The sequence below is a fragment of the Bos indicus x Bos taurus genome, chromosome X (assembly GCF_003369695.1).
Source record: "Bos indicus x Bos taurus breed Angus x Brahman F1 hybrid chromosome X, Bos_hybrid_MaternalHap_v2.0, whole genome shotgun sequence".
Classification (NCBI taxonomy): Eukaryota; Metazoa; Chordata; class Mammalia; order Artiodactyla; family Bovidae; genus Bos; species Bos indicus x Bos taurus.
Genome location: NC_040105.1, coordinates 119,059,066 through 119,131,154, shown reverse-complemented (window position 1 = coordinate 119,131,154; position 72,089 = coordinate 119,059,066). Strand labels below are relative to the sequence as shown.

The 72,089-nt window shown below is 40.3% G+C and overlaps 1 protein-coding gene across 4 annotated transcripts; it reads right to left on the bottom strand.

The window, feature by feature from the left end:
• Positions 1-38,242: 38,242 nt before the first annotated feature.
• SLITRK4 (SLIT and NTRK like family member 4) lies at positions 38,243-51,321 on the bottom strand. Of its 4 annotated transcripts, none has more exons than XM_027534238.1 (2): positions 50,883-51,321; positions 38,243-46,276 (listed from the first exon to the last, which is right to left on the bottom strand). In XM_027534238.1, the coding sequence occupies exon 2, from the start codon at positions 46,224-46,226 to the stop codon at positions 43,713-43,715; it is 2,514 nt and encodes an 837-aa protein (XP_027390039.1). In that variant the 5' UTR covers positions 46,227-46,276; positions 50,883-51,321; the 3' UTR covers positions 38,243-43,712. The 4 variants fall into 4 exon arrangements, with proteins under 4 accessions (XP_027390039.1, XP_027390043.1, XP_027390041.1 ...); XM_027534242.1 differs by lacking the exon at positions 50,883-51,321 and adding an exon at positions 50,044-50,240; XM_027534240.1 differs by lacking the exon at positions 50,883-51,321 and adding an exon at positions 49,528-49,828.
• Between the last annotated feature and the right edge of the window lie 20,768 nt (positions 51,322-72,089).

Here is a 72,089-nt window from a genome sequence, read left to right as displayed (position 1 = left end):
ATGGAAGTAGAAAGGTACCAGATCTTATGATAAATGTAGTCTACTTAATTCACAGCAATTGCAGTCCCTCATTAGTAATAAATTAAATATTGAAGAGACCAGATAATTTCAATGTGTCAAAAAAGAAAGCCTTGTAACTTGGCATAATTTAAGAGGTCAAAGTGTGCATTTTATAAGGATCATCTATCCATAGCCAGTATTTCTGATCCAGCTCACTCTCAGCTTCTATGACTCATGGGACTTACCCAAGACACTTGCTGAGTTACAACAAACCTAAATATGAGGAAAGTGAAAGTCGCTCAGTCATGTCCAACTCTTTGCAACCCCATGGACTATACAGTCCATGGAATTCTCCAGGCCAGAATACTGGAATGGGTAGCCGTTCTCTTCTCCAGGGGATCTTCCTAACCCAGGGATCAAACCCAGGTAGCCTGCAATGCAGGTAGATTCTTTACCAGCTGAGCCACTAAGGAAGCCCAAATATGAGCAGCAAGATAAAATTGTAACCTGTGTCCAGGAATTGCAGGAAAGATAGATTCTAAGAACTGATGCATATCTTTGGGCAAGGAGTATACCAAGAGAAGCTGCATCTGGTTGTTTCTATATGACTCCAAAATAGCTCTTCCAATAAGGCAACTAAAACAATCAAATTATTTTGGTACCAGTTTTATCAAACAGTTTCATTGTAAAGCAGATAAATAAATATCCTCAAGTCTCAAAATGCCAATTCAAAATATTAGTTTACTTTTCCTTTATTTTTGACCTAGATGCTTAATAACAGTACCATTTTTGTCTCCCTTAAGAGACTAAGGCCAACTGCTGAGCTAGTTCAACATGTAGTGAAATCAGTTACAAAAAATGAGTGTTGATGAAGAGAAACAGACAAAAAAAAATAGCAAATTAGGGATCAAACCTACACTGAGTTGGTTTAAACACAACAAATCAAGTCCCCCACATAATAAGAGAATCTGACTTTCTATGAGATGTTTACCAAATGCTTTTTTCATAATTTTGTTACCAAATTTTGGAAAGCAGGGAGTACCACACAGTTCTTTAGCAGAAAAGCTAATAGATTTAGATATTACAATAGCACCTTATGAATGATGAAACCATTTAATCAAAAAGAAAAAGTGTGGGTCTTCTCTGGTGGCTCAGTGGAAAAGAATCTGCCTGACAATGCAGGAGAGGGGTTCAATCCCTGATCCAGGAGGATCTGGCATGCCGTGGAGTGACTAAGCCTGTGTACCACAACTACTGATCTTGTGCTCTAGAGTCTGGGAGCCACAACTACTGAAGCCCTCACACACTAGAGCCCTACTCCACAACAAGAGAAGCCTTTGCAATGAGAAGGCCACGCACCACAACTAAAGAGAAGCCCCTGCTCATTGAAACTAGAGAAAAGTCCACACAGCGATGATGATCCAGCACAGCCTTAAATAAATAAATAAATCTTTTTTTGAAAAAAAAAAAAAAAAAACAGAAAGAAAAGGCGTGATGGAAAAGCAGTATAAGAGAAAATGTCCGTAAGTAAAATTCCTTTATTCAACAAGCATTGATTGAATGTCTTGAAACTGATTACAAGCCAACAGGCCCAGTGGTGTGTAGGGTGGAGAGCTGGCTAAAGCAAGAGGAGCCCAGTCCTTCCCTCTGGAGATTCTCAGCCTAATAGTGGCAAGAGCAGTGCAGAACTAACTGTAATACAAGGTGTCTAAGGAGTGAGACAGATGAAACACAGTGGGAGCTCAGGGAAGGAAGAGAGCAATTCCAGCAGGGGAGATATTTGAAATCACATAGTGAGTATCCAGAGTTGACACACCATGAAAAGGCAGCCAATCTCCTGGAGATGCTACTCTCTCTGATGCAGGATGATCAGGTTATGCTTGTGGTCTAAATGGAGAATTTCCAAGAGCACCAGGTCTGAGAAAGATCTCCAAGGTCATATGTGAGCTAGGTTTAAACATTAACAGGACATAAAGCTGAAGAGGTCAGGAGGGCTTTGCTCATTTAAGGTCCTAAAGACCACGTGAATGTATTGATATTGGAATTTGACCCTGTGGGGTTTAAGCGTTGGAGTGACCTGGTCCTATTTGCACTTGAGAAAAATGACTCTGGCTACAGTGTAGAAAAAGGATTGGAGGGGAAGGGAGCAGGAGAAAAGGCAGGGAAATTCACTTAATTCGTTTTTCAGTTAAAGATGATGAGGGTAGTGGTACTGAAGCTGGAGAAAGTGAAATTTATTTGACAGTAGAAGTGGAACAGTAATGATAGATCTTAGAGATATTATCAGATAGAATTGACTGAAAATGGCAAATGATTGGGTTTGGGGCTGTAGGAAAAAAGAAGTCAGAATTACCCCTCAGGTTTAGCTTGGCTGACCATGTAAGTAGCAGCATTTTATTAAAATATAAAACACAAAAGGGATGAATTTCAATGAAAGTGGTGACAGGCATTGGAAAATGGGAAAAAGAAAGTAGGAAAGTGGTCAAGTTGCAGGAGAACAGAAATCACTTTACTTTTCATCACTGTAGCTCCAGCACCTGGCTCAACAAATACTGGGATGAATAAATGAAACGAATTCTTGTATTTGAAGTACCACTGAAGGTATTTGAATCTGTGAACTCTACTGCAGAGTATAAAAGAAAATCCATTTCACACATTGACTTAATACTTACTGAGTACCTTCTATCTGCCAGATAGAATTATTGGTACTGGGGATATATCAGTGAGCAAAACCGTAGTGGACCTGTATTTATGAATTTATATTCTATTATAGTCAGACATGACAGACAATACTATATATTTTCAGTTTGTGGTAAATACTCTGAACTAAAATAAATCAGCATAATCAAGTGGCCTGGGGGAGTTTCTCTTAGAAGGTGTTATTTGAACAGGGAACTGCTTGAAGTGGAGTGAGAAATGTGTCCTGGGGGGCAAGGGTCTTGAGAGTATTGCAGGCAGAGGGAATAAATAACAGGTGAAAGAATACTAAGGCAGGAGCATGACTATCACGTTCACATTCAGAGACTAACAAGGAGGCACCTCTGGCTTAAGGAGAGTGAGCAAGAGGGGAAAGGGTAGGAGATGAGGTTGGGGAAACCAAGGACTGGATTATGAAGAACTTTAAAAGCTCAGGTAAGGATTTTGGCTTTTTTCTGAGTAGTAGGACCTTCACTGGATAGCTTTTAGCAGAGAAGTGATGTGGTCCGACACGTTTTTAGAGGGTAACTCTCCTGCATAGAGAATAGTCTGTAGCAAGGCAGAGGGAGGAAGCCAGCTGACTGGCTAGGAGACTCTTGAAGTCATCTAAGCAAGAGAGTGTGGTCACTAGCTCCAAAGTGAATGCAATGTAGATGGTATGGTGAGAATGATGTGGCTGGGTTCGGCCTTTGTTCCATTTTAATGTGATTTCTGTTTATTTTTTGAAGGCAAAATTGGTAGGATTTACTTTAATATTGGTTATAAGGTGTTGGATTTTTTAAAAAAAGGCAAAGCTGACTCCAAAGCATTTGTTTACACAACTCAACAATGACAATAGCAACATTAACATTTACTGAAATGGTTAAGCCTGTAGGAGGAACAGGTTTTGGGCTGGGGTATCAGTAGTTTGGGTTTCCCTGGTGGCTCAGATTGGTAAAGAATCTGTCTGCAATGCGGAAAATCCAGGTTTGATCCCTGGGTTGGGAAGATCCCCTAGAGGAGGGCATGGCAACACACTCCAGTATTCTTGCCTAGAGAATCCTCATAAACAGAGGAGCTTGGCGGGCTACAGTCCATGGGGTTGCAGAGTCGGACATGACTGAGCCACTAAACAAACCACACATCAGTAGTATTGGATGTGTTATGTTTGATTGAAATACATATTAGTGCAGATGTAAAGTTGGCTGTTAAGTATACAAATCTACAGCTCAGGTAAGAATTCTAGGCAGCAGATAAAAATCTGGGAGTTATCAGTTTATACATGATATTTATAGCCTTGGGACAAGATAGGACCACCTAGGAAATGAGTATAAATGGAAAAAAATCGATCTGAGACTAATCCTTGGGACATTCCAATGTTTAGTTGTCAGCACAAGGGGGACAATCTAAGCAAAGAGCCAGAGATGTCAGTAAGGTAGGCAAAGAAACGAGAAATAGTGGTATTCCAGAATCAATTGACCCACTATTTTACAAAGGAAGATAACTTTTCAGATGTTGTGGACAGGTCAGGTAAGGAAAAGACTGAACATTGATCTTTATATTTGGCAACTAGGAAGTCACTTGTGATCTTGACATCGACTATTTAGTGGAGCAGAGTTGGATGAAAACAGGATTATAGTGAGTTCAAGAGCAAATGGGAAGACAGAAAGTGGAGACAGTAAGTGGTAATGAATATTTCAAAGAGTATTGATGGAAAGCAGAGGATAGAAATGGGGATGCTTGGTCAGAAAGGTACTGGGGTGGGGATTGCAAATCCTGTAGGGTCTTACCCGCCAGAAGTAGTACTTTGGGTTTTACTCTTGCAGAGATGGGGGGCATCATCCTAGAACCTAAATATTTACAGATCTTTGAGTAAAAGGAGAATCAACATAGGAGACTGAGAAGCCATTAATGAGGTATGAAGGAAAACCAAGAGAGTATGCAGAAGCCAAACAGGAGAGGATGGTGGTCAACTATATCAAATGCTACTTTGAAGTCAAGTAGAATGAAGTCAGTCCATTGGGCTTGGAAAAATGTAGAATGTTGTTTTCCTTGCTAGAGATGTTTCCCTTCCTTCAGTAGGGTAGAGGCGATAATATGGTGTTACAGTGGGTTCAGGAAAGTCGAGACAATCCAAGAGTAACAGTCATCATACCCATTGATCTAGGAACCAGGAGATGGGTTCCAGTAATATACAAAAGGAGGAAATGTGTGTGTGTGTATGTGTGTGTGTATCAACCATAAAATGCATAATAGTACCTTTAAAAATTGCCAGCAGGGATTGAAGATTTGAAGATTTAAACACTGGGCTCTGAGAAACTAAGAATGCTCACCACTGAAAAAAAATCTGAAAAAACTAAAAAAGACCTGAACGAATGGTGAGCTTGATTCTAACTTTATAAAGGTGTACGATTGGTTATTAAAACCTGGAATGGAGTGACTGAGTTTAAAAAGTAAGTGGAATTCAGATCTTAATGGTTTCAGAGCTAAAAATAGTGCACAATTGCAATGATTAAATCTTCTCTTTTCCCTGGTACAATTATCTCCCCATTTTTCTTTGGTTTTGGAACCCTCCTTGATATTTGTTGAAGCCACCGTTTGTAAATGTACTTTACTATGAGTTTTTTCCTTTTAATCTCTTTTGAAATCTGCTATTACAAGTAAGATTTAAACACACCTTAGAAACCAGTGTGTGTGCTATGTGCGCTCAGCCATGTCTGACTCTTTGAGACCCCATGGACTGTAGCCCACCAGGCTCCTCTGTCCATGGGATGTGCCAGGAAAGAATACTGGAGTGGGTTGCCATTTTCTCCTCCAAGAATCTTCCTGACCCAGATGTCAAACTGGTGTCCCCTGAGTTTCCTGCATTGATGGGCGGATTCTTTACCCTTGAGCCACCTTGGAAGCCTAGTATGATGTAGAAATATTGAAGAGGAAGTAATCCTAGGATTATGATAAGAATGTTTCTAGGCAAGTCTTAAAGAGAATTGTTCGGTTAATGTGGAGCTCCCCAGAAGGTAAATTAGAGCTGGAGGATTTTAACAGTATACTTCAACTGTGACAGACTAATATGCTTGGGGCTGGCTTGTCAGGAGGAAGAGAATTTTTGAGAACACTGATCAAAGCAACCATCTACAAAGTGACTGGATAAATATGGAATATTTCTGCTTTCGAGTCTCTCCCAATTTTCCACCCCGCCCCCACTCCCACCCCCCTCCCCGATAAATTCCAGACTCCAGCCCTTCTCTTAACACGTTTACTTCTGATTAAAATTTAACTACCATTTATTGAACACATTACACTGATTCGGGTATTTGGTAAAGCTAAAATAATAGCTTATGTTGAGTGGAATGCACACTTGAAGTAATTTATCACCATCGAATGCCCACAGCAAACCTCTGTGGTAGGTGCTATTCTCCCATTTTACAAATGAGTAAACAGAGGAAAAATAAGTGGAAATAACTTGCCCAACATCATACATGTAGGTAACAGTGGAGGTGGTTCCAGAATCTATGCCCTTAACCACTAAGGTCTACTGCTCTCCTGGGTCTAGCATACCTTATTTGACTTAATATTTTTATCTCCATTTTATTGAAGAAGAAACTGAGGTTCAGAGCAAAGGATCATTAAGTTGTTCAAGGTCACACATGTGGAAAATGGAAACAATTTCCCTGCCAAGCATATCACTCTTTTCACATTTATAAAATACTTGATACATTTAGAGCTTACTTTTTCCTTAACTCACTAACTGTCAAAATGTGCTCCTTGGTCTATTTCAAAAGGCATTGTTAAAATAAAAGTTCCATTAGCAAACACATTTGGGGAATGCTGGGTTAAACAAAGCTACTGAAGCATCCTTTCTACAGCTTTTTTCAATGCCTTTGATATGCTAATAAGCCTTTTGAAGCTTTGGGGGATGGGTATTTAGCAACTTAACCACATACTTTGTTTTTCTGGGAGCAACTTACCAGCAAGAGCATAGAACACACTTAGATTAACCGCGTAACTACATTCCTGAGCACATATATACTTCGAATACCTTAATTAAATGGAAAGACAATCAGGTTTTATAGTCAGATGTGGTCCACTGGAGAAAGGAATGGCAAACTACTTCAGTATTCTTGCCTTGAGAACCCCATGAACAGTGTGAAAAGGCAAAAAGATAGGACACTGAACGATGAACTCCCCAGGTCGGTAGGTGCCCAATATGCTACTGGAGATCAGTGGAGAAGTAACTCCAGAAAGATTGAAGGGATGGAGCCAAAGCAAAAACAACACCCAGTTGTGGATGTGACTGGTGATAGAAGCAAGATCCGATGCTGTAAAGAGCAAGATTGCATAGGAACCTGGAATGTTAGGTTCACGAATCAAGGCAAATTGGAAGTGGTCTAACAGGAGATGGCAAGAGTGAACATCAACATTCTAGGAATCAGCGAACTAAAATGGACTGGAATGGGCGAATTTAACACAGATGACCATTATATCTACTACTGTGGGCAGGAATCCCTTAGAAGAAATGGAGTAGCCATCATGGTCAACAAAAGAGTCCAAAATGCAGTACTCGGATGCAACCCTCAAAAATGACAGAATGATCTCCGTTCATTTCCAAGCAAACCATTCAAAATCAGGGTAATCCAAGTCTGTGCCCCATCCAGTAACAATGAAGAAACTGAATGGTTCTATGAAGACCTACAAGACCTTTTAGAACTAACACCCAAAAAAGATGTCCTTTTCATTATAGGGGACTTGAATGCAAAGGTAGGAAGTCAAGAAACACCTGGAGTAACAGGCAAATTTGGCCTTGGAGTACAAAATGAAGCAGGACAAAGGCTAATAGAGTTTGCCAAGAGAAAACAATGGTCATAGCACACACCCTCTTCCAACAACACAAGAGAAGACTCTACACAGGGACATCACCAGATGGTCAACACTGAAATCAGATTGATTATATTCTTTGCAGCCAAATATGGAAAAGCTCTATACAGTCAGCAAAAACAAGACTGGGAGCTGACTGTGGCTCAGATCATGCACTCCTTATTGCCAAATTCAGACTTGAAGAAAGTGGGGAAAACCACTAGACCATTCAGGTATGCTGCTGCTGCTAAGTCGCTTCAGTCATGTCCGACTCTCTGTGACCCCATAGATGGCAGCCCACTAGGCTCCCCCATCCTTGGGATTCTCCAGGCAAGAACACTGGAGTGGGTTGCCATTTCCTTCTCCAATGCATGAAAGTGAAAAGTGAAAGTGAAGTCACTCTGTCATGTCCAATTCTTGGCGACCCCATGGACTGCAGCTTACCAGGCTCCTCTGTCCATGGGATTTTCCAGGCAAGAGTACTGAAGTGGGTGGCCATTGCCTTCTCAAATTCAGGTATGACCTAAATCAAATCCCTTATGATTATACAGTGGAAGTGAGAAGTAGATTTAAGGGACTAGATCTGATAGACAGATTGCCTGATGAACTATGGATGGAGGTTCATGACATTGTACAGAAGACAGGGATTAAGACCATCCCCAAGGAAAAGAAATGCAAAAAAGCAAAATGGCTGTCTGAGGAAGTCTTAGAAACAGCTGTGAAAAGAGAAGTGAAAGGCAAAGGAGAAAAGGAAAGATATACCCATTTGAACACAGAGTTCCAAAGAATAGCAAGGAGAGATAGGAAAGCCTTCCTCAGTGATCAATGCAAAGAAATAGAGGAAAACAATAGAATGGGAAAGACTAGAGATCTCTTCAAGAAAATTAGAGATACCAAGGGAACATTTCATGCAAAGATGGGCACAATAAAGAACAGAAATGGTATGGACCTAACAGAAGCAGAAGATATTAAGAAGAGGTAGCAAGAATACTCAAAAGAACTGTACAAAAAAGATCTTCATGACCCAGATAATCACGATGGTGTGATCACTCACCTAGAGCCAGACATCCTGGAATGTGAAGTCAAGTGGGCCTTAGAAAGTATCACTATGAACAAAGCTAGTGGAGGTGATGGAATTCCAGTTGAGCTATTTCAAATCCTGAAAGATGATGCAGTGAAAGTGCTGCACTCAATATGCCAGCACATTTGGAAAACTCAGCAGTGGCCACAGGCCTGGAGAAGATCAGTTTTCATTCGAATCCCAAAGAAAGGCAATGCCAAAGAATGCTCAAACTACTACCACACAATTGTACTCATCTCACACGCTAGTAAAATAATTCTCAAAATTCTCCAAGCAAGGCTGCAGCAATATGTGAACCATGAATTTCCTGATGTTCAAGCTGGTTTTAGAAAAGGGAGAGGAACCAGAGATTAAATTGCCAACATCCACTGGATCATTGAAAAAGCAAGATAGTTCCAAAAAAACATCTTTTTCTGCTTTATTGACTATGCCAAAGCCTTTGACTGTGTGGATCACAATAAACTGTGGGAAATTCTGAAAGAGATGGGAATACCAGACCACCTGACTTGCCTCTTGAGAAAATGCAGGCCAGGAGGCAATAGTTAGAACTTTACATGGAATAACAGACTGGTTCCAAATAGGAAAAGGAGTACATCAAGGCTGTATATTGTCACCCTGCTTATTTAATATGCAGAATACATCATGAGAAACACTGGGCTGGAGGAAGCACAATCTGGCATCAAGACTGCCAGGAGAAATATCAAGAACCTCAGATATGCATATGACAACCACCCTTATGGCAGAAAGTGAAGAAGAACTAAAGAGCCTCCTGATGAAAGTGAAAGAGGAGAGTGAAAAAGTTGGCTTAAAGCTCAACATTCAGAAAATTGAGATCATGGCATCCGGTCCCATCACTTCATGGCAAATAGATGGGTAAACATTGGAAACAGTGGCTGAATTATTTTGGGGGGCTCCAAAATCACTGCAGATGGTGACTGCAGCCATGAAATTAAAAGACGCTTACTCCTTGGAAGGAAAGTTTATGACCAACCTAGATGACATATTAAAAAGCAGAGACATTACTTTGTCAACAAAGGTCTGTCTAATCAAGGCTATGGTTTTTCCAGTCGTCACGTATGGATGTGAGAGTTGGACTATAAAGAAAGCTGAGTGCTGAAGAATTGATGCTTTTAAATTGTGGTGTTGGAGAAGACTCTTTAGAGTCCCTTGGACTGCAAGGAGATCCAACCGGTTCATCCTACAGGAGATCAGTCCTGGGTGTTCATTGGAAGGACTGATGTTGAAGCTGAAACTCCAATACTTTGGCCACCTAATGCAAAGAGCTGACTCATTTGAAAAGACCCTGATGCTGGGAATGATTGAGGGCAGGAGGAGAAGGAGATGACAGAGGATGAGATGGTTGGATGGCATCACCAACTCAATGGATATGTTTGGGTATACTGTGGGAGTTGCTGATGGAGACAGGGAGGCCTGGTGTGCTGCAGTTCATGGGGTCGCAAAGAGTCAGACACCACTGAGTGAAATGAACTGAACTGAAGAGACATTCTCCTCCTCATGGTCAAAATGCAGGATATAGCCTTTTTGCCATAATACCAGCTTTACATTCCATTTCTTATATGTTATTTCAAAGAGGTCCAGTCATATCCAATAGATTGTTTTTCTTCCATTTTTGCAGTGATGTTTTTCAGATTTGGTCCCAAAGTTCTAAGTCTTTCTTTGCAGGCATTCCATGCCTTACACACTAATAGCCATCTTCAAGGGTGCTGCGAGTAATTTGTGGTATCATTTTGTGGTTTCTGTTCTTGTAAAGCTGAGTGAGTATACTTTCTTCCGAAGTATCTCCGAAGTTGGATGAATTACATTAATAGTAACCAAGATAAGAAATAGAAATATTTAAAGCATAGGAGGATCGGAATCTGGTAACTGTTTATTGATTTTCATCACATCTTAGCTCCAGTGAGATCACATGTAAAATGTTATCTGCTTCAGTGATGACATGAAAATGATTATAATGATGTGCTTAGTCACTCAGTCATGTCCAACTCCTTGCAGCCCCATGGACTAGCCCACTAGGCTCCTCTGTCCATGGATTTTCCAGACAAGAATACTAGAATGGGTTGCCATTTCCTCCTGCAGGGAATATTCCTGTCCCAGGGATTGAACCCATGTCTCCTGTGTCTCCTGCATTGGCAGGCTGATTCTTTACTACTATGCCACCTGGGAAGACCACGAGAAATGATTCCATGTCCCCATTATGACATAAAATGTAGAAATGATATTTTGGAATAGCACTAACCTTGGAGAACCTACAGGAAGGTGCAACCTCCCCCCAAATTATAAATGCATGTAAGAATGTATTATGTGCCAGGAAAGTATGAGCTGAAATGCAAATGCTTTTTTTCCCCCTCAGGGAAGTCATTAAGAATAAAAGCCAATAGTCAGGTTATTGTGACTTGGTGCCAAATTTTATGGTTGTTAGGGAAAAAAGCAGAACCTCTTTTTTCTTAAAAAGACCAGTTGAGATACCCTGAGCAAGGTCCAGATAGAGTGGATATGCCTTAGATCTAGAAAAGAGGAAAAGGAAAAATACACATGTACACACACACACTGATCTTATACCTAGGTTCCCTAGCTTGTCATAGAATCAGGAAATCATAGAACATAAGAACTGGAAGAGATCATTCAGCTATCTGAGTTATCAACCCCATCTATAATAGTTTACACAAGAGTTATCAAATGTTTGCATGACAGAGCTAATGAGATATTCTGTTTCATTGCTATAGAACTTATTCTGGTCATCTGGGAGGCCTTGTATTATGATGAAAAGAAAGATTTTGGAAGCAGAATAGACTAGGTTCAACTCTGACTCCTCTACTCATAGCTGTTTCAGCCAGTATGGGCTGAGTTACACCACAGGAAGAAATAAACCAAAGTCCCAGTGATAAATAGATTTTATACAACAGAACACTTATAGCTTAGACCAAAAATGTAGAATAAAGATGTGTGTGTGCTAAGTTGCTTCAGTAGTGTCTGACTTTTTGTGATGCTATGGACTATAGTTGACCAGGCTCCTCTGTCGTGGGATTCTCCAGGCAAGAATACTGGAGTGGGTTGCCATGCCCTCCTCCAGGGGATCTTCCCAACTCAGGGATCGAACCCATATCTCATATGTCTCCTGCATTGACAAGCAGGTTCTTGACCAGTAGTGCCACCTGGGAAGCCCATAGAATAAGGAGATCTATATCTAGATATCTCAGCCCACTCTTGGGTCTTCATGGCCAGTGAGAAAGATGTATTTCTTACTCATTTTCAGGGAACTTTTGCTTCATCTTGACATGTTTTCATTATCACCAATACAGGGGGAAGAGGATATGGTAAATCATACAGAGACTTTTAAAAAATTCCACCCAGTAGTTACACAACCATCCTTTAGCTTCAAATAAGATTGGGAAGTGCAATCATACCCTTTGTCTAGAAGGAGGAGAAATGGAATATTTGCGAATGGCCTTAATCACTACCAGTGGCATCCCTGGTAGCTCAGCTACACCATCCATAGCTCCTTGGGAAGATTTACCCCTTCTGATCCTTTTTCTTCATCTGTAAAATGGGTCAACAATACCTATTTTTGCAGATTTGCTGTGAATATTAAATTACATAACATACATAAAATGCCTAGGACATCTCTAGCCTAATAGGTGCTCAAGCATAATACTTTCCTTTGTGTTCATTAGATGCTTCTTCATTTTTCAAGCACGGTAAACAACAAGCTTAATATGTCCTCCACAGACAGGCTTTTGAATATTTAAAGATAATATTCTTACCTGCACACTATTCTTCTCCTCTCCAAGCTAAACACTCCCAGTTCCTTCAATAATTCCTCATATGGCATATGTTTCAGTACTTCACTATCTTGACTCCTCCCCTCTGAGCTTCTTCCAGTTTGTCTCTCATGTTTTGTCTGACTCTTTCTGACCCCATGGACTGTAGCCTATTAGGCTCCTCTGTCCATGGGATTTTCCAGGCAAGAGTACTAGAGTGGATTGCCATTTCCTTCTCCAGGAGATCTTCCTGACCCAGGGATTGAACCCAGGTCTCCTGCATTGCAAGCAGATACTTTACTGTCTGAGCCACCAGGGAAGCCCATTCCTCTTAAAGTGACAGTCAAATCTGAGCACAGTGTCTCTATAACTAACCTATTTCTGGATACATGCTTCCCTTCATGTAGTAAGGACATTTTGAGGTCACATCACACTTGTAAGATCAAAGGATTTTAGGCTAGAAAGGATTAGAAAACAAGTAAACCAGTGGCCCCTAAGTATATACCTGGGACCCAGCAATATCTGAGTCACCTCTAGGGTTTTTCATAAAGATACAGTCACAAGCCTTACTCCCCTGGTTTCCAAGGTCTTGGGTAGAACTTTCAAAACTGATGTGTGGAGAAGTTTGAGAACTCTTCTGCAGCAACCCCACAGGCTTTCTCAACTTTATATCTTAGGAACGTCCAAATGTTTACATATCGACCAAACAGAGACTTCAGAACACCTGGAACACTTGTTTAAAACTGTTTCTAGAGCCTTCTTCTAAAATTTAGAATCATAATTTCTGGTAGTTGGGCCCAGAAGTTTTTGTTTATAACAAATACCTTAGTTGAGTCTGATGTGAAGCTAGTTCTCGGAACCTGTGGTCCAGTTCAACCTTCCAACCAATGCTTGAATAACCAATTATCCTGCCAAGAAATTTCATAGAAAATGTCACCTTGAGCTCAATTAAAAACTTTCACAGTGTAGAACACTTATAGATTAATTAGGCCAAAAACATAAGATAAGGATGTATATACATAGCATCCTTCTCTTGGGTCTTCATGGCCAGTAACAGAATTGTGGTATCATAAATACTTAGAGTTAAAAATAACTTGAAGTTCCAATTAGTCAGGATTTCCCAAGGTGTGTTCCATGGCACATGAGACCTTTAGAAAAGGAAACTTTAAGTTAAATTAGATTGGGAAACACAGAACACTCTATCACATGCTTTGGAGTGTTAAAATGCACTTTAGCACAATCAACACTCTGAGAAGTACCTAGTTAATAAACTCATTTACCTTTAATAAAATCAAACATTTTCCAAAACTGTTCATGCACAGAAACTTAAAAAAATATTACCCATTAGCCTTAAAAATCAGTATTCTATGGAACAATTTTGGAAAAAAGTGGTCTAGGACTTTGTTCATCTAATATATGAATGCCCTAACATTCTAACAAGAACTCACTAAAATTTGTTGTTCAGTCGCTCAGTTGTGTCTGACTCTTTATGACCACATGGACTGCAGCACACCAGACTTCCCTGTCGTTCACCATCTCCTGGAGCTTGCTCAAACTCATGTCCACCCAGCTGGTGATGCTATCCAATCATCTCATCCTCTGTCATCCACTTCTCCTTCTGCCTTCAATCTTCCCCAGCATCAGGACTTTTCCAATGAGTTAGCTCTTCCCATCAGGTGGCCAATGTATTGGAGCTTCTGCTTCAGCATCAGTCCTTCCAATGAATATTCAGGACTGAATTCCTTTAGGATTAACTGCTTTAATCTCCTTGCAGTCTAAGGGACTCTCAAGAATCTTCTCCAACACCACAGTTCAAAAGCATCCATTCTTTGGTCAGCTTTCTTTATAGTCCAACTCTCACATCCATACATGACTACTGGAAAAACCATAGCTTTGACTAATATGGACTTTTGTTGGCAAATTAGTGTCTCTGCTTTTTAATATGCTGTTTAAGTTTGTCATAGTTTTTCTTCCAAGGAGCAAGCATCTTTTAATTTCATGGCTGCAGTCACCATCTGCAGTGACTTTGGAGCCCCCCGGAAATAAAGTCTGTCACTGTTTCCATTGTTTCCCCATCCACTTGCCATGAAGTGATGGGACCGGATGCCATGATCTTCATTTTTTGAATGTTGGGTTTTAAGCTAGCTTTCTCATTCTCCTCTTTCACCTTCATCAAGAGGATCTTTAATTCCTCTTCATTTTCTGCAATAAGGGTGGTATCATCTGTATATCTGAAGTTATTGATATTTCTCCCTGCAATCTTTATTCCAGCTTGTGCTTCATCCAGCCCAGCATTTTGCATGATGTACTTTGCATATAAATAAAACAAACCTCACTAAAATTAGAGGTTAATAAGTCCATTTCTGACAGTTTTAATTGTTCACACATGGATCGATATATTCTTTTCTGTTTCTTCTATAACCTGTGTCCAGATCATAGGCTTTAAATCTATAGAGAATATAAGATAGTGAAGTGCACATGAACTTTACTGGCAGATGTCCTAGTTTTGAATCTTGACTCTATAAACAGCTAATTATTTGACCCTGGGCACTATTTACATTTCCTGAACATCATTTTTCTCATATACAAAATAATACTCATCTTACAAATTGCTGTGAGAAATAAATTAGATAATGCATGTAAAAAGCTTAGTACAGTGCCTCAAACAGAGTAAGCACTCAAATAATAGCAGTATTTATTTCACTCACAGATGAGAATGCAAAAGGCTTGGTTTCAATAAAGAAGGCAGGAAATTCTGTCTTGTTCTCACCCCTAGTCACTCCACCCCATATACAAATCATTCCTCAGTGCTTTCCTTCATGATTTGTCTGACATCTATAGATTAATATCAGTCTGAAATTAACATCCTGATAAATTTTATTTTAGTAAAAAATGATTCTCTTGACCTCATTATTCCCTAACATGTTATTTTCAGAATACCAAATGGAATACAATGACAGCATATTAATCTCCCAAGGATACCTGATAGATAAAGAAACAACAAAGCAAAATAAACTTTGTGGAACTAGTTGGGTGGTGCTGAAGATGTTATTATAAGAACTAAAGGACCTCTGTGAAAAAGACTTTTTTTGGAAATATTTAGTAGTGACTCCAGTGGGATTACCTACTCCTTAACACTCTACATATTTATAGGAAAGTCAAGTTAATAGGACACTCCACATGCTAAAACATATGGCTGCTTTATGGTGAAGCAATGAGTGTGGTAGGGAGACAATTACGGTTGTAAAAGCAAAGATGAAAAGTGGTATTGTTTAAAAAGCAGTGCAGCTGCTTCCATTAAAAAAAAAAAAGTGTTAAATTCCAGCTCTGTCATTACCTAGCTCTAACATTTTGTTAGAGTCATTTGAATTCTTTGAGACTTTGGTTTCTTCCTCTGTAAAATGGGTAACACACAATGGTTGGCTTGGTTGTTTTTTCATTTTGTTTTAATTTGAAGTCAAAATTCTGGCAACTTCCAAACAATGGAATTGATGTAAGATTATTTTTTAAAATGATAATCAGTTTTAAGTCATTCAATTGTCAGCAACATGAACAGGCAGTTAATACAAATAGAAGTATAAATAGCTTATGAAGACAGGAAAAGATGTTTAGCTTTAATCATATTTAAAGATATGCAAATTAAAACAGTAATGAGATACTATTTTTCCCATATTGGAGTGGTAAATACATAAAACAAAATTAATAGTTCGCAAAGTTTTTGTGGGTGTCAGTAACTGGCACTCTATAACATTGATGGAGAATGAATTGTTATAACTTACTGGAAATCAAGTAAGCATTACAGAGTAACATTTTAAGGGCATATCCCCTTTAACCCAGCAATTTCTCTTCTCAGAAAGTATCCTAACAGTATGTTCACATGTGTGTGCAAATGTAGTGTGTGCAAGGATTTTCCTTGCAGTGATGATTATAAGAGCAAAAACCTGGAAATAACCTCAATATTCATTAGTAGGAGTCTGGTTATATAAAATTTGGTTCAAAGTAATAAGGCCATTAAAAAGAATGCCAATAGATAGGGAAGTTGCCCATGGGTCAAGATCCTCTATATACTTTATATGCGAAGATATAAACTAACTCCCATGGAAAGATCACTTACTGAGCAACAGGTGTTGAATCTTTATTTACCTAGTCTTAATTCACCTAGTCTTTACATCAAACCATATGAAATAGGCTCTATTATCATCCCAGTGTAATAGATTAGGAACTGGAGATAAACAGAAGATTAAGGGATATAGCCAAGTTAAAAAAAAAAAAAAAAAGAAAACCTGATGTGTGACAGAGCCCAGATGTAAACCCAGGTTGTCTGTCTTTCAAGACTGCACTATATCAACCACTATGTTTTTTTCTGCCTTTTCCTATGTAGAGGCCTCTGTATTCTTCCATTGGAAGAAGACACAAAATAAAATATGTACATATACCTGGATATGGGGCTTCCCTAGTGGCTCAGTGGTAAACAATCTGCCTGTAATGCGGGAGCCGAAGGAGATGCCTTTGAGATCCCTGGTTGGGGAAGATCCCCTGGAGGAAGAAATGGCAACTTAATCCAGTATTCTTGCCTGGTACATCCAATGGACAGAGGAGCTTGGCAGGCTATAGTCCATGGGGTCACAAAGAGTCAGACACAACTGAAGCAACTTAGCACACAGCACACGCAGCATGCCTGGAAATGACTTTAATAAAACAGTCCTGGAAAGATACCAAGAAAGTGTCAGCAGCAGTTGACTATAGGAGATGGGACTGAGGCTCCAGATGGGAGGAAGGTTTGCTCTAGGGCATATGTATCCCTTTTTTGGTGCCTGAGTTTGTTAGTTTCTATTTTGTCTTTACCTTTTGCCTGAGTCCCACCTCATTCGAAGAGTTGACTCATTGGAAAAGACTCTGATGCTGGGAGGGATTGTGGGCAGGAGGAGAAGGGGACGACAGAGGATGAGATGGCTGGATGGCATCACTGACTCGATGGATGTTAGTCTGAGTGAACTCTGGGAATTGGTGATGGACAGGGAGGCTTGGCGTGCTGCAATTCATGGGGTCGCAAAGAGTCGGACACGACTGAGCGACTGAACTGAACTGAACTGAGTTACTTTATACTGAGTGATAATTACAAAAGCAATTAGCTTTTTAGGGTAAAAATAAAAGAAACGAATACAGTAAAGGTGGATGAGTAGATTCAAGGGATTAGATCTGGTAGACAGAGTGCCTGAAGAATTATGGACAGAAGTTTGTAACATTGTACAGGAGTTAGTGACCAAAACCATCCCCAAGAAAAAGAAATGCAAAAAGGCAAAGTGGTTGTCTGAGGAGGCTTTACACATAGCTGAGGATAAAAGAGAAGCAAAAGGCAAGGGAGAATGCAACTGAATACAGAGTTCCAGAGGACAGTAAGGAGAGATAAGAAGGCCTTAGTGAACAATGCAAAGAAAGAGGAAAACAATAGAACTGGGGAAGACGAGAGATCTTTTCAAGAAAATTAGAGATACCAAGGTAACATTTCATGCAAAGATAGACACAATAAAGGACAGAAATGGCAGGAACCTAGTCAAAGCTATGATTCTTCCAGTAGTCATGTACAGATGTGAGAGTTGGACCATACAGAAGGCAGGTAATTTAGTTGCTAAGTTGTGTCTGACTTTTGCGACCCCATGGACTCTAGCCTGCCAGGCTCCTCTGTCCGTGGGATTCTCCAGGCAAGAATACTGGAGTGGGTTGCCATTTCCTTCTCCACAGAAGGCAGAGCACCAAAGAATTGATGCTTTTGAACTTTGGTGCTGGAGAAGACTCTTGAGAGTCCCTTGGACTACAAGGAGATCAAACCAATCAATTCTAAAGGAAATCAACCCTGAATATTTATTGGAAGGACTGATGCTGAAGCTCAGCTTGATGCAAAGAACTGACTCATTGGCAAAGACCCTGATGCTGGGAAAGATTGAGGGCAAGAGAAGAAGGGGGTGACAGAGGATGAGATGGTTGGATAACATCACTGACTCAAAGGGTAGGAGTTTGAGCAAACTCAGGGAGACAGTGAAGGACAGGGAAGTTTGGTGTGCTGTAGTCCATGGGACTGCAAAGGGTCAGACACAACTTAGCAAATGAATAAAACCAACCTTCATTCAACAGACTGGGAAACTGAGACAGCCAGAGGGGAAGGGAACCACTGATTTCAAGGATCTAATTAATAGATAAGTAAGACCAACAATTCCTTGTCTGCTTGCTTGAATTTTCTTTCAGCTTTCTCATCCCTTTTATCCCTTACCCTCAGAGACTCGGTCCATCAGAGATATAAAAGAGACTTCAGTTTCACTGTCAATCTTTTAGAAAAAAATTTAAACATTGCATATTTTTGAATTTAAGAAAACACTTCGTTCAAAATTTCATCATAATACTAGCAAACAGAATTCAACAGCATATTAAAAGAATCATCTACACCATGATCAAGAGGGAGGAATTAAAAAATGGTTCACCATATGAAAATCAATTAATGTGATACACCACATTAACCAAATGAAGGATAAAAATTACATAATTATCTCAATAGATGCAGAAAAATATTTTGATAAAATTAAACACATTTTCATGGTAAACCTGTCAATAAACTAGGAGTAGAAAGGAATCACCTCAACATAATGAGGCCATATACAACAAGCATACCCCTAACATCATACTGAACAATGAGAAGCTGAAAAGTTTTCTTCTGAGATCAGGAACAAGGTAAGGATGCCCACTCTTGCCACTGCCACTCCTATTCAACACAGTACTGAAAGTCCTGCTGCTGCTGCTGCTGCTAAGTCGCTTCAGTCGTGTCTGACTCTGTGCAACCCCATAGACGGCAGCCCACTAGGCTCCCCCGTCCCTGGGATTCTCCAGGCAAGAACACTGGAGTGGGTTGCCATTTCCTTCTCCAATGCATGAAAGTGAAAAGTGAAAGTAAAGTCGCTCAGTCCTGTCCGACTCTAGCGACCTAGTCAGAGCAATTAGGCACTCCAAAGACATAAAAGGCATTGAGTTAAGAAAAGAAAGAAGGAAAATTCTCCTGTTTGCACATGACATGATTTTATATATGAGAACCTCTGAAGACTCCACCAAAAATAAAACTTTTAGAACTAATAAACAAATTCAGTAAAGTTTCAGGACTCAAAATCAACAAAAATGGGTAGTGTTTCCGTACAAGGACAATGAATTCTCTGAAGAGGAAATTAGGAAAACAATCCCATTTGCAATACCATCAAAAAGAATAAAATACTTAGGAATAAATTTAACTTAGAAGGTAAAAGTCTTGTACATTGAACATTACAAAACACTGATGAAAGAAACTAAAGACACTAACAATGGCAAGACCTCCCTTATTCATGCATTGGAAGACTTAATATGGTTAAAATGCCCATATCATCCAAAGTGATCTATGGATTCAATGCCATCCCTATAAAAATACCAATGACATTTTTTTTTACAGAAATACGAAATACAATTCTAAAATTCATATGGCACCCACAAAAGACCCCAGATAGCTGAAATAATCTTGAGAAAGACAAACTGGAAGCATCACATTTCCTTACTTCAAAAATATATTAGAAACCTACAATAATTAAGACAATATAGTGTTGGCATAAAGACAAAGGGACTGATGGAGTTGCCTAGAGAACTCAGAAATAAATCTATGCATATGGGATCAACTGATCTTTGATAAGGGCACCAAGACTAGTGTTGGAAAAACTAGACATTCACTTGCAAAGGAATGAAACTGAGCCCTTATCTTAAATCATAAACAAAAAATCAACTCAAAATAGATTAAACACTTAAAGCTAAGATCGGAAGCTATAAAACTCCTAGAAGTAAACATAGGGAAAAACCTCATGACTTTGGTGTTGACAATGATTTCATGACTATGAAGCCACAAGCGCAGGCAATGAAAGCAAAACTAAACAAATGGGACTGTATCAAACTAAAAAGTCTTTGCAAAGCAAAAGTTGCTATCAATTAAAATGCAACCTACTAAATGAGAGAAAATATGTGCAAACCATATATCTGATAAGAGGTTAATTTCCAAAATATACAAGAAACTCCTGCAATTCAATAGCAATAATAATAATAACACAATTTAAAAGAGACTAGAATAGACATTTCTCCAAAGACATACAAATGTCCAATAAGTATACAAAAGGATTCTCAGTGTCACTAATCATGAGGGAAATACAAATCACAGCTATAGTGAGATAAAACCTCACACTTATTAGGATGGTTATTACTTAAAAAACCTAAGACAGTATGTGTTGGTGAACTTGTAGAGAAATTGGAACCTTTGTTCACAGTTGGTAAGAATGCGTAATGCTGTAATTGCTGTGGAAAACAGCATGGAGTTTCCCCCCAAAATTAAAACTGGAGCTACTATGTGATCCAGTAGTCCTACTTCTGAGTATTTATCCAAAATAATTTCAATCAGGATCTCAAAGAGATATTTACACTCCCATATTCATTAGAGCATTATTCACAAGAGCGAAGAAGTGGATAAAACCTCAATGTCTGTGAAAGAATAAATGGATAAAGAAATTGTGGTGTATACATACGATGGAATAGTATTCAATCTTAACAAAAGAAAGAAATCTGGTCACATGCTGTAACATGGATGAACCTTGAGGACATTATGCTGAGTGAAATAAGCCAGTCACAGAAAGATGAATATTGCTTGATTCCTCTCTTAAGTTGTATCTAAAATAGTGAAACTCAAAGAAGCAGAGAGGAGAATGGAGGTTGTCAAGGGCTGGGGGGAAATAGGGAGCTGCTATTCAACAGGTACAAAGTTTCAGTTATGCAAGATGAGTGACTTCTAGAAATCTGCTGGGCAACATAGAGACCATAGTTTAAAATACTGTATTGTATGCTGAAAATGTGTTAAGAGAGTAAATCTCTGATTACAATAAACATTTTAAAAATTCATCATCATAATTTAAAAATAATTTGTTCTGGGAGCAAGAGGGTGTTGTGACCAGCCAAGTTGCAAATATCATAGGAGGCCCAGTCTGTACAGTTGAGATCTAATGTGGAATATTGAAACCAGGAGTCCCCGTGGTAATCACGGTGGTTTTAATCATAACACATGAGCTTTAATAGTGCTTAGTGATATTAAGCTTCACAACTTAATAATCACAGTGAAGCAAATGTTTGGTATTTATCATATTCATAATATTAAGATGTAAATTGATTCTGAAAAATAAGACACAAAGTTTTCTAACTATAACACCCACTTCCCCAAATGTAAGAATATTGAGAGAGATCATACAAAGGAATTTATTTGTTCATAATAGGGCTATGGATGGGCTTCCCAGGTGGCGCTAGTGGTAAAGAATCTGCCTGCCAATGCAGGAGACACAGGAGACACAAGTTCAATCCCTGGGTCAGGAAGATCCCCTGGAGGAGGAAATGGCAACCCACTCCAGCATTCTTGCCTGGGAATTCCCATGAACAGAAGAGCCAGGTGGGCTACGGTCCATGAGATCACGAAGAGTCAGACACGACTGAGAATGCATGCTTGAAACAATAATCTAGAAACTGGTGGCTCAGACGGTAAAGAATCTGCTTGCCAATTCAGGAGACACAGGAGAGCAGGGTTCGATCCCTGGGTCGGGAAGATCCCCTGGAGAAGGGAATGACTACTCACTCCAGTATTCTTGCCTGGAGAATCCCATGGACAGAGGAGCCTGGTGGTTAACAGTCCACAGGGTCACAAAGAGTAGGACTAAACTGAGTGAGTTAACGTGAGGGCTATAGCTAGCTTATAGTAGTGCTCAATAAGTGCTAACCTGTGCCCTTATTTGATGACATTTATCTGGTAGGCCAGGAAGGAGACTAGCTAAGTCAACGAATTAATTGCTTTGTCTGCAGGAAAGCAAGCAACCAACTTGGCTTCTAGTGTCACTCTGTTTATAGGATCCTTGGTACCAGAACCATGTAGCCTCTGCAAAGTATCCCAATATACCAGATTTCTCTGAAATTGCTGATATTTTTTTTCCCATCTCAAACTACCAGTGCTAATAAAATAGTTTATTTTGTGCAGGTATGGAAATTTGCCAAGAAGTTATTAGCTTCTTTGCTATGCTGGGGTTTCCTCTAGTTGGGCAGTTTAGTATATTTAATTACCTTTGTTTTTTAGCAGCATTACTATCGAGAGACAGCAAGAAGTGGGTGGGGGATGGGGGGAGGTGCACCACCAGATGAAGAAGGTCATTAGCCACACTTGACTTTTGAAGTGTTATGTGATTGTCTTCTAGACACGTAGAGGATATCTCCATCGGTAGACATCAGCTGCTCCAGGGATAGACAGACTGCATGTGTCCAATGAAAGTGACAGTGAAAGTCGCTCAGTCATGTCTGACTCTTTGTGACCCCATGGACTATACAGTCCATAGAATTCTTCAGGCCAGAATGCTGGAGTGGGTAGCCTTGTCCTTCTCCAGGGAATCTTCCCAACCCAGGGATCGAATCCAGGTCTCCCGCATTGCAGGAGGATTCTTTACCAGCTGTGCCACAAGGGAAGCCCCAAATCATGTGTCCAATAGTGAAAGCTAAAAAAGAACCCAAACAGGCAATAGGCGCTGAATGTAGTAGGTCACAAAGAAGAGTCGGAAGTGTTTTATTTATTTTTTTAGTGAATTTATATGGAAGTTGAGGACAGAAGTAGGAAAAGTGAGAGGAGAAAAAAATCCAGTTTCACTTTTCAAATAAAAACATAACATAGGAGAGGTCCTCTTTTAAAATTTTTATTCAACTTTTCTATAATGATGAGTCCTTTGACTTTGTTTAATTCAGCTCATTTATAGTCAATCACTTTCCAAGTTAATTTTGCCCCCTTTTTCTGTCCTTTCCCGTGCTAGGAAAAACTGGATTCAGTGCCCTGTGAAATGTCTCAATTTTTGCTGCATTAAGTGAATAATAATATTTAATGCTGGAAAATGCTCTTAGGTTTCTGATTTCTATCTGATCCAAAAAGTTTGCAGCCCTCTCCTGGGCTGCTATGTAGGAGTTCTTCATGACAACAAAATAATTTTGGTTAGCAAACCTAACCATACGAAGAAATAAGAAGGAAGGACAATCATGGCTGACCATGACATGACAAATGGTGGAAAGCAGTTAAAATCTTTTCATTGAAAATTTCATGACTCTTTTTAAATTTGATTTTCATTTTTTTAAAGTGGGAGTTTAGTATTAGTTCCAGGTGTACAGCATTGTGATTCAGTGTTCTCACAGATTATACTCTAATAAAAAGTATTACAAGATAATGGCTATAATCCTGTGCTACATGACATATCCTTGTTGCTTATCTATTTTATACATAGTAGTTTGGATCTCTTAATTCCAAACCCCTAATTTGCCCCTCCTCTCTTTCTTCTCCCCTTTGGTAACCACTAGTTTGTTTTCTATCTGTGAAAACACAGAAAAAAAACCCTGAAACTCATCATTTTGTATCTGTGAGTGTTTCTGTTTTCTATACACATTCATTTGGATTATATTTTAGATTCCACATGTAACTGATCTCATATAGTATTTGTCTCTCTGTCTCTGATTTATTTCACTAAGCATGCTATTCATTAAGTCCATCCATTTGATGCAAATGGCAGAATTTCATTCATTTTTTTATGGCTGAGTAATATGACATCATTTATATATACCATATCTTCTTTAGCAATTCATTTTTGATGGACACTTTGGTTGCTTCCCTATCTTGGCTATTGTAAATAGGGCTGCTATGAACATTGGGATTCATGTATCTTTTCAAATTAGTGTTTCTGTTTTGGATACATACACAGGAGTGGATTTGCTGAGTCATACAGTAGTTCTATTTTTAGTTTTTTGAGGAAACTCAGTGCTGTTTTCCATAGTGGCTGCACCAATTTATGTTCCCAACCACAGTGTATAAGGGTTCCCGTTTCTCCACATCTTCACCAACATTTGTTATTTGTAGTCTTTTTGATAATAGCCATTCTGACAGGTGTAAGTGATATCTCAATGTTGTTTTGATTTGCATTTCTGTGATAATTGGCAATGCTGAACATCTTTTCATGTTCCTGTTAGCCATTTTTATGTCTTCTTTGAAAAAATATCTGTTGATGTCTTCTGCCCATTTTTGATTGGATTGTTTTGTTTTTGATATTGAGTTGCATGAGCTGTTTATATATTTTGGATATTAACCCCTTATTAATCATATCATTTGCAAGTATTTTCCCATTTCATAGGCTGTCTTTTCATTTCATGGATGGTTTTGTTTGCTGTGGGAAAACTTTTAAGTTCAATTAGGTCCTATTTGTTTATTTTTTATTTTATTTATTTTGCCTTAGGAAAATGTGGAACCACAAAAGATCACAGATTGTCAAAGCAATCTTGAGGAAAAAAAGCAAAGCCAAGGGCATCACGCTTCTAGACATCAGAATAGTAATCAAATTAGCAATCTTTGCAAGTTTAGTTGACAAAGGGCATAGCAATTATTTTCCCACCCTCCATTCAAAAATATGGGGAAAAAAAGTAAATACAGGGTTTCAAAGGAGCGACAGCATGGAGTTACAACAAATGTATCAAAATCCCTCCCCTTGCTTGTTATTACGGTCTGAGATCCTAAAGCAGGCTGCCTCCTTAACCTCTCTTTGCTCAAGACAGGGATTGCTGCCTTTCTCTGCTACATCTTCTTTGTACAGTAGGGAATCTATAGATTCCCCTCCTCCCCAAATCTACTTCCCAAGAGACATGATCACCTTCATCTCTATGAATGGAAGCACCATGGGAGGAAGGATGGGATAGACAGTGAATCTTCCATAATGAGTGTTTTTTTTGTTTGTTTTTTGCCAGTTTTATTTTAGTACAAATGGAGGCTGAAATGGAAATTCAGCTCCAAATTAGAAGAGGATGCTTCTTCTCTTCACTCTGTTGATATTTGATCCATGGTGTTCTCATTATTGAGACCCAAGGGCAACTGAGTAGACCACCCAGGCTGCTGCTTTATTTACAAGATGCATAGGGCTGCGGTCCAAATATGAGCTCTGTTCACAGAAAGGTGACAGCTCACCAAGACCCTCCTTCCTCTTACAGATGAGCAGGCTCCCACACAAAAGAAAATGAAAAGTGGCTCTTTCTTACAGAGAAAGAGGAGAAATAGGAAAGGGAAGCAAAGAAAGAAATGAAATGACATCCTCCCTATCACCTGAAACCAGGGGCTTGGGCAAACTGGAAAACATAAAGACCCCATGTAGAAATTGCTAGGTGGGTGCAGAGTGCCTTGAATGGAATAGTTGAGAGCTGTTTCTTTTTCTTTTTTCTTTTTAAACTGCAATGCTCAATTCTTTCATCCCTGAGATGCCTGAAAAGAATTAGAACACAAATTCTGGCAACAAAAGCTTCATCTGAGTTTAGCAGAGTACACCCAATAAGAGAAGGAGCAGTGATGCACTGTGAGCCTAGCTTTCAAGGTTTAAAGAACAATAACCCCAAACTCCCTCAAGGCCTTTGCTGAGCTGGAAGGAAGTAGGAGCTCTTGCACTTGATTGAGAAATCACCATGCCTTCAGTTCTTTCTAATTCAGATTGGAGATAAATAGCCAGAAATACAGACCTATGCATGATTGAGTCTAATTCTGTGATTTAACTACAAAGTGAGATTTTGTCTTAAACAATGTCAAACTTCTGGGTTAAGAGAAACGTTGCTGGAACGAACTATCTGAGCTGCAGGATCTTTGAAAGGAGTAGGTCTTATTCTCCTTTGTCTTTCTAAGCCTATACCTCAGTGCCTAGCCTATCGTACTAATATTTGTTCAATCTTGTGTTCATTCAGCTAATATCTAACAATGCCTTTACTGATGAGGCTGGTGCTAGGTCTAGGGACAGAAAGCTGACTCATACATGGCCATAGCCTTAAGAAAAGCAAAATCTAGTGGAGTATGTCAATTTTTTTTTTTTTAAGAACATCATTAGGGAGAGAATTTATTGAAAATAAGTATTGCTTGTAGAGGGAAACAGGTAACTTCAATAAAGAGAGAAGGCTTTGATCATAAGATCAGCAAATGTCTCGACGGTCAGGCACGAATAAACAAGGCTAGAAAGAACTGCATGTCGGGAAGTGGGATGGATGATCAAGGGTGGCCAAGTGGGATGGAAGGTCAGAGAATGATTTACTCTCAAGAGGATGTTTGAAAGAGGGGTTGTGTTCTGGCTGGGTAGGTAGGTAGGCTGATGGTAGGTCAAAGTTCAGGGGCGTGGGGAAAAGAAGAGAAGCTGGATTGTGTAAGACTTTAGAGCCCAGTATAAGCCCATTAGTTTTGGGGCAGTTTGTTTTGTTTTTTCATTCTGAGAGAAAAAGGGAACCATAAGGGTTTTGAAAATAGGACTGACATGATCTGGCTCACATTGCTTTAAAGGCTCAGAGGTCAGATTTTTTTTTTTTTTTTTTTTATGTGATTACCCTACCCCTAAAATTTTGTTTCAAATTCCAAGGCAGGGAATACCTCCTTAACCCTATGGATCTAGACTATAACAGTTGTGTCCATGGTAGATTAGATTCTTGTTCAGTAAATAGTCACTCGCTGTCCTTTAGCCCCCATGGGAGGGGTGTTTTCCCTGCCCCTTTGATGTTGGACTTGCCTGTGTACTTGCTTGGGTCAATGGCATGATACAAATAGGGCTTTGGTATGTACTTGTGTGGTTGGGCTTGTTTTTTCCTCTTGTGCTTCTGAATTTGTTTTGAGAAGAGCTTTCACTGGATGAGCAGCTAGTCCCAGAAGAATGAAAGACATATGAAAAAGACAGAAATGAACCCACACATTGGAGCCAAACCAGCCTAGATCACTCAACCCCCACACCTGCAGTCTGCAGAAGGGCCTTCACAGCTGATCTACAGACCTGTAGCCTGAAGCAAAGCCATTGCAGTCAACTCAAGATGTATGCTGCTGAGTATCTGGGTAATTCTTCCATGGAGCAGAAACTGACCGATTGGTTACTTTTCTAAGTATCTTTATAACACTCTAATCATCTTCTTGCCCTCAAAATTCTCTTTCCAATACCCAGAGTATTGAACACATCTTCTTAAAATAAAATTATCAGATTCTATACCCTCCTCCTCAAAAATCATCAATAGCTCCCCATTGGCTGTAGAATAAAAAACCAATATCATAGTATGAAATCCAAAGCCCTTCATAATTTGACTTTCAACTCCCTCTCTCAGACTTCATCTTGTCATACCGGTGACTAAACTTATGGAATCAATAAATATCTGAAAATCGCCTACTAGGTACCAGGTACTGTGCTCGGCACTGGGGATATAAGATGGACAGAATATGGATTTTTATTGGAGAGGCAGATAAGAGAACTTGCAGTATTGAAACAAGGTACGAGTGTTGGTACAGGAGTCAGCACAGGGTACTGTAGGGAGGTCTAGGAGAGGCTTCCTGGGGGAGGTGGGGTGTAAGATAAGATGGGGTGTAAGATCTAAGATGAGAATAGAAGTCAACCCAGCAAAGAGAGGAGACAAAGGAAGGTTTAGGCAGAGGGAAGCTGCTGCATGCTCAAAGGCCTGAGGATAGGAGAGCATAGCACATTCACATAACTGCAGCCATTTCGTTCAACTTCTCAGGTGGCACTAGTGGTAAAGAACACACCAGCCAATGCAGGAGACAGAAGAGACGTGGGTTCAATCCCTGGGTTGGGAGGATCCCCTGGAGGAGGGCATGGCAACCCACTCTAGTATTCTTGCCTGGAGAGTCCCATGGACAGAGGAGCCTGGTGGGCTTCAGTCCATAGTGTCACAAAGAGTCAGACACGACTGAAGTGACTGAGCATGCACACATACCACAAAGAATATCAAGGGAGAGAGGGTAACAATAGTGGGAGGTTAGAGAACAAAGCACAGGCCCTGCCCTGCTGGGTGTGTAGACTGTGTGCCATAAAGAATATCCACTTTGGATGAACCAGGTAGCAGAGTCAAATCTGGGGTCTATCACTATAATTCCTGGGTCTGTTTTCCAGCCCTGGTATTGACTCATGCGTAAACTTAGGCAAGTTTTTAAAATCTCCCTTTGTCTCCATGTCTCCATATGTGAACTTGGGACCATAGTATTGCCTACAACATAAGCTTGTTATAAGAATTCATTTAGACAGCACATGCTAAATGCTTAGCACAGTGACTGGCATGTAATAAGCACTCAGTACATAAATATGACTTTCAGCTATTTGTATCTTATCCTAAAGGCAATGGGAAGTCATTGAAGGGATTTGTGTGACTGAAACATTAAGATGATGGAGGCTGATTTTGTGTGGAAAATGGATGTGAGGCCATGGAGGCAGCTGGGGGTAGGCAATCAGCAACGGGGCTTCGGCAGAGATGCAGGGAAGTGGTAATGGCTGGAGGCCTGGACCAGTATAGTGGCCATGGGTTATGAAGGACAGAACTTGGGGAGAAGCCCCAGATTTTGCTGGCGTAGGGTGAAGGACAGGTTGGGACTCACAATGACACCTGGGTTTCTGGCTGCAGTAACCAGGTAGCTGAAAGCCTGGCCATCAGGATGGCAAAGGCAAGAACAACATTCTGTGCAGGGAGGATGATGAAATTAGTCTGATGCATACAGAGCTCCAGGGAGCTGCGATTCTTCTAGACGGAGATGTGGGTAAGCAGGGAGAGAGATCCTAGCACGTGTTCTAGCCACACCGAACCACCCAGTGTCCTGGAAACGGCGAGCTCTCCCAACCCTCTCTTCCTTCACACAAACTGTTCTCTCAGCCAGAACTTCACTCTCCACTGATCAAAATCCCACCCAGCCTTCAAAGGTAAGAGCAATGTGAGCATTGGTTTATAGTGCACACTGTCTTAACATGAGAACACTGAAGACCTGAGAGTCTGCTCATTTGATCACTTTCACACCCACCTCCTCTGCTAGTTTGCGATTTCCATGGTGGCTGGGACTTGGTCCAAGGCTTCTGCATCCTCCAGCCCCCAACCCAGGGAAGACACAGAGCAGACATTCAGTGGATGTACATTACCTACAATTTAAAAAATCCACTTTATTAAGGACGTGTGGCTGCGGTGGGGAGCGGTGGGCATAGTGTGGTCCTGCAGAATTTGCTCCAGGTCAAAGCCCACAGCCAACGAGTGAATCTCCAAGATTTCCTTAGTTGTTCCTCATCCCTGATGGGCTGACACCACTGGCATGAGGCCTCTCAACAAGCAGTGGAGCTAACCTCCCATCACAGCTTACCTTGCCCTCTGGCACTGACTCTAGGTGCTCACTTTGACCTCCTGCCCTGGATACCACCCTGCCACCGGCTTTGCTAGTTCCATGCCTTTCATCTGGAATCCCAAGTTCTTCTCGCACTCATCTTTTGCTTCCACTGCACCCAGGGCTCCAGTCCTAATTCTTGTCTCATTTCTCAGACCATCTCCATCTGTAGTGTCTTCTATCAGTGCATGGAGTCCCCCATGCAGCCAGATGTTCTGACATCTGGCTTGAATGCAATTCAAGTGGGCCAGGTACCAAAAAAGTCTGGTGAGGTAGAACTCACGTCTCTCAGCTGCCTGGGGCATGGCCAGCCGCTCCTTGCCTCTCTTATAGATGCTCATCTCTGTGTTCCCAGGACCCCACAGCCTCCTGGCTTTCTCCCTAGCTGTCTACTTCTGATTTCTCTCTCTCTCTTTTTTTTTCTTTCCACAGGAGCTTTCTCTTCCAAATGATATCAACAGTAGAGATTATTACAATGTTGTATAAATAAGAATAACCTGGGAAGCTTTAAAAGGCACATTCTGGGGCCCTGCCCACAGATCCTCAGGTGTGAAAGAAGCCCAAGTGTGTGGAGTGTAGCAGGTTCCTCGGGTGATTCTGAAACAGATGGTGCTTAGAGCCTGCTCTCCTTGCATGGCCTTGTCTTCTTGTTCTGTGACCTTCCATGTCAGTAATGACGGGTCTCAATCCTGCTCTTGGCCTAAGGCTCCCTTGCACTCCTGCTGGACCCAGGCAGCCACCTAGCTGACGAGTTGAAGACTTGGAGCCATTTCAAATTTAACATGTTCAAGGTGGAACTCTTACCCTCCACAGCCCCTCTCCCTAGAAGTCCTCAGCTCAGTGAACTGCCTCTTCCTCAGCCCCTCACCTTGGACTTGCATGTCTGTCGGGAAGGCCTGCAGTCTACATGGAAAGCATTGCTCACAACCATCTACTTCCTTCATTTGGAACAGCTAAGAGCTCCTTCATTTTCTGTCAGTACTACTGCAAGTTCTTCCATGTTGTTTCCTCTGTCATACTCTGCTCCTCCCTAAAACAGTTCAGTTCAGCCTCAATAAAACAGTTCAGTTCAGTCGCTCAGTTGTGTCAGACTCTTTGTGACCCCATGGACTGCAGCATGCCAGGTCTCCCTGTCCATCACCAACTCCTGGAGTTTACTCAAACTCATGTCCATTGAGTCGGTGATGCCACCCAATCATCTCATCCTCTGTCATCCCCTTCTCCTCTTGCCCTCAATCTTTCCCAGCATCACGGTCTTTTCAAATGAGTCAGTTCTTCCCATCAGGTGGCCAAAGTATTGGAGTTTCAGCTTCAACATCAGTCCTTCCAATGAACATTCAGGACTGATTTCCTTTAGGATGAAATGGTTGGATCTCTTTGCAGTCCAAGGGACTCTCAAGGGTCTTCAACACCACAATTCAAAAGCTTCAATTCTTCAGTGCTCAGCTTTCTTTATAGTCCAACTCTCACATTCATACATGCTACTGGAAAAACCATAGCCTTGACTAGATGGACCTTTGCTGGCAAAGTAATGGAGCAGCCATGAAGAGACACCGCACATCCAAGGTCAGGAGCAGCAGCTGCGCTTTGCTGGACCAGCCATGTTGAGATACCCTATGTCCAAGGTCAGAAAAACCCTAGTAAGATGGTAGGCACTGTAGCAGCTGTGAGGAGATACCCCATGTCCAAGGGCAAAGGAGAAGCCCGAGCAAGATGGTAGGAGGTGTGAATTCATGTTTAGAATCAAACCCTGTTCCTGCCAGAAACACTCAGAGGGCTCAAACAAACCTTGTGCACACCAGGACCCAGGAACCCCACAGAGACTGAGACAGAACTGTGTTTGAGAGTCTCCTGTGGAGGTACAGGTCAGCAGTGGTCTGCTATAGGGACAGGGGCTCTGGGTGTGGGTATGGCATGAGTCCTCTTGGAGGAGGTCACGATTAACCCTACTATAGAGCTGCCAGAACTTAACATAGGACTGGGAAATAGACTCTTGGAGGGCACAACAGAATCTTGTGCACCAGGACCCAGGAGAAAGGAACAGTGACCCCACAGGAGACTTGCCTGTGAGTGTCCCGGAGTTTCCAACGAATACTTGGGTCGGTGGTGGCCTGCTCCAGGTTTGGGGGCATGGACTATAGCAGTACATGCCTGGGATCTTTTGAGGGAGATCACCATTATCTTCATTACCTCCACCATAGTTTGGCCCCAGGTAAATAGCAGGGAGGGAACACAGCTCCACCCATCAACAGAAAATCAGATTAAAGGTTTACTGAGCATGGCCCCACCCATCAGAACAAGACCCAGTATCCCCCTCAGTCAGTTTATCCCATCAGGAAGCTTTCATTAGCCTCTTCAGTTCAGTTCAGTCGCTCAATAGTGTCAGACTCTTTGCGACCCCATGAACTGCAGCACGCCAGGCCTCTCTGTCCATCACCAACTCCCGGAGTTTACCCAAACTCATGTCCATTGAGTCAGTGATGCCATCCAACCATCTCATCCTCTGTCATCCCCTTCTCCTCCTGCCCCCAATCCCTCTCAACATCAGGGTCTTTTCAAATGAGTCAGCTCTTTGCAGCAGGTGGTCAAAATATTGGAGTTTCAGCTTCAATATCAGTCCTTCCAATGAACACTCAGGACTGATTTCCTTTCAGATGGACTGGTTGGATCTCCTTGCTGTCCAAGTGACTCTCAAGAGTCTTCTCCAACACCACAGTTCAAAAGCATCAATGCTTCAGTGCTCAGCTTTCTTTATAGTCCAACTCTCACATCCATACATGACCACTGGAAAAACCACAGCCTTGACTAAGATGGACCTTTGTTGACAAAGTAATGTTTCTGCTTTTTAATATGCTGTCTATGTTGGTCATAACTTTCCTTCCAAGGAGTAAGCGTCTTTTAATTTCATGGTTGCAGTCACCATCTACAGTGATTTTGGAGCTCCCTAAAAATAAAGTCAGCCACTGTTTCTACTGTTTTCCCATCTATTTGCCATGAAGTGATGGGACCAGATGCCTTGATCTTAGTTTTGTGAGTGTTGAGCTTTAAGCTAACTTTTTCACTCTCCTCTTTCACTTTCATCAAGAGGCTCTTTAGTTCTTCACTTTCTGCCATAAGGGTGGTGTCATCTGCATATCTGAGGTTAGAGGCCAGACAGACTGAAAACCACCATCACAGAAAACTAACCAATCTAATCACATGGACCACAGCCTTGTCTAACTCAATGAAACTATGAGCCATGCCATGTAGGGCCACCCAAGATGGACATGTCATGGTGGAGAGTTCTGACAAAATGTGGTCCACTGGAGAAGGGAATGGCAAACCACTTCAGTATTTGTGCCTCGAGAACCCCATGAACAGTATGAAAACAGTCAGTAATTTTGTCCAAAATCAACATAGTCATGTTACCTGAAAAGAAAGTGAAAGTGAAATCACTCAGTCTTGTTCCCATGCGACCCCACGGACTATAGCCTACCAGGCTTCTCTATCCATGGGGTTTTCCAGGCAAGAATACTGGAGTGGGTTGCCATTTCCTTCTCCATGTTACCTGAATGCTTTTTCAAACCTTCGTCTACTCCCCAAAGCACCATGTAGTCAGAATCCTAACTGGTCCTTCATAATTTAGCCTGGGGTAGGTTAGGTTAACCCTAACCTCTGGCCTCTGGACAAATCCATCCTACCACTTGTTTTGTTAATAAAGTTTGATTGGAACCCAGCCACACCCATTTGTCTACCTACTGCCTGTGGCTACTTTGAAGCTATGATGGACGGTCCCCAGGCCAATATGATTGTCGTCTGAGTGAATGCCACTGAAGGGACCTTAAGCGGGTCTTCAGGAGAGTAGGTTTAAGTCAGTCTCCCAGTTTGGATGGATGTGAGTTGCACCAGCTTTACAAATGCTGTGACTGAAGGAAAGCAATGGTGGCCTCCCAGTCCACTGCTTGTCACAGGTCTGACATGCTACCCTGTGTCCTAAAGGAGTCTCTTTCTCTACCCTTCAACAATGTCTCTTAGAAATACAAGCACTAGGACTTCCCTAGTGGTCCAGTGCTTAACACTCAGCACTTCCACTGCAGGGTCCATGAGTTTGACACCTGCTCCAGGGAAGATCCTTCATGCCGACAGTGTGGCCAAAAAAAAAAAAAAAAAAAATTACATAGGCCAGAAGGCAGTGAAATGATATGATGTGTCTCTAATGTGAAAAAAAAAAAAAAAAGATTACCCCCCGGCCCCCTCTCCAAATGCAAGTACCTCTGAGAATTCTGATGTAGTCATGTGCATGTGAATCAGCTGCACTGGGAATTTGGTGTCAAGTAGAAGGAATAAGCTGAAAGAGCATCAGTTTGACTCAGGGTGGAGAGGTTACTCTTAGAGCTCGTGGCCCTTGTTGCAGAAGATGCCTTCTGATTGAGAAGCTGCTAGGCTGGGCAGGCGCCGGGCAGGGTGAAGTGGGGGCGTGCATAGGCACCAAGAGAAGAGAGAGACGAGGCCAGAGGGTCAGTTTGCCTTCCTCTAATAGACATCTTCACATGTCAGCAACAAATCAAATTAAATATTTTTATTCCTTTCCAGTCTTCTTTCTGGGTTTCCTGTAGCTCAGCTGGTAATGCAGACTAGCCTTCTCTACTTACACCCAAAAAATAATTAGGCAGAGGTTATTTATACATTAGAAGTCAAGTATGATTCCCAAGTATAAAACTGCTCATTTTGAATGAGTTATTAACTAGCACCTGAAGGAATACTCTTTGTGATTAAAGATGTCAGCGAATGCCCAGTAGCCACTTTTAAGGGGGGAGGGCACTTTTAAGGAGGCTTAATGACAAATTCAGAATGACTGAGTGGTCTTGGATGTACTCAGAATCTTTAAAAACTAACAGTACCGAAAATAAACAAACGGAAGCCCTTGAGTCTGGAGGAGTCCCCCCCACCTTTTTCTTTTCTTTTGTTAACAAAACTTTCTCTATAGAATGAAATTCCAAGGAGAATTTCTGAGAGTATTTTTTTTTATAGTTCAGATAATTTAAAGTTGCTATTCTGAATAGAGTCTGTTGAGCTATAACCTGAATTTAAATTCTTTGGAATTATTTTCAATTCTATCTAATTGAGGGTAAATAATAAAAAATAGACCCAACTCCAATTAGAGAAGATGATATTACAATCAACTAACCTTTGTGCTCCATTTGCCAAGCTCAAGAAATAACCTCAAAATTGAAACCTAAGATTGAAATAATAAATATAAGCAGGTCTTACCATTTCTGGTATGAGGTTGTTACTATAGTGCCATCTTCAGTGCAATGTACAAAGGAAGCTGTTTTTTTTCCTTTGTTAAAAAAAAATCAAGCATAAGAAACTATTCTTTTCAGGATCTCACAACATGAAAATGCTAAAAATGACAGAGAAATTTATGTCTCTTCTAAAGTGATGCTTACTGTCTAACTGGTATTTAGCATTGTGGATTTGTATCTGGCAGGTATCATGCATTAGTAATTAAACTACTATAGATAAAGTATTTGAATGTTTGGAGCCAAATACATATTTAACTTGCTTTATTAAATGACTTAAGTGTATAAACCAGAGAATCTTTGGATCTGAGAGTTAAGAGTGTTTTCAAAGATCATCTGCTCTAAACTTGCATTCAAATACATTTTCTTGAATGACATCCATCCTCCTTGTCAGAACCATTCAGACTATGGACACCTCCCTGGACAAAGAATTCTGTATTTTGGAATCTAGCTCATTCCAGTTATAGGCTGCTATGAATCCTTATGGAAAATGTCCTTCTGCCACATTGGAATGTTTCCCTGAAGCATCACCCACAGATCCTCACTCTCCTCTCTGGAACTTACAAATAGAACAGTGTAATGGAAATAGCATTATCCTGTGAGTCAGGAGAATCAGGATGTAGACCAGATTGGCCTTCATGTGTTGCTTGACATTGGGCAAGTCACCTTCCTGCTCCAGCCCTAGTTGCTTTTCCAAAAGGAAAGGAATTGGGAAGAAACAATCTGATTTCAATGGGTATGTATGCTCCCATCCTTTTATGGTGGTTCTTAAACACTGAAGATGACTATTCCCCAATAGGCTCTTGGATTAATCCCTTTCTGATGACATTTAAAATGGAATAAAGACTGTTTCAACCCTGTCCTATAGTAAAGACACTATTTAGAAACTAGCTTTCTCCAATGTGTTTGTAGTCAAATGAGTAGGTGAAATCAGATATGCATTTGGGATTAAATACCCAAATTACTGCTCACACATCCTACACTGCAGTACAGTCTAGGCAACCAAGAGTACTGTGCAGTCTGTACAGAGTCCTACTTCTCTCCAAATGGACATATCAAAGCCTACAAAAAGTCAACAAGTTCCAAAGAAGGTGATCTCACTGGATGGAATTTTAATGAAACGCCTGTATTTGGGTTCTTTTAAAATCCCTCTTTTCCTAAGGGCATGCTAGTTGTCTTCTTAGTCCTGATGGTTTGATCCAGTTTACAATACACATTTCTGTGGAACTGCTTAGTTACATCTAGGAAAAAAAAATGCTTTGTGAATTTTCATGGTGAGAACGGATACAGCAGCATTTAAGCAGCTGTGCCAAATCTGAGCAAATGAATATTTTCTGAAAGAGGGTGCAAGGAGAAAATAACAGCCATGCTTACGGCAACACATGGCAAACCTGCCTACATGTCAGCAATAATAGACTTCTCGAGTTACTGCAGGGACCCCAGAGTGCAAACTGATTTCTTTGAATCCAGCTCAGGACTGAAAGCCTTGCAGTCCAATTCCAATGCAAGGAAATCTAAATTGCGAGAAATCCGAACGTTGTCCTGTTTCCTGATAACTCACTCTCTCTTCTTATAATTACTTTTGTATCAGCAAGACTACCTTTGAAATCAATCACTTACTGTACTACATTTTCCATATTTCTCGAAGTTATAAGAAGGAAATGAACAGATAGAAGTGTGATGATTCTTTCTATAAATAGCTTGAGTTTCCAGGGTGGAGATTACCCTCCACTTTGACAGGGAGAGCTATGAATAAAACAGCCAGCCAGTAGCTACTGTGGGCTGGAAGATAACTGGTAAATAAAAACAAATATAGCAATGTGGGAAATACACACAGCAGCGTGATCTCTACTTGTGATAATATTCCACACTTGAACATGGAATCCTAGGTTTTGTGTGTGTACTGCCACTAACAAGTAAACGACAGTGAAAAAAAAATCTCCTGAAAGTAGCCCATGCCATAGACGATGCTGGCTTTTTATAACAGCAGAAGAGAAGAATTTCCAGCAGGGAGGACTTGGCAAATGTGACACATCCTGCGACGGAGCAAGGGGACCCATGGCAGAGACATGGCTTCCTGGGGGTTCTGGCAGAAAATGGCTTCTGAAATATGCACTTGGTAATTTGTACTGAAATACAATTTCTAATAACAAACCAAAGGCCTAACATCTTTTTACCAGAAGATTAGGTACCCAAACATTTGTATCGATTTATTTTGTCCCCTATCAAAATTCATTATATGTAATACACCTGTTTCACTTCCTACTCTCATTAAACACATTTGCTAATTATTATTATTTTTTAACAGCTAGAACTCACCAGGAGGCCCTGACAATCAGTCAGTTCATGATAACAGTAATCCCAGGAAAAAATTTCATGGAGGCTGTAAAGGTAACTAAGTTGTTTTCATTGACCAGCAAATCCTGTAAAAACATGAGTTGTGTTGATACAACCTGGATTTCCTACATATTTAAAAAGAAATAAAGCAGAGAGGGAGAAAGGAGTCTAAGATTTGACATATTTTACCATGAGTCTTGTTCAGTAATCAGAGTCTGAGTTCTATCTGATAAGCAATGTTTTCCTTTTGATACTCATTTGCCCTTATCCTTCTCAACCTTCACTTGGGTAGACAGCTTTTTAGTCAGTCATTTTCAATCTGCTTTTTCTTCTTTTTTTTAAACCTCTGTATTCTAATAATTTTGAGTCAAACCCTCACCCTGGGGTTCTTTATTTTGGATCTAGGGGCCCTTATCTGGCTCTCTGGATAATATTTATGAATGTAGTAACAGATTTGTACCATGGTTAGCTACTTTGCCATTCCTTACTGCACTGTACTGCAAGGAAGCTTATAGATTGCAGATGATAATGATGATAAAGTTAACAAATAAGGAAAATCAAAACCAAATCTCAAGACAGTAGACATTACTGAAATCCAAGGAAGTCCTGGGAGATAAACAGGGACTAATTTTTACTACCTATGACACAGTGGTCAGGTTGCAATTTAAAGTGAAGCAAAAACCTGAAAAATTATAATTTGGGGTCTAATACCTACTTTGATCTGAGAAATCTACACATTCAGGGAAGAAACTTTGTATTTGTTTACATCAACTAAATAATGCATAATTCACTCTTTGTGTGTATTCCTCTGTGTGAGTGTGTGCGTGTGTTTGCATGTGTAGGTAGGTAGACCTGGCCTATTGTATAAACTAATGGAACAATGGCATAATCTAAAAACCAGATCATTTGCATTTCTTTTTGATGTTGAGCTTTACTAATGTCACACTAATAAACACACTGAATGGTTACAAACATGACCTATAAGAAAAGACTTTTATTAGTGAAAACAGCATTAAAATTATCGAATATCAACTCCAGAATTTTACCACAATGGTTCAGTTTACATGGAACAATGATGAAAACATACATTGTAAAACTCAGTGAGAGAACAGACCTCACTATCACTTTCGAAGGCTGTCATGAGCAGTTAGCAGTGTATGACACAAGCTAGTATAGAAATAGATTGTTCATGAACTTCAGATGACTATTTCCTTCCTATAGTTAATTTGAAACTGATATTATATATTTCTTATTACATATTTAGACCATCTCTCTGAAGGCCATATTCATGAGCTTTTTAAGTTCAACAAGGAATTTCTCATATTTGATGTATTATTGAATCACCAGAGTTTCTATTTAGCCAGCGTATACAAAAGCAAACTAAGGTGGAAGCCTGAGTAATTCTTTCTTGGTTCTGGGTACTATAGTCAGCAGATCTAGTAATTATGATTTAATGAAACATTTGAATCTTTTTATTCTCAGTGGCAATTATTTGGCTCAAAGTATTCAAGTGGTTGTCTCAGAGCCTTCCCTCATTTTCCCTCTGAAGACATAGGCAACAACAGGCTAAAAATAATCTTTAAAGAACTAAAAAGTCATAGAGTTTCATATAAGATGGACAATACAGTTTTCCTTCCTTGAGTAACCTCTCTAAAATGCAATCTTGTCAACCAGTGGGAAGTAAAACAAATGCAATTCAAAATTAGACTACGATCAGTTTTGTACAGAATAAACTATTAAAATGTATTTAGCTTCCCATTTGCTTTTAACAAAGGACAGAGTCCCTGGAAAATCTGAAATTGAGGGTTAACAATTGAACTTGAGATCTGTTGCCAGTGATTCCCTATAAATGAAGCCACAAACAGGATATTTTAGTTCAGCCCATCCGATCATAGTGACTAATAGACTGAGCATTTGAAATGAGGCTAAACCTTTGACACCCCTTGTCTACATAACTGAGTGGGTTGGACCCAAACCACTGTGCTCACTATGAAAAAAAGAACTAAAATAGGTCTCTCCATCACCTGATGCATTTCCCGTGACACACAAAACATTTTGTCCAAAAGTACTCATAACATGCTATCTATATTGCTCAGGTCTTAGCTGGTTATAAAGCCAGGCCACAGCAACGTTAATGTTCTCTGTATCCCTCTGTCTTTCTATCTCTTCCTGAGAGAAAACACTTTATTGGCCAGTTTATAATCTTTGCGGCCTTCAAATAATGCAATTGGTTCATTTTTCTCAACCAAATGACGGACTGATGATTTTGGTCATCTTTGAAAGAATCAAATAAAAGTCAAAACCAATCCCAGAAATGGGTAACTAACCAATCAAGCTGGCCATATATGATAGAGGACCCTATATTTTCTAAAAGTATTGAAACAGATAAAGATTGAACGTTAATATTTGCTTATCTGCAATTATGTCCGATTTCAAGTGATTCAAGGCAATGGGGAAGAATCAAATCATGTTGACCTTGGCCCTGTCTGGCTCTTCTCCAAAGAGGATGCCAGTGGTAAGGAACTCAAATTGCAAAGATGTTAGAAAGGAAAAGCATTTCTTAACAGATTTAGCAATTAAGTTGAATACAAATAGCATTCGAAAGCTCTGTGTCTTAACCTCAAATCTGGGTGAAAAGATCAATTTGATTACTGCTTTATTTCTTCTGAAAAATAATGGAAAGATAAATATATTTAACAAAGTGTGGCTTCAGAAATACCATTGTAGCAAACAATTTTATTAAGACTTTCATAAAAATGGCATTTAATAAAGTCTTCTAATACCTTGATGCTATTAAAAGCAAACAAAAGATTAAAACAGTTCCTTTCTGTGATTTACATTAGCTTAGCATTATTTGATTTTTGTCTTAGAAACTAATGTAAATAATAATAATCAAATCAGGGTAAATACAATACAATGCATTTTCTTTACTTTATTTCAAAATAGTGATTATAAATACATTCTTAATATATTTTCTCCCCAGCTCTTTGGATGCGACAATAACACAAAAAAATAATAACTCACTGTGCTCATTTCATACAATGTCAATGTACAAATCATGCAAAGGATATAGATTAATATTACTGCCATACATTTCTAGATGTCTTATTATTTCTTCAATACCTGTTGATGTTACTCATGAGGCCATGCCCTGTATAATGTATGCATCCTTGTGGCTTAAAGAAATTAACTGTTTTTCTAAAAGCAATGAAATAAAGCTGGTCTTGAAATGATTTTCTAATTAATATATTTATTCAGTTTATTTTTCAGAATGGAAAACTAAATACAGAATACAAATTGCCTTATAGACTGGAATCACTGTATTCTAATAGCTGCTTTCTCATAAAATTACACAAAGATTTCCTTTTAAAGAATTGAATCATCTTTATTGATTTCATAAAAAAATAATTAAAACTTGGTTTATATTCCACAGACATATTATCCCCACCCCTTTACTGATTTCATATGATCTAATTTCCTCTGCCACCATTCTAACAGAGTCCAAGTACATGATACAATGCCAAGAAGCCCATGATGTGTCAGACCACATTAGAAATGAGCACTTCTTGGATTTTTTAGATTTGAATTAAATTCTACTAAAAACGCTGTACCAACATATAGATCTTTCCTTAAGGAGTTAAACTAACATCAAGGTTATAGTTGAAACCAACACATTGTAGATAACAGTATTTTAACTGCTCTGGTACTCAACTCAAAACTTATGCCTAACTATATTATCATAAAATGTACAAGTAGAACTAATGAGAGACAGGTGTAAAATTGTATACATTGCATAATGTAGGCACAAAGACTTTAGTTCAGGGAAAGAGATCAGCCTTAACCAAGGATTTGTTACTGTCATTCACTTATAAGTAGAACTTCCAAATAACCACATACATTAAAATTACTTTTTTTTTTTTTTTTGAAAAGGTGAACATTTATTCCTTTCAGCAGAAGAGTATGAGATAGCCAATATGCTACAGCAAGCTTCAAGATGGAGGCAGGTACTCTTGCCATTGACAACTGCAAAAACCTTGAAACCTCTTCAAACTATCAACACACTGAATAAAAGGCATCATCCCAATGACCTCTTATCCCCAGCTCATAAATAGAGCTTTCCGGTTCCTCCTATGAGCATCTACTTAAGATTCCTCAAGTCATACTTTATTGACAGGATAAACTAAAACACTTTCTTTGCAGCCTTTGCGTCTTTATCCTGTCAGTACACATTAGGAGCCCTTTAATCCATGGATGCATGCAAGCATGGTAATGGCATATTAAAAGTTCTTATGAAATTGTAGATGCAAACAGGCTGTTGGGCACACATCTTCATGTCTTTTCTTTCAAGATCAGAAAGCAAGTATTTGTTTATATATTTTTAATATTCATATAAAGTATTCACAGACATTGTCATGAAAATTAAAATTACACATTAAAGTTTTAAGAGCACCAGCACATACATATGGAGACAATTTTTTTTGCTATTTAAAAAAAAATCTCCAAATAATCTATATGTATGCATGTACACCCAAACACACACATACACACAAACATCTCCAAGAATGCCAAGTTGTTTGTTTGTTTGCTTTTTTTTTTAATCTTGCAACAAACACATAAAGCCCTGGAATTAGTCATTAATAAAGAGACTGCTGTTACAACTTTAATCATAATATCATTTTAGAAGCTGCACCAAAATACCTGCCACTTGAAATTCATTAAGAATGCCTATATTTTACCTTCTTGGTCATCTTACTGATCAATACAGTAATTATAAGAGATGGAACATGAATAATATACATATGCAGGTAGGCCAAGAAGGCAATGTGTTTCAGGATGTCCCTTTGCTAATTGGGAGAACCTAAAAATATTAAAATATCTCCCATGATCAAGTGCTCCCTTCCTTTGACCAATTTTGACTTAGAAGTTAACAGCACAAGCAAACACAGTGGCATATCATTTGTACTTGCAGACTGTGAACTCATCTGAGACCAATGAAAGCATTTTACAGTGTGGCTTTCATAGCCGCAGATTACCATGATGTTTACTGTTCTACTTGATTATCTGATAGTAGTCAGAATGATGAAAGAACAGGATATGATGCATACAAGATATAACTATTAACCTTATTCATTATTTTTTAAATATTCGTAGTGAAAACTATTTGAATTCAGCTCATAGAATCCTGAAAAGCAAGACAAGTGATGGCAAATAATTGCCTCAGACACAGTCTATAAAACTAAGGAACCTATTTTAAAATGCACGGTTGGTAACAAATCTGAAGATAATATGCTAAATTCTCAATGATAGCACAGAACTATTTTTTTATTTTTGTTTATTTTTGTGTTTTTTTTTTTTTGTTTTTAAATGATACCTGATCACAATGTCCAAAATATTTCTGTACACATAAGCTTCAGTTTCAGTTTGGTATATTTTTGCTGTCTAAATGTATACTATTGATAAATTCCCTGTGATCAGGAAAACAAGTCAGGCATATTAAATACAGATTAAGGAGTACATATTTTCCTATTTAGTATACAAAGTACTTCATAAATATGAATTATGTTACAAAAATAGCTTTGGGTGCGCTCACACGGTAAGCACTTTGCTAATTTTGGACAACCTTTAAGGATTGTGGGTATTTCACATAACTGAGAACAAACTCTAATATTAGTTGAATTTGAGCCATGTTTAATTCTGATAAACATCACGTATTTCTTCAGATCACCACAAACGCTAGGTAACTCACGTTTATTTATTTTTTTTTCTCTTTTAGGTTTTATGTCTAGACAGGTAATGCTTAAAGTGTTCAAATTTATTTTATAGTTATGTAATGCATGGTATATTTTAAACAAATATTTGCACAATTTAACATTATAAATCCAGCGGTTTCAAGATGCAGGCCATAAAGTTTACCGATTTACAAATACTGTCGAATGTTCTCTCTTGGCATGCTTTTTTTTTTTTTTTTTTTACTTTTCAGAGAATCTTTACACAAAGTTGTTACAATGCCACAAATCAAAAGGAGTATTCCAGTTCCACCAACTGAATCTACGTGCAAGATGAAGGACCCAGCTGAGGTACAAACACTGGTACCAGTTTTCTTGAGTTTGTTTTACAGAGCACAAAGAGACGAAGGTTTTGCATTGGGGTACAAAACAGATTTGCCTCTTGAGGTTAAATTCAGTGAATTATGTATATAAAGCATCCCTTTGGCAATAGAGTTTGCAGTATCCCCACAGGACTCCACAGTATAGGTTTTATGTAGTAAAATCTATTAAGGAAATTCTCTTCTACGGGACACATCTTTGCAGCTACAGTTAATGAGACACCCTTGGAAACACCTGTCTCTATGCCTATTGATAATATAGTATTTGGAAGTGAGAAGTCAACAAAAGGCACTTTCATCATTAAATAAATGTCCTCTGTAGGAAGTAAGATTGCATGACCTAGATCTTGTTCAAAGCTGTCTGCTCTTCAAGGACCTGTAGGTAGTCGGGGGAACTCTGGAGTTTTGCCTTCAGTTCAAAGTACTCGCTGCTCTTCCTTTGCTCCACAACAATTTTACTGTGGTTGCCGCCTATCAGTGACTTCTTGGTTTTTTTGTCTTGTTTCTCTGGATAGCGGATCTCGAAGCCACTGACGCCTATGCTATTGTACTCCTTTTTGCTTTCAAGAAAATTCTGAATAAACACATTGGAATCCCTGCTCGGGAATAATTCATCCAGCTCATCGATGGTGCTTAGTCTCTTCCTGGTATCCACGTGCAATACATCTTTTTCCTTGTCAGTGACATTTCTCATCATGACTTTCTGGCCTGGAGGATCAGAAAACATGAACCCAGTTTCAGAGTCTTTCAGGCTGCAGGTGTGGCTCTTGCTCATCTGTTCTATGGTTTGTGGAATGAATGCTTCCGTGCCCAGGCCATCTTTTTTGTTGGTTTTGTGGTCATGTTTTCTCAGCTGCAACTGCATGGAACCGCACTCGGGGTTCCCCAGGCCTTCGTGCTTCACTGTGGGTTTCTTGTTTCGTCTCAGCACAAAAACAAGAAGGCAAAAAGCTACAAACACAGTTAAGATGAGGACCACTAAGATACTTAGGATCAAAATGGACAGAGGCACTGGACCACCAGGAGGACTTCGAATGGGCCCCAGCGGGGTAGTGAAAGTAATGGCGGGTGCAGGGCTCGTGAATGGCGCCGATGGCTTGTTTAAGAGCTTGGGACACAAGATTTCGTTTTTGAGGGACTTCAGTTCGATGTTGGCAAACTGCACAGGTGTCTCGCACTTCAGTTCTTTCATGACAATCCCATCGTTCAGCTTCTCCAGCCACAGCTTTAATGCCACCAAGTCACAAGTGCAGTCCCATGGGTTGCCCTCCAGGTCGATCTGAGTAAGAGCCTGCAGCTGATCCAGGACACCACTGACAGGCAGATACATAAACTTGTTGTTCCTCAGGTTCAGTCTAGCGAGGGGTGCTCCCGAGAAAATGTACACGGGCAGGCTCTTTAAGAGATTATTGTTTAAGTACAGCAGCTGCAAGTTTGGCATTGAGTCAAAGGTGCCCGCTAAGATTTCCTTAATTAAGTTGTATTCCAAATATAAATACTGCAGGTTATGAAGGCCTGAAAACATCTCGGGATAGAGTCTCTCGATCTGATTGCCATTGAGATAAAGCCGGCGTAAATTCGTGAGGTTTCGGAATACATCCCCCTTGATTGCGGTAATCTGATTGCTGCCTAAATGGAGTAGATCCAGTCCCTCGAACTCGGTGAAATCGGAGATGTCCACGTCTTTGATGCTGTTGCCATTGACGTGCAACTTCTTGGCATTTGACGGTTTTGGTATCAGCTCTGACATGGACTGGATGTTTTTCTCTTGGCAGTTGACACTCAGTCCCAGATCGGAAGGATGGGTTTTGCAGAAGCAAGGTGCTGGACAAGGTGTAAGAGGAGGCACCCTGGTTTGGTAAGACACGATCTGGCTGAGATTGCGGTTAGAGAGGGCTTTGCCGGCCACGATTCCAGAGATCTTGGATGGATTTGTTGTTTTCGGTGCTTTGGTCACTAACCTGTGTAAAGATGTTTGGGTGGTATGACCGTTCGGGGTGGTGTAGCCATTTTCCAGCTGAGACGGAGGCAGGATTCGTACGTCAAAATCACTGCCTGTGCCCATGGGGCATAATTCCTGCTTGTTGGTTTCTTTTAAAAGTCTTCCATATAAGTCACTGGGCGTTTCACAGATAGCTTCACCTATGTAAATGTTATATGGCATATTCTCCAGCCAAGCTTTTAAAGGCAATAGATCACAGCTACAGTTCCAAGGGTTATCTTCCAGTTGCAATTCGACCACACGGCCTATGTGTTCCAGAACTCCGATATAGGGGAGCTTCTGGATTCTGTTCCCTCGGATATCCAGATGAGTCAAAGATGCGAATCGGAAAATATTATCAGGAAGAAAGGAAATCAGATTGTCATTAAGAATGAGAACTTTTAGTTTGTGGAGCTTATTGAAGGCTCCCCGTTCAATATACTTGATTAAATTGTAGTCAGCCTGGAGATACTCCAAGTTCTCAATGCCAAGGAAAGTGTCAGCCCGGAGGATCTTTAATTCATTGTTGTTCAAGTGCAACTGCTTTAATGCACTGAGCCCAAGGAAGGCTCCTCCCTCAATGTTCTGCAGTTTATTATTTCCCAGCTGCAGGGACACTGCGTGTGAAAAATTCAAGAATGTGTTTGGGTAGAGGATATTTAAAAAATTGTTTTGGAAATTGAGGTGATAAAAATTGGACCAAGGGGGTTTCAGCTGATTTGGCCTGTAGACTGAAACCTTCTCACAGTTGACATACAGCACATTCTCAACTGACACGCAGGAACACACATTGCAAATTTCCACCGATATGTCAGAATCTGCATTTGTCGAAGAAATCAGGGCTGACAAAATCAGAAAGAGCCAAAGAAACATCTTCTTGCAATCAGCAAACAACTTTATGCTTCTGAATAAAGAGAAATAATCTAAAAAATAAAAAGAAAACATTTTTTTCAATGATTGTTACTTGAAAAAGAATTTGTGCTTAAATCCTACCACAGTGAACACATGGCTATAATCATTCGCTTTGTATTTTTAAGACACCCAAAACTTCAAGTATTCTCACTCAGTCCAACAAGAACCACCAAAAATACCATACATTTTATTTCTGTGCCTGTAGTTGATACAAAGTTTACATGTGCAGAACACACAACAAACAACAGTAAAAAAAAAAAAAAAAAAGATTGCTCATCATGGTTTAACCTGAACAATCTGAAAATAGCATTTTTTTTTAAAAAGACTTGGACCACCAAATTCCACCCTTGAACTCAGACCTCAAGCTTGTATTGGTAACTCTAATGACTGACTCCAGAACATCAACTATACCACATAGTGTTAGCACCAGGAAAGGAATTTCTATCTGTAAATGTCTACTCTCAACGCTTCAGCTTGGTAAGAAGCCAGGCAGAGGAGATATTAGGGCCTTGGGTTCCATGAAGGATGGCGATAGGAGTACTGAGTGGCTGCAGAGGGAATGGTCAAAAGATCAAGGTGGAAGAAACCCTGGAAAGATACGTTCCTGAGCTTCAGTCCAGAGGTAAGCACATTGCCATGAATCAGTTCACTCCTGTACACTGCTCTACACTGTGTTTAACACACACACACACACATGACCCTGAGAGGGTTCAGCAAAATAACCAAGTAGGAAATGGCCTAATTTGAGTATCAGGTAAATAAACAGTATCCAGTTTCCTGTCAGTCATCTCCCAAACAGGGGAGGAAAAAAGGCTTTTTTGTCTTTGGGTCCCAGAAAGCAGGAAAGAAAACTGCTTGCCCTGTACTGATTACCTGATGTCCAGACAGCCTCCCCACTCCACCAGAACTGGCTTTCCTGCCTCCCTGACACTCTCCCATTCTTCTGGGTGCCATCTGAACCCAGGGCCGACTGACACTTGGCTCAGATACTGATCTCCTTCACTTGGACCACAGACTGCCACTGCTGAGGAAGAGGGGTTCACACACTACAGTCCCTGGGAGGCTTTATCTGCAGCGCCAGATACATTTAGCACAGCCAATGTCTGCCCTCAAAGTCATCAGTTCCCAAATACCTCGCTCCAAATATTACCACCCCCTGTCCCTGTCTACAAACAAACCAAGAATCACTTAGTCGAGTTTCATGCTTGGCAAATTAACCCGTGGCTGCCAATTCCGTCCACACTGTATGCATGTACAAATATATGTGATGCTTCATGGAAAAGATTAAAAGGAACAGCAAGCACTGTGCATTTTACCAATGCAGTTTTACTCATGTGAGCCTCCTCCATCTCAAATGGGAAGCTGTCCGGAATTTCAATATGGTTACCATCAAATATTAATTAAATAAATCAATTACTCAGGAACACACAAGGAGAAGAATGATACAAAGAGAGAAGTGACACACAAAAACTCCTTTGTTTATTTTGCCCGGGAGGAATCAGCTAGTGGCAAAACCGAACGTGCCTCAAGGTAGACAGTTCCTTAGCCAGTGACCCACGAAGATTTGCATTTTGAGTAGTTTGGTTCAGAATACAGCCAGCACTGCCCAGATGCTCCTTGGCTGCCATATAGATGAGCATTTCCTCAGTTCACGGCGATAGCTTAATTGGCAGTGCAAAAGGAAGTCATAATTTCAAAGTATGACATCATCCAAACTAACTTTCATTGTAAAATCAAAATCTCACATGCTTTCTTGGCCTTCCTACAGATCTGGTTTTCAACAGCTACTCTGTTTCCTTAGAGTCATTTCTTGTTACTACCCCCCACCCGGAACCGCCCCCAACCCCAAAGAAATGCTAAAGCAACCAAACCAAGCCAAAAACCTGAACACCTGAATTCAGTACAAAACAAAAGAACAAGGAGCACGAACAGACCTGAAATTGCATAAGGAGCTGTCCCCCTTGCAATTTCTACTTTAAGTAGCAATGGGGAGTGCGGGGCGGGTGGGGGGGGGGGGGGTGGAGAGCGCAAGGACAAGCTAGAAGTTCCCAAACGCAGCTCCAGTGAAACAGAAGCTGCAGGCGGCTGGAGGATCAAGCAAGGGAGAAGGGGAGTAGAGCAGCCAAGGAGAGAAGGGAAGAGGGACCGAAAGGGAAAGAGACCATGGAGAAGTGGAGAGATTAAGAAAAAAAGCTAGGAGAAAGGATCTCCCCCCTCCAAAAAAAGGGGGCGCGCTGAAGGGGCAATGAATGTAAGCGAAAGAAACCTCATATTCACATGGTACCACTAAAACCTGTACATTTTGCAATGGGGGTGGGGGGGAGGCAAAAAGGAAAAAGCAAATCCACAAAGTGTGAGCTGAGTACCAAAAGCCATCTCTCAGGGTTACAAGGGCGGCCCGTATCCTTATTCACCACTCCGTCTCTCGCTCTCGCTCTCCCTGCCCCGCAAGACACCCGGCTCCCACGGCCGGCCAGAACTGCACAAACCTAGCCTTACCACAAATCCGGTATCCACCAGAGCGCCACGCCTGGCGCTCCGCTTTGCGCGGAGGGACCGGGCCTGCAGGGGGCCGACGACCGGGGAGGGTGGGCCGAGGTGGCTCCCCGGGAACTGGCCCGGGAAACCTCCGCCTGCCTGCCTGGGGCGCGCTCGAGGGGGCGGGGGGCTCCGCGGAGAGACGCTGTCCACACCGCCCCCGGTGCGCTACCTCGGGCCGGCAGCGACGCGGCTGGAGGGGCCGCCGGCTATGGCGCGTACCGCAATGTTTTGCCGCATCTCGGTGCCCAGGGCAGGCATGCAGCCCCCTCCCGGGTCCCGGGCCCGAGCGGCGGCCTCGTGGGCCGTGCAGCAGAGGCGGGGACCGCTCGGGATGTCGCGGGGGCCTTCAGCCCCGCTGCGCACACATCTCTCCGCGCGCTCCCGTCCCACCGGGGGCAGCTGCCGGAGTTTCCGTTGGCCTCTAATAGACCCAGGCGTGCGGTGGTTGAGGGGGAAGAGGTGGCCAGCTCGGGCCACGAGGGTGATAGCTACCGGGGCGTCACTGGCCTGCTAGCCCTAGGCACAGTGACCCCGTGGCTCCTTGGCCGACAGCGGCGGCCCAGGCTCCCCCTTGCGCCCCCACCCCTACCCCACCCCCCCACGCCGGCCAGCCCCAGAATGCTGCTGTCACCAAGCCAGAAATCAGCTCAACATTTGAGCATCTTGCAAACTCGCGCTGCCAGCGCTTGCCCGGCTTTGCAGGGTTTTTGGAGTTACCCACCGGCTTCTCTCGTATTCCCTGTCTTGCGGGATGCCAGAAATCTCCAATTAGCTTGCGGGCCACTGCCCGGAGCCCTAGATCCAGGTCCGCCTAGAGTGCCTGCGAGCGGGTCGGAAAAAAGCCCAGCCCGGCTCAGCGGCCCCGACAGCCCACATCACCGTAGACCAGGACACTTTCCTAGTCGCCCCAGCCTCCCGGGGGCGGAGAGGCGGGGGCAACGATGCTAAGGACACCGGACTCTTTCGGTCCTCGGGGACTTGCGACCCGCGCGTTGGGCAGGCAAGCCGGGAGCGCGCGGCAGCGGGGAGGTAGCCACTACGGCCTCTTTGGCCACTCAGCTCGCTCCAAACCAACACGACCCAAACTAAAAATAAGAAGCTACCTGCCCCCCTCCACATGCACGCGCGCGCGCACACACACATAGACACACACTCACACGCGCGCGCGCGCTGCCGAGCCGAGCTGGGGAAAGAGGCAGCGCGTGTCTGTGCAGCCCCAAGCTGGAAATTCACCCACCTCCGGACCCCGGCGGCTCTCGCCGGACCCGCCGCGCCGCGATCCGCGCTGCAGTTTCCGCGATGGTGTCTACGTGATTCGGGCTGGAGCTCCTCGGCGCCCGCTCGCCCGTCAAACACAGCGAGCAACCCTCGCAAGCGAGCAGGCGGGCAGCGGCGCGCACGCGCGCACCCAGACAGACACCGCGCGCGCACCCAGCACCTCGCACACCGGCTGCACCTTCACATACAAGCGCCGAATCCTCGCCCCCGCCCCCCGCACCACCCCCAATCCCCGGGCACTCACGCAGCCCTCCCTTCCGACACTGAAGCACCTCGACCCCCGCACATTCCCGAGGCCTCCCCCAAACCCCCACCCAGACACCCACCCTTGATTCCTCTTCTACCCCCACGCCGGGAAAGACAGCGCACTTTCCTCCCCGCATGCCCCCTTTTTTTCCCTAAAACACCCCCTAGGGAGGAGCGACCCCTATCCTCACGCATAGAGACCCCAGTCGCCTAACGCGGGCGCGCTAGCCTCCATCTCCCCACCACATACACGCACACTCCAGTCCTTTCTCCTCCCCCAGTCCCCTAAGAACCAAGGCACACACGCACGCACACACACATACACAACCGGGGCGTTCCTTTGAGCGAGCCACCAACAATCCCGGCAAAGCCCAAGAAACAGCGGAGAGCCTGGGGGAAGGCAGGGGGTCAAGGGAGGTAGATAGGGGCGTCGAGTCTACGCGGAATTGAATCATTCCAGGATCGAGGTGTGTGTGTGGGGGGCGGTGAGTCAACAACAATGACATTCAAAGGCAACAATCGCACTTGGGCTTTGTATCCCGGGTACGGTACCTTTTGCTAATTGTCACCCTGCAGAACAGAGGGCTCCGGGAATACTTCTTCGGTCGCGGGCGATCCTGGATGGAGCCTTCTCTGGACCAGTTTCCTGGGAGCCAGTAGTGTTCTCACTCCTCCTACCTGTCTGCGCGTAAGGGGCTGGGGGCTTTAAGGCAAAAGTGTGAAGCTTTAGCCCAAAGTGAGACTGTTTGGTGGATTTAGGAGACGCGTTAGTTCTCCGCACCTCAGAACCCTGCGAACCTTCGGTGTGGAACGGGTTACGAGGGGTTGATTAAGGGGTGGGAAGAGGGGATAGGGGAGAGGAAAGAGGTGTGGGACTGAGAGAGATGCCGCACTTGCGACCAAAAGAAGAAGAAGAAGAAGAAGAAAAAAAAAACTGCTTTGGCTACTGAGCATGCCCAGTTCCCAGCTCAAGCCCTATAAGGGAGGCATTGTGTGCAATCCACTTCTCCGGGCTTTGGTGGTGACCGGGAGGGGAATTTGGTTAGGGGAGGGTGGCGGTGAATGGGAGACTTTAGGGAAGGGGAACAAGGTTTGGAGTTTGGGGGCTGCGCGGAAGGGTCTGGTAAGAAAAAAAGGAAAGAGACCTCTGGGATACCTCGGGGAGACAGGAAAGGAGATAAAATGGACTAAGAAAAGTCACTTCAGTAGCCCCGTCACTGGCGTGTCTATACCAGAGAGGCTTTAGGATTGAATCTCAGCTATCCGGAGGTTGCAAACAGAGCGTGTGGACAGGCCAGGCCCCATTTGTTGGTGCTGCCACAGGAGGTTAGGGCTGTCTTGAGGCCGGGCGAACGTGTAAACCAGTTTCATGCAGATTGATAATTCAGTTAATAAGCTTAGAAAGCAAGCACTGGAACTTGTGGGGCGGGGGCGGGAGTAGGGGGAGAGACGGTATTTCAAATACCTGGCTTTCCTAACCAGTAAAGGCTAAAATGGTAGTTTTTCTCCCCTTCCCCCAACCTTGCAGTTTTTGTAGATGCTCCTCGGCTAAGAAAAACAATTCTCTCTCTCTCTCTCTTTACTTTGTGTCGGTGGAAATAAACTGGTTTTAGGTAAATACAGCTAAGTTATAAATGGGAACTATCTCCCCAGGACCTTTCAGGTAATACTGCAGGGGCGATGTCTTCAGGACCCAGGTTCTGCCTAGTCCACTTATTCACATTGCAGTAGCTCCACCCACAAGACGATATAACCAGTACCCAGAAATGCTTTTGCTTAAAAATGAGAAACTCTTTAAAACTAGCAATAGCTTTGAAACCAGAATTTGGCCGTCTGCCTGAACTCCTACAGTTAAACATTTACCATAATTGGTTGATGTTTAAAGGCCTCAAATCTAGACCAAAAAACCCGATGAGCAAAGAATTTATTACATTGTTTGTGGATACTCTCCTACCTTCTGTATTATCAGTAAGATCTATTCATATATATTTCAATTTTTCATTTTTGTCATTTCTTGGAGACTGCCTTAGTGATATAGTCATGCAAATGTTTGCTGGACATGGCCTGTATATACAGATGCACATACACTGTTTAAGTGAATATTTAAACAGATATGGATATAAAGGCATATTTCTTTATGACCTTGATAAATGTTGTATCTTTCATGAAGAACCCTTTCTCCACCCCCACTCTCCATTGCCCTTAAACTTTTCATCTTCTTCTCTTTTAAAAACAACCTGGAAGTAGAAATTGAGTGGGCAGCAAAGGTAAAATGTACTATATTCAATAGTAAAATCTATTATGAAATAGCCTGGCTTAAGAAAACAATAAAGGATCCATCCAGAACAATATATGCACTTGTACAGCTCTTCTTAGTAAGGTGAAATTTGTTTCCTCCATAGGTAACAGCTGCAGTACATTGAAAAATCCCTCTACTGTTGTACATTTGAACAAAATAGATCCTGCTAATTAAGAATTCACATTTACGTTATATTGTATAATGCAATTTGAAAGTGGTAATGTATACCAAAACAGGTTGGCATTTATTCTAGATGCAAAGGATTCAGGAAGCTACAGTATATTTTATCAGGATGGGGGAATTGTTTATCCTTTACTATAAATGTTAACAAGATTCAATAGAATGAGCAAAAAATTTTACCTGAAAATATGCACATTCCAAGTCCTGTGATAGCTGAAAGGCCAGATTTGGACAGTAAATATCAGATGACTTAAATGTCTATCTTTATTTAACTTTAGAAACTGTTCTGAGAGTCAACTATATTTGACTGCAATAACTGTGGAATGTTCTTTTTCATATATGTATGGAGACTGAAGTCTGAAAACAAGTACAACTAGAACATCAATAAATTACAGTTAATAATAGTACTAGGAACTTATGGGTGACTAATATCCAGCTTATTAAAATGAATGCTTTAATATAAAATAGTTGGCTGTTTAAAAATGACAAAGGGGATACTCATAAGAATAATATAGAAGTAACAGCTTCCATGCCTTCTGCTTTTTTTTGCTTTTAGAATAGTTAAAAAACCCAGTCGTTTAGCCCTGCAGTCTCTTTTCTGTCTCCTAGAACTACATATGATAGACATATAGGACAATGGCAAACTAAAGGGAATTTCTAGCTTCTAGGAAGTAAATATATAAATAAATAAACAAACGTGTTAAGAAAACTCCAGTACTATTTATGGCAATTGGAATGAAAAACAAAATTGATGTTCTTCCCAAAATATATGAATGCAAATATTGTGAGACAGATTTGTAATCGCCTCATAGTTTTCCCAAATGTTGCACCATACTTAATCTTGGCTTTGCAAAGATATAACTGGAACCATAGAACTATGCTGACATATTGTGTCTCCCTCCTTCAAGGCAAATAAACAACTGCAGCAGAAATTTCATCAAGCTCCTGGATATCCTTAATTTCAAAGGCATTTTAGTCAAATACTTCTAAACAAAAATGATTAGAACACCAATAAAACTGGGCCCTAGTTAGTAGTCTTTCAATATCATTGTTTTCCTCATTTATTCTGCCTTGTCTTGCTGCTATTTAAAATCAAACAAACCTTCATTTTGGTATCCAGGTATCAGTAGATTATTTGGTGTGTTTTCATTTCAAAAGTGTGTTTATATTCTGGCAGTTGGAAAAAATGGTGAATTTAGCATTTCTCTGAGTGGAATCTAAGAAAGTTCTTGCTGTTTAGTCACTAGGTCCTTTCTGACTATTTGCAACCCCATGGACTGCAGCACCCCAGGCTCCTCTGTCCTCCACTATCTCCCCAAGTTTACTCAAATTCGTGTCCATTGAATCAGTGATACTATCTAACCATTTCATCCTCTGCCACCCACTTCTCCTTTTGCCTTCAATCTTTCCAAGCATCAGGGTCTTTTCCAATGAATCAGCTCTTCGTATCAGGTGGCCAAAGTATTAGAGCTTCAGCTTCAGCATCAGTCTTTCCAATGAATATTCAGGGTTGATTTCCTTTAGGGTTGACTGGTTTGATCTTCTTGCTGTCCAAGGGACTCTCAGTAGTCCTCTCCAGCACCACAATTAAAAAGCATCAATTCTTCGGTGCTCCGCCTTCTTTATAATCCAACTCTTACTGTATGTGACTACTGGAAAACCATAGCTTTGACTATAAGGACTTTGGTTGACAAAGTGATGTCTCTGCTTTTTAATAGGCTGTCTAGGTTTGTCGTAGCTTTCCTTCCAAGGAGCCAGAGTCTTTTAATTTCATGGATTCAGTCACCATCTGCAGTGATTTTGGAGCCCCCAAAATAAAGTCTATCACTGTTTCCATTATGTCCCCATCTATTTGCCATGAAGGAGTGGGACTAGATGCCATGGTCTTAATTTTTTGAATGTTGAGTTTTAAGCCAGCTTTTTCACTCTCCTCTTTTACTTTCATCAGGAGGCTCTTTAGTTCCTCTTTGCTTTCTGCCATTAGAGTGGTATCATCTGCATATCTGAAGTTGTTGCTGTTTCTCCTGGTTATCCTGAGTCCAGCTTGTGATTCATCCAGCCTGGCATTTCGCATGATATACTCTGTATGTAAGTTAAATAAGCAGGGTGAAAATATACAGCCTTGTGGTACTCCTTTCCCAGTTTTGAGCCAGTCAGTTTTCCATGTCCAGTTCTAGAAAGTTCTATTAAAGGATGTTAATAATCTGAGAAGAGATTTTTGTAATCAACTAAGTTCAGAAGACCCTTGATTCTATAAAGCTAAACATTTTTTTAACTTTAGAGTTTCTCAGCAAATTCCATGTGAAAAATTAATTCTGACTTACAAGAGAAAAGGGATAGAGCATGTAGTATTTCTTGAACTCATTTGACAGTGAAAACTTTTTTTTTTTTTCCTTTTGGATCACATACACTTCGAGAAGTCTTGTACTACTTGTGTAACTTTTCAAATTTTATAGAATTTTGGAGCTGAAAGGAAGCTTTCAAATCATAATCTAATCCATACCACAGTAGCTGCTACTGAGTCCCTCTTCTAAGCCATGTTGCCTACAAACATTATTTCATTTTGTTCTCTGAATGGTACTACAGAGATTATTCTTCTTTAAAAAATGAGGTTCATGGAAGTTAATTTGCCCTAGGTCACACATTAGTAAGTGACAGTCAAGATTTGACTCCAGGTCTTTGAGATCTTCCTTAGACTTCACACTCCTTTGTCCATAGAGGGATGAAAGCACTTTTAATTTTGAAAGCTTAATTATTTTTCCCCAGAGATAAACACTTGGGTAAATGTTTGCAAGTATCAAATTATTAATACTTGACACTAGAATAAACCAATAAATGACATGAGAAACAGTTGACATCAGTTGCACATGAAGGGGTCTCTTAAATCAGCTGATTTTACCATTTGCCAAACATGGGCTTCTTTCATCATTTTGCTCTTTCAGCTTTCATACATGAGTTGATTCTGAACCTATCATGGTGTCTAAATGGTTCCTTACTAGAGACAGTTGCCTTTGCTGCTGTCCAGTGGAGCCAGGGAAAGCAGTACTGTTCATCCCTGGGCTTCTTCCACCATTAAAGATAAAAGAACTCTTACCTGACAGGGCACAGAGTTATTTGGAAGAGGTGTTATTATTCAGTCACTAAGTTGTGTCCAGCTCTTTGCAATCCCATGGACTGCAGCACGCCAGGCCCCCCGTCTTTCACTATCTCCTTGAGATTGCTCAAACTCTTGTCCATTGAGTAACTGATGCCATCCAACCATCTCATCCTCTGTCATCCCTTCTCCCCCGGCCTTCAATCTTTCCAGCATCAAGGGCTTTTCCAATGAGTCAGCTCTTCACACCAGGTGGCCATAGAATTGGAGCTTCAGCTTTATCATCAATCCTTCCAATGAATATTCAAGGTTGCTTTCCTTTAGGGTTGACTGGTCTGATCTCCTCGCTGTCCAAAGAACTCTCATCAGTCTTCTCCAGCAACGCACTTTGAAAGCATCAATTCTTAGGTGCTCAACCTTCTCTATGGTCCAACTTTCACATTTGTACATGACTGGAAAACCATAGCTTTGACTATATGGATCTTTGTCAGCAAAGCAATTTCTCTGCTTTTTAATATGCTGTCTAGGTTGGTCATAATTTCCTAGGAGCCAGAGTCTTTTAATTTCATGGCTGCAGTAACAATCAGCAGTGATTTTGGAACCCAAGAAAATAAAATCAGCCACACTTTCCACTTTTCCCCCATCTATTTGCCATGAAGTGACAGGACCCGATGTCATGATCTTAGTTTTTTGAATGTTGAGTTTAAGCCAGCTTTTTCACTCTCCTCTTTCATCCTCATCAAGAGGCTCTTTAGTTCTTCTTCACTTTCTGCCATTAGAGTGGAATTATCTGCGTATCTGAGGTTGTTGATATTTCCTCTGGCAATCTTTATTTTAAATCTTCATTTTCTAATTAATTAATTAATTTTAATTGAAGGATAATTACTTTACAACACTGTGATGGTTTTTGCCATACATTGATATGAATCAGCCACTGATGCACATGTGTGCCCCAATTCTGAATCCCGGCGATCTTGATTCCAGCTTCTGCTTCATCCAGTCCAAAATTTCACATGATGTACTCTGCATATAAGTTAAATAAGCAAGGTGACAATATACAGCCTTGATGCACTCCCTTCCTAATTTTGAATCAGTGCATTGTTCTATGTCCAGTTCTAATTGTTGCTTCTTGACCTGCATACAGATTTCTCTGGAGACAGGTAAGGTAGTCTGTTATTCCCATCTCTTGAAGAATTTTCCACAGTTTGTTGTGATCCACACAGTTGAAGGCTTTAGCATAGTCAGTGAAGCAAAAATAGATGCTTTTCTGGAATTCTTTTGCTTTATCTATGGTCCATTGGATATTGGCAGTTGATCTCTGGTTCCTCTGCCTTTTCTAAATCCAGTTTGAACATCTGTAAATTCTTGGTTCACATCCTGTTGAAGCCGAGCTTGAACGATTTTGAGCATTACCTTGCTACCATGTGAAATGAGTGCAACTGTATTACCAAAGAAGTTCTTGTACTGTTGTGAAGGTTCTAGTCTCCATGTCAGACTTCCCAACCTGGGGATCTGATAAAGGGACTTAAATCCCCAGGCAATCTGACTTTGAAGGACGGTGGGATTTGATTACAGAACTTCCACAGGACTGGCAGAAACAGAGACACTTGGAGGGCACAAACAAAGCCTTGTGTGCACCAGGACCCAGGGGAAAGGAGTAATGACCCCAAGACAGACTGAGCCAGACCTGCCTGTGAATATTTGTGGGTCTCTGCAGAGGAGTGGGCTGGCAGTGGCCTCCATGGGGACAGGGGCACTGGCAGCAACAGTCCTGAGAGTTTAAGTCTTTTTGTACCAGGCCACCTCAGTCAGGTCAAACAACTAACAAAGAGGGAGTACAGCCCCACCCATAAGAAGAAAATTGGATTAAAGATTTACTGAGCATGGCCCTGCCCACCAGAGCAAGACTCAGTTTTCTCCACAGCCAGTCCTTCTCATCAGGAAGCTTACAGAAGCCTCTTATCCTCATCCATCATGGGCAGACAGAAGAAGCAAGAACTATAATCCCACAGCCTCCAGAATGAAAACCACAATCACAGAAAGCTAACCAAAATGGTCTCATGGATCACAGCCTTGCATAAGTCAATGAAACTATGAGCCATGATGTGTAGGGCCACCCAAGATGGTCGTGTCATGGTAGAGAGTTCTGGCAAAATGTGGTCCACTGGAGAAGGGAATGGCAAACCGCTTCAGTATTCTTGCCCTAAGAACCCCATGAACAGTAGGAAAAGGCAAAACAGTATGATATTGGATGATGAGCCCCCCAGGTCAGTAGGTGTCCAATATGCTACTGGGGAAGAGCAGAGAAATAGCTCCAGAAAGAATGAAGAGGCTGGGCCAAAGTGGAAATGATACTCAGTTGTGGATTTGTCTGGTGGTGAAAATAAAGTCTCATGCTGTAAAGAACAATACTGTGTAGGAACCTAGAATGTTAGGTCCATTAATCAAGGTAAATTGGACATGGTCAAACAGGAGATGGCAAGAGTGAACATAGACATTTTAGGAAATCAGTGAACTAAAATGTATGGGAATGGGTGAACTGAATTCAGATGACCAATAATATATCTACTACTGTAGGCTACTGTTTTTTGAAAACCTAGAGTGTCCACTGTTAATGTATTCATGTCTGAGTACTCTAGGCACTGGCTGATCTTTCATATGATGTCACAGATTTTTTTTTTTTCTGGAGTAGTAACAAAAAAGAGTATGCTATTTTGAAGGGTTTTTATAATATGGATTTCTAATGCATACCTGTTCATTTGGCTCCCTAGGACTGCATATATTCTCTAGAATATAATTTTTCTAAGTCACATATGCTGATATATGAGCAGCTGTTCTGTTTATTCTCTAACTTAAAGATGTCTCATCTTTCTCACTGACTGGCAAAGATGAGGGTCCAGAAACAAGCTCTACTGCCCTCAGACAACTAGAGATAATAAAGACCATGAAACAAAAAATGAAAGTTAATAGCCAAACAATCTTCTGTGAGAATTACTCCCATGGGCTGTACAAGTTCCATAACACCAAACAAAATTTTGTCAGAAAGACAGAAAGTTGATGAGAATCCTTCCATTTTTACATGCTCAATTCTATCTGGGAAACTAGAATACTGTCCCTAGCTAGCAAAACATTTGTTTTTTTTTAAATTTTGCAAAAATGTTTACAATTTTCCCACAATACATTTATAAGTATTCTTTTTCTTTAGAAATGTAAATTTAAAACCTTCCTTCAAAATTGATCTTGTTTCAGTGCCTCCTCTTATTTTCAAGATTCCTTTTGGATAATTACAAATGTGGGTTGCACTCAGGGGCATAAAACAAGGGAGAAAAGACATAATAGGAAGAGATGAGTGATGGTGTGACTGTACCCCAATTACTACATCAAAAATAAAATGTATCCTTTTCTGAGGCTCAAAGGGTGAGTCAGAGGAAAGCAGAACATCTGCATAAGCCAGTGTCATGTATCTCTGATTGACTACCTTTTTTCGGTTCAAGATTGGAGCTTCTGTTTCCCCAATCTGACTCAAATTGAGTAATGTCTACCCACGGAAGGTCTACATGAGAAAACTGTCCTCAGTCACATGCCAGGGATCATGGTATAGGAAAATTTGTCATCACAGAGAATTTCTGCTTTATCTCTTACGTGCATAGGATTGTTGTTAAGTACAGGGTCTCATGGTTTAAAGGGACCTTAAAATCCTTACAGTTCGACCACTCCCAGTCAAAGCTTAAATCTTCATCAGATGAACACTCATTGCTTGAATACACCCAGTGATGAGGTGTATTCAACCCACCCCGTGGGTAGAAGCTTTAGTGAATCACCTAAGAAATTAATTACAGAATTTTTGAAATCTTTACTGTTCTGTCACTGTGAAAGAAACATAAAATGAAACCTATCAGGATTTTAAATAACGTGAAATTTGGAACCTGTTGGGCTTGGGTTGAAATTCTTGCTTCATTAAATAGTAGTTCTATGATTTAGGGAAGTTAACTTTTCTGGGAATTCATTGTCTTCTATGTAAAATGGTTATGGCAAACTCCATCTTTCTGGGTTTTATGAGGATTAACTATGATAATGTTACAAAACACCTAAAATGGTAACTTTCTGACACAGAGAATCGTTATTCCCTTCTATTCATAAGTAGCAAAAACTTCTGCATATATAAAAAGCAAAGACTGAAAACTGTATATTCATTTCCTACTCATCTAAGGATGATGAATAGAAGAGTAATATTATTTGTCTGTTTTGCTTTTCAAAAATTATTTCATAAGCTAGAAACCAATATTTTAAAATAAATCCATGAGTGCTTATACCTCCTGGTATCCTTTAGCTACTGTTCTTTTCTAATCTCATTTATTATTAGTTTTTAAACATCAATTTCAACAACTTCTGTAGAGTGGTGTGTTATAAACACCATCTTTATTTTATGAGTCTTGCTTGCTTAGTCTAGAATCTCGTCTTCTGCACTCTAGACCCACAAAAAGTGGAAAATATTATTTCAACAAAGTTCCTCATTATGACCCTGGAGAGAATACTAAAAATATTTTAATCCTGAAGCCTGAATATTTATTTGGGAATAAATATTTATTCACTGAATATTTATTTGAGAAAATCAGAAAGAAAAGGGGGAAAAGGAGCCAAAGTTTATACAGTTTCTATTTGTACAGTGTTATTTGTAGCATTCTTTGTAACATGTGTAAAAAAAACAGTTAAAGTGCACTAATTTTATCATTTTATCTATAGAAAACATGTATTTTTAGAAACTTAATGACTTGAAGAACCAGCATTCTTCTATCCATACGATTATTTTGTCATAAGAGTGGCATATGTTGTTTTTAGAGAAAAGAAAGTCAGATCTGACAAGATGTGATGCAATTATATCTAAGATCATCTTAGTGTGATAAATTATGTAATTAATTCAATCTCAGTCATCCAGTAACTATTCCAACAGATACAGTGTTTAATACACTAGCTCAGCTGAGCTACTATTAATTGACTTTTCTCAGAAAATTCATTGCTAGAAATGAACTCTATCTGGACTTTATTTGTAGCTTCCTATGTAAAAATATTCTAATGTAAAAAATGTTCAAGGTATGACATCTAACCAATGTATTTTTCAGAGAGTAGAATTTGCTGGGCATTTTACTTCTAGTTATAGTTGGCGCTATTCTATAAAGTTTCATTTTTATTATCTTTATGGATGAAAGAATATCCAGGAAACCAAAACTGTAGGATCCAAGCACTCAGGGCAATGTGAAAAAATTACAAATGGACCATAGAATGATGATTCCTCTCATTTCTCTGCCTGTGTTTCAGATGTGAGTTTCCTGAGCCTTGATGGGAGAAGGGTCTCATTGATAGCCACCCTGATTTTCTCCTTGAGAATCTGTCCTATGTGACAAATGGTAGGGCATCCCTGTGTGGGACCTTGATCATCCGTTCCTACCCTTCCATGTACACTTAAAGAGAACTTCTGGTCAAAGTAGAGAAAATGCCATTTTTCAGTTTAAAATTTGGTGAATGATTGGACTTATGTTGATCAGTTGGCCAGTTACGTCTTGGAAACCCAAAGACCTGTGACATAGGTTGAATATCTCTAAGGTAGCACTAACACTTAAACTTTAAATATATTGACAAGAGCTTCTATTATGTTAATAAGTGTAAAAAGTAGGATTTTATAAAAGAAATTTCTAACAGAGTTTGGCTCTTTTGCTATAAAAGAAGTAGAACTTGGTAAGCACTGAAAATTATAAGAACTGGGTGATTAAATGGATGTTAACTCAAAAGGTAAACATTTTGGAATCTGTTTTCAGCTCATTATTAAATATTATTATGTAAAGTATTTCTAATTCATTAGAGAGTCTGCTTTTGTCGTTTATTAAGAGTAGTGGCAAGAACAGAGTGGCCTAGAGGGGAGGAATGTATTAAAAAGAAACAAATGGCATTTTAGCATAGGTTGCATACGATACATAAATTACACATAACTCTCAAGTAGATTTTTCTCTCGTTCAAATCATTACCTACTTCAAGTAATTACTTTTCCTAACCAAGCACTTTCCCTTCTTGTCCACTGACTATAAATTCTGTATTAAGCACATTTGCACTCAGAGGTTTTTTTCTGGAAAAAAACAAGCTTAATCCTCAGCCTTCCTCGAGAGAAGCATTGCATCTTATACCACATGGACATAAACTCTCCCAAATTTAAACCAACCTGGATCACTCCCACATCCTGTCTCCATCCCAACTGTTGATTTGGATACTGAAAACAAATTAGCATGCTTGTCTCTAGCTGTCCTAGGAATAAAAAACTGCCTTTCCTTTCAGACTCCAAGAACTATAAATTCAAGAAAATATGAATTTTAGTCAAGATAGCCAGGCTGCACATAATCTGCTTGACCATCAAGTTCAGTTCTTTTTAAGCCTTTATTGAATATCTATTATACATGAGGCTTTGAATAGCAAGGTTAAAGGTGTCCTCCAGGTTCTTTTAGTTTAGTAATAAGGCAGATGAGACTATGTTATAATAAATAGTATTCTAAGATGTATTGAATGGAAATGCCCTTGAACCACTGAAGGCATATTTTTAAACTTTACCAAATTTCTTGTTTTTATTAAACATTGTGAAATACTATAGTTCAAGGCAGTCATGATAGGCTTCCATGGCACATATTCAAGGAAATTAAGAAAATCAGAACATTGTCTTCCACCAAATGGCAAGGTCAACAACTTGTATGTCCTTCTGGAGATGACACAGTCCAAAACTTTGGTATTCCTCCAGAATACAGAGTCAAAATTTGCCATGTGCCAGGCATATTTGGAAAGGACATTAACAGGAAATGTTGTATAAAATAAGAAATTAAATCATTTGGAAGGGTCGGAAATTGAAATAACCAATATAACCAAAAGAAACAAAATGGAAGAGGACATCAAAATAGAATTTTTTCAGTGATGTCCAGAACATGAAAACCTCAAGCAGGGTGACAGAAAAAGGAAGACAAGCTCATGTTAGTTTCAGCAATGTGAACATTATATAGATGGGGTAGGGAGTTGACTTCTCAAGTGGAACCGAGTGAAATGTAATGACAACTGTCTTTTCTACCTAGTGTATATATGATTATCTAGTGATCAAGAAGCAACAACTCAACCCCCCCAACTTCTCAGAATGCAAGAGCTGCTGCCAATAGTACCCTGGATATAAGCGGGACTGGTTTTACATTATCACTTTTCCTTTTTTACTTATATACACAAATGTACTACAATATTTAAATGGGTCATTTGAAAAATATTTCAAAAGAGGATTCTCACTGAAATTACCAAGACTGAAAAGTGGATTCCTTTATATTTTTTGACCACTTAGTAAGTCAAAGCAGACTGTAGATTTCCTTCTTAGAGCCATTTCGCCTTGGGATTCCGACCTTGGCCCGACAGTGCTGCCTTCTAATTGCTGTTTATGGATGTCAAGAGACTTCACACTTCTTTTTGGTTTGCTTGGATTCTGTCTTCTAACATAATATTTAATTTGTACTTTTGCTCAGCCCATCACCCAAATACAATTCTTGAGGGTATATTGAAACTGAATTTGAACAGAGATTCTGTGAGAACTTGGGTACTCAGGATTTTGCCTCGGTTCCATTGCTTTACTGCATGAACAAAACTCACCCCACGCCCACTGGCTCCCTCTCCCACAAAAGAAGAAAGATAAAGGGAAAGCCTGAAGAGCAGCCGTCCCCAAGCATTTGGTGTTCAGCATCTTACACTGAAATCCTCCTTGGCTATTCAATTTACATGAGGTTTAATTTGTTTTTTGTTTTTTTTGGCTTTAAAAAATTATTTGGGAAGAAAAAAACACATTTCCCTGCTGTTGCTGCTGTATTATTATTTGACTGATTTTCAATTTATTAGTCATTTATCTGGATTGGTGCCTGTCTATTTTCCCAAAGATTTAAAATGGAAAATGATTTCTTTTACCCACATTGCATCTTAGCTCAAAATTCTTTTTCCATATCTAAGAAGGTTCACAGATATTTTCTAGTTAATGCTTACAACATTCTTGTATGTTATAAAAAATACATTATAATTACATCATTTATAGTATAAGAAACAGATTAGAGCTCAATTGATTAAGGTTCTATTACTTGATAAGTTAAGAACAAGGAAAGATCAAAAATTTTTTAAAAAAAATTAAAATCCTGTATCTCAGTCTGGGGTGCTAAAATGTTCTCCATTAAGGGCTTCCGAGGTGGCTCAGTTGTAAAAAACCTGCTTGCCAATGCAGGACACACAGGAGACACAGGTTCGATCCCTGGGTTGGGAAGATCCCTTGGAGAAGGAAATGGCAACCCACTCCAGTATCCTTGCCTAGAAAATTCCATTGACCTAGGAGCCTGGTGGGCTACAGTCCATGGGTTTGTAAAGAGTTGGACATGACTGAGTGACTGAGCGTGCAAGCGTGTGCGTGCGCACACACACACACACACACACGACTGTCTAAGGCAGTAACATAATATAGTCATCATGGGTGAATAGAAAAAGAATGGTTTTGGAAATGCTGAAAGAAACTGGAAACTGGAACAAACTGCTACTGCCAGGGTAAAGAGCAGTTGTTAGGGTCACTGCCTATGGGATTAGCAAGTAAAAAGGAAGGACCACGTCCCTTGTCTCTCCTCCAGAATTATAGACTCTATCTAGATCCCCATCAGCAAAATCTCACAGGGATCCAGCTAGCAAAGGAGAAATGTGCTTTGCAGAGTCACAGAGAGTGTATAGAAGCTGTAGAAGGGTGTATTTTAACTTGAGAGCCCACTCTTTGGCTACTTAATATCCATATTCATCCTTCTACACATATTTAACATTTTATACAACAAAGCTCTATGCTTTCCATCCTTCCTCCAAATGAAGATTCATCTCCCTTTCCCCCACTGCAAAGCCCTGATGTCCAAAGGTATAATGCCCATCTCCAGCTATTAAATTTTAATTTAATTTAAATTTTACCTAAATAGTACATAATTTAAAGACTAATTTGTGAACTTACCTGCTAGAAACAATCCTTATAGAAAATAACAAGGAGAGAACAGGAAAGATGAAAAAAAGAAATTGTGGATGTGAAATTATATATATATATATATATTTAGGGAGAGAGTAAAGGCATGGTAATTAACACTCCAATTTAGCCCTAAAACATACAGATATTGATGATAGTAGAAAATGATTAAAAATATTTTGTAAAACATTTTAAAAAGAAAAGGTTTATTTCTATTACGTCACAGCAGGTGAGGGGTTTAACTGCTGTGCTGGTTGGATTACAGAGGGATAAATGTATCCTTATTGAATATACACACACAAACATATATATATATATATATATATATATATATATATATACACATATATATACATGCATAAAATACATCTATAGCTATTGGGTTGGCCAAAAAGTTCATTTGGGTTTTCCCATAAGGCATTACAAAAATCCAAATCAACTTCTTGACTGACTCAGTACTACATATAACTACATATACACATATGTATGTAAACGTGTGTGTGTGTGTGTGTGTACACACACAAAGAAGGAAATAGACATAGCTGCTCAAGTATTTTTTCTTTCATGAGAGTATAAATAATAGTATAACTACCTTCTTCCACTACCCCTTTCATATTCACTTTAAGTCAGAACTCAGCTAGGCTTTGCTCTTAGGCTAATATGCTGTGCTGTTCTTAGTTGCTCAGTTGTGTCCAACTCTGTGCAACACTATGGACTTTAGCCAACCAGGCTCCTCTGTCCATGGGGATTCTCCAGGAAAGAATACTGGAGTGGGTTGCCATGCACTTCTCCAGGGGATCTTCCCAACTCAGGAACTGAACCGGGTCTACTGCATTGTAGGCACATTGTTTACGAGCTGAGCTACCAAGGAAGCCTTCTTAGGCTAATACAGTGACCCAAACCCCAAACTTTTATCTTTGAAGTCCTTGAATTTTTAGTCCTCCCCCACCACCCCCCTTTGCATTAGTTTTCCCTTAAGCTTTTCTATTGGTTATAAAAGTATTGGGGCAACATGGAAGGATTTAAGAAGGCAGTTCCAAACCTAATCCTTTCTACTTATAATGTATAATAGCAACCCAAACTATCCTTGGTAATCAGGTTTACTTTTCTGAGATGGGAAAACAATAGGTGGCAGGCAGCTTTCATTGGCATTTTGTTTAAAATTGTCATAGTTTACTAAACTACAACTGTTACTGATGCCAACCCTCCAGATCTCTTGGCCTGTTATGGCCACATGAGGCATTCTGGGCTTTATCGTGAAGAAGGGCAGAATGGAAAAGACCAGTAGGTAAATTAACTTACATGTTGTCCTGGGCAGCCTAGTGGAAAATGTGGATAAATCAACCGACTGATTTTGTTTAGACTTTTAAACTTAAAATTCCAAGTAATTGTAGCAATTTCCCAGCTTGCATTCAGCTTTCATTTGTGACAGTAAGAAACCAAGGCTATTGATTATAGGACAACAGGTAGATTTGACAATTCAATAATGGATCAATTTAGGGGAAGTACACAGATCTTCCACAAGTTAAATACCTTTGGCCCAGGCAAGCTCTCCGAACTCTCTTCTGTTTCCTTTTACAAGGGCTTCACACTTTACCTTGTGTTTCTCTTATCTTGTTTATTTCTGCTATACCTCATAACCCCTGGGTGTACTCTTCACTATTAGACTGGATGCAGAATGCAATTTAGCAGGTTCTGTTTTTTGTCCCCTTAAATATCCTTTTTCATTAAAGTGTTTTCCTGTTAATCATTATATGGGAAAAGACTGAGGCAAACAGAAATACCATTGCTTTATTCATTCAAGAAATTATTTTTGAACACCTATTTTGTGCTAGGAACTATGCAATTCACTAAGATGTTTTTAAAGGTATTGATTTTTAAAAAAAATTATTGAAGTATAGTTGATTTACAATGTTGTGTTAATTTCTGCTGTACAGCAAAGTGACTCAGTTATACACATAGCACTAAGATTTTAGCAGTGGAACTAAACAATTTCCGCCATCCTGGAGATTACAGTTTTAGGAAGTCATCTGATGGTGACTTTATAGATTTCAGGCATTTTCAGTAATTGCAGTCATTGTCTTCTTAATTTCTTGCTAGATTTCTCTGTTTTCTTTAAAAAAAATTGTTTCCCATTCAATCTGACATTAAGAGAAAGTTTGAAATCAGAACCTCTTGCAAAACAACCTCTTGCAAAACTGCAAAATGCAGTTTATGTGGCATTGGATGCCAGACTTAGCTGCTTAGACTCTGGTCCAAAATAAATTCAGGCTCACATCATCATGATACTTGGTGATTATTTTCATAATCTCTGAGGATGTCCCTCTCTGCCACCTAAAGTTTACACTTATTATGTCCTTGCTTAAGAAAAGTGGCTTCCTCTCTGCCTTCATTTCTTGCATTTCTCTTAGTCACTCAGTCATGTCCGAATTTTTGTGACCCCATGGACTCACCAGACTCCTTTGTCCATGAAATTTCCCAGGCAAGAATATTGGAGTAAGTAGCCATTCTCTTCTTCAGGGGATCTTCCTGACCCAGGAATGGAACCCAGATTTCCTGCACTGCAGGCAGATTCTTTGCCATCTGAGCCACCAGGGAAGCCCCTTTGGGAAGTCTCTAAATCCAAGAAGTCTTATTCTCTTATCTGTTTCTGGTCTCTGCCTTAAGTGAATGATTTTACTAAAAAATATTAACAACCATATTTTAAGATTGGTTCTGTATTCAAGGAAATTGTGAATGTTTTTCACCTATTGTCGATTAATGAAACTTCATCCATGAATCTTATCCCTTATTGTCGTCATTCGTTAATAATCACTGAACTTGTTTTCTATCACGTATGATTTTAGATGGTTTTTATATATAATCCTCATAACAACCTTAGGAAAAAAGGCAGTATTATTTCTATTTCATAGAAAAGGGAATTGAAATCCAGAAAGGGTGAGTGGCTCAAGGCCACATGGAATCTGTGTGATCCCGGTGGATGGTGTATTTTTTCTCCAAGGTCGTGCTTCTAGCATCTCATAAGATAACTGGTAGCTGTAATAAACAGGTACCTTGTAAGATTTAATTGAGTATAAGAACAGTGTAAGTCAATAATACATGTGGTGGCCACGGAGGCAAATAGGCTTGATTAATGAAATTCAGTGTTTGTAATAAGCAAGGTGGACATTTGGTTTTGTTCTCTGTTGCATGTGCCATATCTGGAGTACTGCATGCAATTCTTAGTCCATATTTCATGAAGAATATTAAAGCTATAAATTATTCTGGAGGAAACCTTTAGATTTTGGAAACCATGTCAGATGAGAAACTACTGAAGGGACTGATTGTGTTTCACCTATAAAACTGGAAGTTTAGCTGTTTTGAGTCATTTTTAGGGATATCTTATAGAAAAGAGATTAAACTTCTCTACATTTACAGAGCGTAGAGCTATGTAGAGGAATATTTGAACTCACATGGATTTAGAATCTGATGATTAGAATTGTCCAAAAGAGAAATGGGCTACTGCAGCAGACTGGAAGTTGCCTGTTTCTTGCAGGATTCAACTGGTCGAGAAAACACTTTTGAGGAATGTTGAAGAAGAGATCCGGTATACAATTAGTCACATCCAAAGGAATGCATTCATATATGAAAAAATAAGGAAATGGCAACCCACTCCAGTATTCTTGCCTGGGAAATCCCATGGATAGAGGAGCCTGGATGGCTACAGTCCTTTGGGTTGCAAAGAGTCAGACACAACTTAATGACTTAACAGCAAGAACAAGCTAGTATATAGGTATGCAACAAATGTCACTGTTCAAGTCCACTATTTCTGAAAAGCAGATTCCATACCTTACCACTTATCATCTTTACTCATTACCTAAACCTTTCCCTAATGTTTGGCCAAACCTAGCCACTTCCTATGATCTTTTGTTGTTAATGTTCATCTCTAGGTACTTGCCTCTATAGCTCCCTTTTGCCTGGCAGCCTTTCCTGGTACAATTGATGCCTATGGAAGTCTTGGGAAGATATTCAAGTTGAACCCAAATGCCATCCCTTCAACCAAGTCTTTAATTGAGCTTTTCAATCAACTGTGCTTCCTCAAAGCAGTGTAAGTACCACATTATCTTTTGTAGTTAATTTTTATTGGAGTATAGCTGCTTTATAAAGCAGAAATAGAGACACAGATGTAGAGAATCAATGTATGGATACCAAGGGGGAAACAGGAGTGGGAAGAATTAGGAGACTGGGATTGACTGCATATATATATATATATACACACATACATACACACATACACACACACACATATATGCTAAGTATAAAATAGGTAACTAACGAGAGCCTACTCTATAGCTCAGGGAACTTCATTCAATGCTGTTTAGTGATCACATTATCTTTTCAAGTCAGTCATCCATCCCATCAAATTGTCGTCTTCTCATGGAACCATTTTCAGTTTCCCTGGTGGCTGACAGTAAATAATCTGCCTGCCGTGCAGGAGACCTAGGTTCGATCCCTGGATCAGGAAGATCCCTTGGAGAAGGGCCTGGCAACCCACTTCAGTATTCTTGCCTGGAGAATTTCTTGGACAGATGAGCCTGGTAGGTACATTCCATGGAGTTGCCAAGAGTTGGACACTACTAAGCAATGAACACTTTCACTTTCATGGAACTATTATCTTAACCCATTTTTGTATTTGCCTTCTCCTGTTCCCATCTAGTAGCATATGGGTCATATATCCCCATACCAGGCAAAATCTACATGCTTCATATATGTCAGCTGAATTGAATGAAATGGAATTATAGGTATTTGTGTTAAAATGTTAAAGATAAGACAATATATAGACTTGACTCAGTGGTAACTAATCAGAAGTTCTTAGACTCTGAGCCTTATTTGGAATGAGTAGCAGATAGATATTTGGGGACTTTTCTTTAGAAAACCCATCTCAAGGTACATACATAAAGTTCCAGTAAAAGAACTGGAAAGTAAAGAGAAACAAGCTGGAGGTAATATAGGTTTTCATATCTAAAGTGCCCACATCTACAGACAAGGGCTTACTTCTTTTCACTTGGATTTATTTGCCAGTGACATGCATTTTTTTTTTTCTTGTTCATTTTGCCAGTTGGTGAATAATTACTGCTTCCATGCCCCATGCTAAATGAAAGTACCTCACAAAACAGGCTAAACTACTGTCTCCTAGATAACCACTAGTATTTATCAGTGAATTATGTTGGTGACAACTTCAGAATTTTAAGTGATTTATGTTTCCCCTCAAAATAAATCCCATTGTAATTCCAGGTAAATTACTGTAGAAGGTTTCAGTGGTAAATTCAAAATACTTTGATCATCTTTTCTTTAAATAATTTTTAATCAGTCAACATTATACAATCTTGCATGCTAATGAAAATGTCATAGATAGTAGTTGAGGAATCTTTATTTATCTGCATTTGATAAATATTTTTTAACTTACAGTTTTTGTTTGATATCAATGCTTTTGTTGTATCATCTGTTTTTTATATAAATTTACTTATTTTAATTGGAGGCTAATTACTTTACAATATTGTATTGGTTTTGCTATACATTGACATGAATCTGCCACAGGTTACCCATCCTGAACCCCCCTCCCACCTCCCACCCCATACCATCACTCTGGGTCATCCCAGTGCACCAGCCCCGAGCATCCTGTATCACGCATTGAACCGGGACTCGTGATTCGTTTCACATGTGATAATATACATGTTTCAATGCCATTCTCCCAAATCATCCCACCCTCGCCCTCTCCCACAGAGTCCAAAAGACTGTTCTATACATCAGTGTCTCTTTCGCTGTCTCACATACAGGGTTATCATTATCATCTTTCTAAATTCCATATATATGCGTTAGTATACTGTATTGGTGTTTTTCTTTCTGGCTTACTTCATTCTGTATAATAGGCTCCAGTTTCATCCACCTCATTAGAACTGATTCAAGTATATTCTTTTTAATGGCTGAATAATACTCCATTGTGTATATGTACCAAAGCTTTCTTATCCATTCATCTGCTGATGGACATCTAGGTTGCTTCCATGTCCTGGCTATTATAAACAGTGCTGCGATGAACATTGGGGTACACGTGTCTCTTTCAATTCTAGTTTCCTCAGTGTGTACGCCCAGCTGTGGGATTGCTGGGTCTTATGGCAGTTCTATTTCCAGATTTTTAAGGAATTTCCACACTGTTCTCCATAGTGGCTGTACTAGTTTACATTCCCGCCAAAATTGTAAGAGGGTTCCCTTTTATCCACACCCTTTCCAGCATTTATTGCTTGTAGACTTTTGGATAGCAGCCATTCTGACTGGCGTGAAATGGTACCTCATTGTGGTTTTGATTTGCATTTCTCTGATAATGAGTGATGTTGAGCATCTTTTCATGTTTGTTAGCCCTCTGTATGTCTTCTTTGGAGAAATGTCTGTTTAGCTCTTTGGCCCATTTTTTCATTGGGTTGTTTATTTTTCTGGAATTGAGCTGCAGGAGTTGCTTGCATATTTTTGAGATTAGTTGTTTGTCAGTTGCTTCATTTGCTATTATTTTCTCCCATTCTGAAGGCTGCCTTTTCACCTTGCTTTTAGTTTCCTTTGTTGTGCAGAAGCTTTTAAGTTTAATTAGGTCCCATTTGTTTATTTTTGCTTTTATTTCCAATATTCTGGGAGGTGGGTCATAGAGGATCCTGCTGTGATGTATGTCGGAGAGTGTTTTGCCTATGTTCTCCTCTAGGAGTTTTATAGTTTCTGGTCTTATGTTTAGATCTTTAATCCATTTTGAGTTTATTTTTGTGTATGGTGTTAGAAAGTGTTCTAGTTCCATTCTTTTACAAGTGGTTGACCAGTTTTTCCAACACCACTTAAAGAGATTGTCTTTTCTCCATTGTATATTCTTTCCTCCTTTGTCAAAGATAAGGTGTCCATAGGTGCGTGATTTTATCTCTGAGCTTTCTATTTTGTTCCATTGATCTATATTTCTGTCTTTGTGCCAGTACCATACTGTCTTGATGACTGTGGCTTTGTAGTAGAGCCTGAAGTCAGGCGGGTTGATTCCTCCAGTTCCATTCTTCTTTCTCAAGATTGCTTTGGCTATTCAAGGTTTTTTGTATTTCCGTACAAATTGTGTATTGTCTATTTCAAGCTTATGATATT

Bases quoted from the DNA above. Each gene is read 5' to 3' on its own strand.
- SLITRK4 (XM_027534238.1), bottom strand. From the start codon at position 46,226: ATGTTTCTTTGGCTCTTTCTGATTTTGTCAGCCCTGATTTCTTCGACA.